This window comes from Lynx rufus, unplaced genomic scaffold, assembly GCF_022079265.1.
Source record: "Lynx rufus isolate CCGP_SWC_20201006 ecotype Redwood Valley unplaced genomic scaffold, mLynRuf1.p SCAF_3, whole genome shotgun sequence".
NCBI classification, from domain to species: domain Eukaryota; kingdom Metazoa; phylum Chordata; class Mammalia; order Carnivora; family Felidae; genus Lynx; species Lynx rufus.
Window position 1 is genome coordinate 58,085,666 of NW_025814845.1, and position 71,186 is coordinate 58,156,851.

The window sequence follows — 71,186 nt, forward strand, 5'->3', positions numbered from 1 at the left end:
TCTCTCTCTCTTTCTCTCAGAAATAAATAAGCATTAAAAAATAAAATAGGGGCACTGGGTGGCTCAGTCCATTGAGCAACTGACTTCAGCTAGGGTCATGATCTCACAGTTTATGAGTTGGAGCCCGTGCCAAGGTCTGTGCTGACAGCTCAGAGCTTGGAGGCGGCTTTGGATTCTGTGCCGCCTTCTCTCTCTGCCCCTCTCCCACTTACATTCTGTCTCTCTCTCTCTCTGTCTCTCTCTCTCTCAAAAATAAATATGCACTAAAAATTTTTAAAAAATAAAATAAAATAAAAAATAACACCTTAAATCAAATTAAATTTCCCCAGAAAAAAATAACTTATTGAGGAGATACATACATCCCTCTCAAAAAATAGTTACTGCCACCTATGCATGCTTTCAACCTTCTTTTAGGAATTTTAACGTGAATATCCCTCTGTTTTAGTGCAGATAAATCCCTCTCTTTGGGGAATTTGTTAGAGAACTGGTCGTAATAGCAACCAGAGACAGAGAATCCGCCAATAATAATCATTCACTCATTTTGTAATTGCGTCAGGCTTTCATTAGCAACATCTATCACTTAAAAAAAAAAAAATCTGAGTCCCGTCCTCTCTGTCAAGTTTTCTTCCAGGCCAAGGGAAGACATACAGGTTTCCTAGGAAGGCTAATCATCTGAGATGCCTCCTCAAACTGTTAGTCTTTAAATATCTGTTCACCAGTCGGGAGAAACTGATTTTCTGACAACAAACTTAATAACACACTTTGGTTCATGTTCTAAACAGAAGGGTTATTACATGTTTAGTACATAGTAAACCCTTTACTTTCTTTAGAAATATCTTTCAAAAATAAAAAAAAATTTAATTAAAAAAAAGAAATACACTTCAAAATTTTCTTCCCTTGGAGAATTAGATGCCCACCCTTATTCAAAACAGAGGTAGATTTCATACGATCATTGTGATCATTTATGATCATTATACGATCATAAAATTGTGTTTGAAATCTGTTTTAAAGTTCTCCATGTTGGCAAAGCATTTCTCGTTTTCTGTAGTCCCTTTTCAGTTTTCCTTGGTGGTGCTTTTCTCAAATCAACATGTTGAGAAGTACATTAAGGGCTTACGTTTTAGACACAAAATAGGTCGCTCATTTCCCCTAACCAAGATGTTCTACAGTATTTCAAATTCCGAGTTCTTGTGGACTGACGGCTGACTTACACATACCAGCTGGCTGACATCAAGGTTGGAAGTGTGTCTGGGGCTGTACCAGGCAAACTCCCCATGAGGCATGCCAACAGAACTAGCCAGTGTGGACTCCCCAAATCCCATTCATTGTGAGCATTGGCTTACATTTTGCCGCTTGTACAGAAACCACACTTGAAGACCGTGCTTCCAGTGAATCACAAAATGTCCTGAGCCCTCTTTGGATTAGCACTATTGGAAGTGGCCTGGTCGGCCCTCCTTGCCACTCTGCCTTTGCCCTTCTGCTCACATTTCATAGCTGTGAGGCAAATTTACTTTCATAATTCTCCAACTTCTTTTTCTTTTACTCAGGATTTTCAGCAAAGTCCACAGCGCTGCCCTACCACCCCCAGACTCCCATCAGCCTAGCCCTCCTCCAGCCACTGCTTCTGCCTTCTGACCTCTGAGTCACCAGCCACCTGCTGACATCAGGGGAGCGCTGACACCGTCCCAAAGACCGAGGCATATGCATTGGTCTCTTCTCCCATTGTGCTTCATAAACCCCTGGGACTGGACTTCTGGAGTGTTTAACCGTCAACGTCCACCAGAGGGCGCCACAACACTGGCGGTACCATGTGATGGCCATGGATCACACCTACCGTTCAAATAGATTAAGAACTCGTCAATATTGGGCCCTTAAAAATGGAAAAAGAAGACCTTTTCTTGCATAGACAAAAGGAACGGATAAATACCCCTCAGGTAACGTTCATCACGGATTTAGCATTTTTGCCCTTGTAAAGGACAGGATAAGACTTACAGTGAGCCTTGAGTACAGTGAGTGGGGCTTTACTGCCACCTCCTGGAACATGGCTTGGCAGCACTGGGCAATCCTGGGCAGAGCCAAAGGAGTAGGGAGGGTGTCATCTTAGCAAAATGGATTTAAGGCCAACTGCAAGCAAACCCTGAGCTCAGAACTTTCATAATTACCCTGAAATAATTCCTGTCTGCCCAAACAGAACAGACTTCTTCAGCCTCTACCCTGGAAGGTAGGAGTGCTTATCTCTTACTTCTCTCAGGACCCAACAGAAGAATGGGAACCTGACAACCTTACTTAAAAAGCCAAGTGAGGGGCGCCTGGGTGGCGCAGTCGGTTGAGCGTCCGACTTCAGCCAGGTCACGATCTCGCAGTCCGTGAGTTCGAGCCCCGCGTCAGGCTCTGGGCTGATGGCTCGGAGCCTGGAGCCTGTTTCCGATATTGTGTCTCCCTCTCTCTCTGCCCCTTCCCCGTTCATGCTCTGTCTCTCTCTGTCCCAAAAATAAATACACGTTGAAAAAAAAAATAAATAAATAAATAAAAAATAAAAGAGTACACTTATCTTAATGAGCAGTGAGTAATACGTGGAATTAATGAATCACTGTATTCTACACCTGAAATGAATGTAACACTGTATGTTAACTGTACTGGAATTAAAATAAAAATTTAAAAATAAATAAATACATTCTACTGGCTGGGTTGCATTTCCCAGTACAAAATATTTTTTTTTAATTTTTTAATGTTTAATTTATTTTTGAGAGAGAGTGTCAGTGGGGGAGGAGCAGAAAGAGAGGGGGACAGGATCCAAAGCGGGCTCTACACTGATAGCAGCAAGCCCGATGCAGGGCTCGAACTCATGAACCACAAGATCATGACCCGAACAGAAGTCAGACCCTCAACAAACTGAGCCACTCAGGCACCCCAGTACAAAATAATTTTGATCTAAAATATACCTTGAGCCAAACTATATGATCTTAGTCTGGAATTTGGCTTTGTTTTCAGGAGGTAGGAAAAACATTTACAAAGGAAAATCTCCAAAACTCAAGCTACAATCTACCTTTTTTTTTTTTAAGACTTTTAATATCTTTTTAATTTTTTTTAACATCTTATTTATTTTTGAGACAGAGAGAGACAGAGCATGAACAGGGGAGGGTCAGAGAGAGGGAGACACAGAATCTGAAACAGGCTCCAGGCTCTGAGCTGTCAGCACAGAGCCCGACGTGGGGCTCGAACTCACGGACCGCAAGATCATGACCTGAGCCGAAGTCGGCCGCCTAACCGACTGAGCCACCCAGGCGCCCCATAAGACCTTTAATATCTTTTATTCACAGAAGGAGAAAACCAAATGACTGATAAACATACGAAAAGAATAATTATATAAAAATATGTGTAACCTCAGTAGTAAACAAGAAAATATAAACTAAAGAGATGAGTTCCACCCATCAGACTGGTCAAAATGGAAATTATTAGTAATATCAAATATGGTCTGGGTGTCAGGAAATACTTTCTCATACACTGTTGGTGGGAAACAGTACAGCATTTTTTAGAGTACAGTTTGGAAGAACCAGTCAAAATCTAAAATGAAGCCTACCTTTTGCAGCTCCAAATATCCATCTCTACTGAGCTTTGTGACTCTTTCTCCAGCATCCATTCTATGTATATTCTCCAAGCTGGGTGGTTCCACAGGTAAACTGACATTGGCCTAAACCAATCAGAAGAATCCTGTTTCCTTTTGCTCCTGTCATTATTAATTCAGATAAAGGAATTTAACAGAGGCTCAAGCCAATAGGTGCATGCCATTCCCCTGGCTACAGTGCTCGATTCACAGTGAGCAATATCCAAATTTGGCTTAGAGTGAAGTGAAGTTTTGTCTGGTGGCTAGAGAAACGCACTTCCTCCTCCATAAGTGAATGACGAAGCATGTGACTCCAGGAGTCTAATCTCCCAAGGTTTATATTATCTAAACAAAAAAGTTTACATTCATTCCAGTTCTAAATAACCATACCCATATATTTATTTCAACAAACACACACTGCTCTACCATTGACTGAGTGGGGCTGAGTAAATTCCTTAAGCCTTTTAAGCCTAGTAACTTGCCTATAAAATACGGCTTATATTCCTTCCTTCATAGGATTATTCCTATTGTCACATGGAAATCACTGTGTGAGATGGTGTGGAACAAAAATAGATAAATAGGATGTTCCCTATTCCTATTCTTTCGAATAGTTCCCATCTTTAGAGACACAGAAAATTTAGTGGGGGTGATGACACTGGATTATTGTTCTTGCATACGGACCTCAGAATCAGGCCCTGACTCTTCTGGAGAGTCTAGGAACAACTTAATAAACAACTTTTCTACACACACACACACACACACACACACACACACACACAGTATCTTCTATATATTTACTATCTATATATCTACATATCTATATCTACATATCTATATCTATCTATCTATATATATCTATATATAAATATAGATATAGATATAAATATCTATATATCTATATATAAATATAGATATATAGAGATATTTAGATATAGATATGTAGATATAGACATAGACATAGACATATACATATAGTTGGGGGGAAAGACAGTAGGTATACATGTAAGCAAAAGGAATGATGGGGCTAAAAACAAGTTGGGGAGGAAAGTAGCCAGTTGGAACACTGTTGTCATGGGGAGGAGGGATAGTTTTAAATTCTAGCAGCTATGTTAATAGAGATAACTTTCCATACCTAGAAGCAAGGAGATAGCTGAATGGGTATAAACTGACAAAAAAAACCCTAGTCTCGTGACTGATAGGAGATACTCCCATTGACTAGAGACAGAAATATACTGAATGGAGATATTTTAGTTTCAATTCCCTGATTCTTTCTTATTTTAAATTCATGTTAACCAATGATACATTTTCTAAAATTTTGCTAGAATCTTTCTCACTTCTACAGATGATCCTGCATGCCAAAGTAGAACGAGAAAGGATTGAATAAGGCTATGTAATGGGGAGAAATAAAATTTCACTGAAAACAAAGGAAAATAACATTTTGTGGGTGGATTTTTTTAAGAGAAAATTTCTCAGTGTATAGTACATCCAACATCAGATATCCACAAACATCTATAAACACAAAGCTCTAAATCACAACTTACTTACAAGTGATGAGAAGTGATGTCAAGGTTTGTGGTAAGGTACTTCTCAGAAGGCCATGTTAAGAAACAAATACACTGTATGTTAATTACAGTTTCAAATTTTCTCATGTCTGAAGTTAAACAGAAAAAATAAGGCCTTATAAAAGCAGTGAATGGAAAACGTAATTTTTCATTCACATAGAGGTATGTTAAGAGTCCATTACCAATGTAAGAACACATCACAAAACAATAAAGAAAAATTCATTTAGTCCAATTCACAAGAACCAGCCTTAAAGCCTTAGGAGCAGTGACCCTTGCTGTTTCTAATTCCCTGCCAGTGGTTCAGTTTTATACAGGAAGGCTTAGAAAACAAGTTAATCACATTTTTCAGTCTAGTCTGACTCAGAGTTTAGTGCAGATCGAAAGTTCTATTGTAGCACAACTCAGATAAAAGAACAAATAATGAGAGAGTCACATAAGGAAACATGATTTCTTTGTTCCCATTTCAATAGGAAGTCAGCTATTCTAACTGAGAAAAGGATTCTCAATCAGGAGACCCAAACTCTAAGCCTCAGTCTGTTACAGCTTTGACCAAGCAGTCTTTACAAGACATGTTACTTTATGCCTAGGCAGCTTGTATCATGTGCTGTATAAAAAAACTAACTTTCCAACACCCAAAAAATAAAAAGTCCAATTAAAAATGGGCAGAAGACATGAACAGACATCTCTCCAAAAAAGATACACACATGGCCAACAGAAACATGAAAAGATTCTCAACCTCACTCACCATCAGGAAAATACAAATCAAAACTACCATGAGATATCACCTCAAACCTGTCAGAATTACCAAAATCAAAAACATAAGAAACAGCAAGTGTTGGCAAGGATGTGGAAGAAAAGGAACCCTCACGCACTGTTGGTGGGAATGCAAACTGGTGCAGCCACTGTGGAAAACAGTATGGAGGTTCCTCACAAAATTAAAATTAGGGCTACCATATGATTCAGTAATGTCCACTACTAGGTATTTACCCAAGAATATGAAAATACTAATTCCAAAGGATATATGCACCCCTATGTTTATTGCAGCATTATTTGCGATAGCCAAATTATGGAAGCAGCCCAGTGTCCATCGATCGATGAGTGGATAAAAAATATATATATTCTTTATATATATAAAGAATCTTAATATGGGATATATATATATATGTGGAATATTATTCAGCCATAAAAAAAGAATGAAATCTTGTCATTCACAACAACATGGATGGATCCAGAGAGTAGAATGTTAAGCAAAATAGGTCAGGCTGAGGAAGACAAATATCATATGATTGCACTCATACGTGGAATTTAAGAAACAAAACAAAGGAGTGGGGGGAGGGACAAACCAAAAAGCAGACCCTTAGAGAACAAACAGAGGGTTACCAGAGGGGAGGTGGGTGGGGGAATGGGTGAAATAGGTGAAGGGGATTATGGGTACACTTATCTAGATGAGCACTGAGTAATGTATAGAATTGCTGAATCACTATATTGTATGCCTGAAACTAATATAACACTATATGTTAACCATACTGGAATTAAAATTTAAAATAATTTAAAAAAGATAACTAACTTGCCACCTCTATATCAAAGTTTCCCCCCCAAAACAATTAACAGATAATTTAAAATTTATCTAAGTACCATAAAGTGCTATACACATTATTTGTATTCTCTTCATTAAATAAATGCAAATAAAGCCATCTATGGAGCTCAGTAAGGTATAATATTTATTCATTTTAAAACATACATCCACACAGCAAGCCCATTTCTCCCCACCAATACGTATACATATTTCCTATTAGGCTTAACCATATTCTTCTAAGGAGAGCAAAGTAATCTTAAGCTGAAAGAAAGAATTACTTTGGTTCAGTATCTATAGGCCAGTTTGCAAAATCTTCTTTTTCAAGTAGTTCTGCCAAGGTTCTAACCAGATATGATCTTTGAATCTCAACTTGCACTTACAGTAAATTATTTTTAGTTCCTTAATTCTAAAGTTCACAAAATGTGTTAATAGGCAAAATACAACAAAAGCAAATACAGAGACAAAAAGTTAATTGATCCTAGATCCTCAGTCATTGAGGTGATCTTTAAATAAAAATAACATCGAAATAAGCTGGAAAGCCACTTGACTTTGAAATATTATCTTCTTTCCACACTGTACAGTCTATTGGCAATATTTTTTAAGTAAAAATAAAATAATATCTTAATGTGAAGCCTATTAATGTCTATACATTAACTGTCTTTAGCATATTAGCCATACCAGTGTAGTCAAACACCTGGTCAGAGGTTAAAAATAGAGTTTCAAAATCAAGACCAAATTTTAATTGAACCACCTATAGACTTCTACATTGGAATCTCTCATTTTGCCTCCTCCTGAATGTCCTGCTTTTTTGAGGACAAAGTATCTAAGGTCAGAATTTTATTATTAAGCTCCTCAGAGTAATAGAAAAGAGTATTAGTTAAATTGTTGGGCTAAGTTTTAGTCAGTGCCTTTTGGAAAAAACAACACATCGTTAACTGGTTAAGGCAAAAAAAAACACACAAATTCTGGTCCCCTTAACAGCCATTCTCTAAAATAAATTCAGAGCGTGACCAGCAACCTAGAAGCCAAAAACCTACAGCCAAATTGGCTTAAACTTTCCACCTGGAAGTCATGGACTGGGGCATGAGAAACGGTGTGTGGACTGTATGTAGGTAGATATTTTTGCATGTTCGTGAAGAGCTTTGGGGAAGGCCTATGTGTTTGAGGAAATGAGAAGACAGGAGCATCTCTGGGTTCTGTCTGATATCACCTTCAAACTATCAGGACAGGAGTGAGGTCCATAACAGCGGACACTTCCTCCCCAAAGCCTCTTCAGCTGGGGAGTTCAACAGTAACTGGCCTAGAGAAAAGTAAACAGTCGTAGTCAATCAGTAACACTGCTTCCCATCTCCTGGTTTTGTATGTATATACTTCCCCTTTCAAGGAGAAGCATAGTCCTCAACTCCAAGGCATACCTACAAAATTCTCCTTCACCATTCTCATTCCATAATCATGTTCCCGCACGCAGGAACACTGGCTCCAGAATCTCACAATACAGAGGACTACCCGATGTCAGAGTCATACTAAGTCATGAGAAATAAAAGGTTTCTTTGAGAAATTTGCATCAGTGTGGTTCATAGAAGATCAGCAGAGAGGCCAGATTCCCATAGTACAACAATCAAACATCAATCACGATAATCACAGAAACCAAAGATATACATCTATCCATAGAGAGCAGTTACATATCTCCTTAAAGCCTAGAAACAAGAAAGCTTTTTAAATGTATATTAATAGGTACGTTATGGTAAAGGAAACATTTTCTCTTACTGATACTAGTTTTTTCATTTCTTCAAGTGATCCTAGTTTTTATCACCTACCACCACCAAACCCATTCCTAAGTAAATGTACACATTTATACAGATAACACAGAGTTCAATGCATAAATAACATAACCATTATAATGTTTCTCTCTCCCTTTTTAAACTCATTTTGAATCTTGGGTAATTTTAAATCACAATCTACTAACAGTAAATACACATTTGTGGAACAAGAACCATATCACTATTCTTCCATTGGATATATCTTGAAATAGCAACAGTGGACTTGAAAGGTGATGGGATAGCAGTTGGGGAGGGGCACTTGTTCAATCTTCCTTCGAAACACTTGGAAGTCTTTGTCTTTTTTCTTCTACAAGGCCTTTCCCAGAAAATGCAGGCAGTTCAAAAGCAAATGACCAAAACCACAAATCTCTCTTTGTAGGATATCAGCACTTTGGTCACAAGAAGATGTCATCTCAAGGGCTAGAGTAGCATCTAAAAGCACAGGGGGATACAGGCAACCAAAGAGTTTACATAAAATCTTTCTAGAAAGTGATTTATATCTTACTTCCTTTCTCACATTGAATATATTTATAATATTGTAAGTATTACACAGTCTAAGAAAACTTAAGACCGTATATAACAAAAACAAGATTTTAAAGAAAACCTTTAGGATAATTATCAACCAAAACTGTCATGTGTAGCACACCATCTCCTTTTATGTAAATAATGACTAGTTTTGACAAAATAGATCCAAGTTTTATAGAGGCTACAGTTTATATAGTACGTATAATGAGTGCATTGCAAAGACGTCTCCCAGCGCCTAGAAAGGGCCCTGTACCAATGAGGAATTAAAACTTAAGATTTGTTCACTTCATAGTAAATTCACATTTGATGTCACAGACGTTCAAAATGCTTTGTGGAGAATGAGATACCACCTCACAGCTGTCAGAATGACTAATATTAACAACTCAGACAACAACAGATGTTGGCAAGGATGCAGAGAAAGAGGATCTCTTTTGCACTGCTGGTGGGAATGCAAAGTGGTGCAGCTGCTCTGGAAAACAGTATGGAGGTTCCTCAAAAAATTAAAAATAGAAATGCCCTACGACCCCGCAGTTGCACTACTAGGTATTTATCCAAGGGATACAGGTATGCTGTTTCGAAGGAGCACATGCACCCCAATGTTTATTGCAGCACTATCAACAGTAGCCAAAGTATGGAAAGAGCCCAAATGTCCATCAAGGGATGAATGGATAAAGGAGATATATGTATATATATATATGTATATATATATGTATACATACATATATATGTATATATATGTGTATATACATATATATGTGTATATATACATATATATGTATATATATGTATATACACATATATATGTATATATGTGTATATACATGTATATATGTATATATGTGTGTATATACATGTATATATGTATATATGTGTGTATATACATGTATATATGTGTATATATGTATATGTGTGTATATATGTGTATACACACACACACAATAGAGTATTACTTGGCAGTCAAAAAGAATGAAATATTGCCATTTGCAATTACATGGATAGAACTAGAGGGTATTATGCTAAGTGAAATTAGTCAGAGAAAGACAAAAATCATATGACTTCACCCATATGAGGACTTTAAGAGACAAAACAGATGAACATAAGGGAAGGGAAGCAAAAATAATATAAAAACAGAAGAGACTCTTAAATATGGAGAACAAACAGAGGGCTACTGGAGGGGTTGTGGGAGGGGGGATGGGCTAAATGGGTAAGGGGCATTAAGAAATCTACTCCTGAAATCATTGTTGCACTATATGCTAACTAACTTATGTAAATTTAAAAAAATTAAATTAAATTAAATAAATGTTTTGTGGAGGTTAACAGATTAATTCCAACAGTACATTTATGAGAGTGTGGGATTTTATTACCATCATATTTTACAGAGTTAATAAGATATTAAACATTAGGTGACTGGTCTGAGGTCACATACCAAATTGCCACTCAAAAGGTCTGATCTTTGGTTTTCATTTTTTTAGTACTAAACAGTTATATTTAAAAGGAAGGCAATCCTGTTACCATTTAAAATTGACATTTAATTTTTCAAATCACTGTTGGTGCCTAATCAAGTGAGTTCTTAATTTACTCTGTTTTCCTTTTTAAAAACATTTGTAACATATTTCTCCTGGGGGTAGGTCCCCGGTGGGGTGGGAACGTGTGCCAGTGGGTCCTGTTCTTGCTGTGCAGACACATGGCGCAGGCCTGGAGCTTGTAGCTCCCTTTTTACCGTGGTGGAGTAGCAGGACAATAATAAAGTCCATCAGAAACAAATATAAAAAAATACAATATAAAAATAAAAAAGAAGGCAATCATCTAGAATAGTGCTGATCCCTCTTTATTGGGAAAAAGATTACCAAGCAATCATTTCGTCTTTCTTGCTTTACGAGCCCAAAGGGCAAATGACTGATAAGGGAGATAAGTATATATCCTTCCACTGCACTCATCACCCTGAATTCACCTTACTGTATCCAATAAAACACAGGAGATTAGTTTAAGGGCAAGAGCTGTAAGCTCCATGAAAAGGGATTTCATCCCAAAGACAAATACTACTTCTTTTTTTTAAGTGGCACAATTCTTTCTCTACCAGGTGTTCTCACAGAATCAATCACTAGAGAATGCTTAACGGCAGAATTTGGCCTTTAGCAAGCTACAAAATATCTCCCATGGAAGGTTTACTTTGCATTAAGTATGAGAAACCAGACATACCCAGTTCAGAACCAAAATGACTCTCAGTGCTGGTGCTCCATTCGAGGCAAATCAGCCTCCGAATCATCTGACAGGGGAGATCCTGAAACCTGTAAGTTAATAATCAAGCATTAAAGATTCTCAAAAATTGTAAAAGTCTCACTCCCCCCCCCCCGAAAATCCCAATTCTTGTTGTTCAAGTATCAGATGTTTATAATTAACCATTCATAGCGCAAGCTGCTTGCACAGAAGACGATGATGAAGTAAGAGGCTGTTATTCTTTGACCTCTTTGGTGATACATGTGTTAAAAAGATGCTTCTGATGTGCCAAGGTAGTGTAAACCCACTACAACCCATCTCTCCTACTTATTACAAACAAACAAATAAACAAACAAAAAAAAACAAAAAAAACCCTTTAGGAAAAATATGAAAAACAACTGGAGATTAAGGAGAGGGGTCAAAAGTTGGAAATGTGATCCTTCACATGGGGGGTAGGTTTCCAATTTTGTTTATTTTTTGCTCCTGTGACTTTGCCCAAAAGGCAGGCCCTAGTCTCAGAGTAGTGAAGAAGTACAAAAAGCTAAAAGTCTGAAAGAAACTCCCTTGTTATCCCAGAGAAACCCTGCAAGCCACAAAGTATGGGGGTGGGTTGGTCCTGGAGCGAACAGAACTAGAGCAAGGGACTCCCTAATTCTGTGTATAGACTGACGGGAGTCTGAGCCCAGCTCCTGACGCATGCATGCATGCAGCAGCTCCAAACCCAGAGCAGCAACAGCTTGGCAAACTGAGCTGAGATTTGAACTACCTGCACAAGTCTCCCGCTAACCCCTGAACCACACAAACACAGGACAGATGCAAACTACGATATCAAAGACTTAGAGAACTGAGATTTAAAACATTTCTCACAAGAGATAAGGCAGAATTTGCAGTGAGAACAAAACTTCAATGACTGCCTGCTAAAATAAAACGTCCACATTCTCCAGAGGGTTATAACAGGACCTGGAGGCTACACAACGTAATATTAACAGTTTCCAAGATACAATCAAAGTTATTGGCCATAAAAAGATCCAGGAATGTGTCATCAATTCTCAATGGAAACGGCAATCAACAGATGCAGAAATATATATGCTATACAGGTATATATAACTTAATTAAGTTTATAAAGTCCCAATATTTGGGTCACCTCGGGATCGATATGAATGAAAAAACAGGAATTCTTAGCAGAGAAATATAAGCCCTAAAAAAGAACCAAGTGGACATTTTAGGACTTAAAAATACAGTATCTGGGGGCGCCTAGGTGGCTCAGTCAGTTAAACATCCAACTCTTGGTTTCAGCTCAGGTCATGATCTCACGGTTTGTGGGATCTAGCCCTGCATTGGGCTCTGTGCTGTCAGGGCAGAGCCTGCTTGGGATTCTCTCTCTCCCCCTCTCTCTGCCCCTCCCCGCTCATATACTTTCTAAATACATACATACATACATACATACATACATACATACATAAAACAGCATCTGAAATTTAAATATCTCCCTGGATGGGCTTAATAGCAGAAGGGAAACAACAAGATAAAGAATCAAAGAACTTAAAGATAAATCAATAGGAATTACCCAATGTGAAGAGCCAAGATAAAAAAAGAAAAAAAAAAGATTAAAGAAAGCAGAGTCTCAGGAACTTGTAGAAAATACCAAAAAGTCTAATATCTATGTCACTGGACTCTCAGAAAAAAAAAGAGAGAGAGATTATGGCAGAAAAAAATTTTTGAAGAAATAATGACCAAAAACTTCCAAATTTGGCAAAATCAAAGAACAAATCAAGAAGTTCAGCAAATGCCAAACAGGATACAAAGAAAACTATGCTTAGACACATCTTATTAAAACTAATGAACACAAAACGATGAGGATAAAATCTTGAAAACAGGTAGAGAAAAATGAAACATTACATACATATGAACAATTCAAATGCCTAAGAATGTCCCACATTCTGACAGAAATCAGAGAGATCAGAAGACAGAGGAATGATGTCCTTATAGTCCTGGGAGAAAAAAGTTTTTAAAAACCTACCAACTCATATTCTATATCCATTGAAAATATATTTAAGGGATGAAGGCAAAATAAAGTCATTCTCAAATGAAGGAAAACTAAAAGAGTTTGTCACCCATCAGACTTGCTCTGGAAGAAATGCTAAAGGAAGTTTTTCAAGCTGAAGAAAAATGATACCAGAGAATAAAAGTATAATCTTTAAGAAAGAAGGAAGAACAACAGAAACAGCAGGTAGTTAGGTAAATATAGAAGACTACTTATTTCCATAAATTGCTTAAAATATCTATGACTATTTAGAGCAAAATATATGACAATGTAGTGGGGTTTTTGGTGTATGTAAATAAGACAAAGAATTCTAACATAAAGTCCAGGTTGAAGTAAAAGGAAATCTGCTTACCACTACATTTTACAAGTGGTACAATATTTACTCTAAGTAGACTGTGGAAGGTTAGTTAATATATATTGCAATCCCTAGAGTAATCACTAAAAAAAATAATACCAAGAAATATACCCAAAAGCCAATCCTAAAAATATTCAAATACAAAAGAAGACTAAAAAGGGAAAACAAAGAAATAAACAAACAACTATATATATATATATATATATATATATATATATATATATACACACACACATACATATGTATAAACATAGAGCTAGATCCAGATATATCAATAATCACATTCAATGTTAATGGCCTAAGTATTTACTAGCAGGCAGAATTCTAAAGATATCACCTGGTTAGTCAATCAAACTATTGTAGCTACTGCTCTGAAGCAACTTTGCACATGGAATTAATGTTACTAATCACGTGACTCTAAGATAGAAAGATTATCCTGGCAGGCGCAATGTAGGCCTGCAAGGCCAATCACATGCCTCTTAAAAGCAGAAGAGGAAGTCAGAGATGAGGCAGAAGGGGAGGTAAGGGAGGGTCAAAGAGTAAGAAGGATTTGATCGCTATTACTAGCTTTGTAGATGGCAGAACTAGACCATGAGCCAAGGAATGTGGTCAGCCTCTAGAAAGTGACAGCATCCCCCAGGTGTCAGCCAGAAAAGAAACAGGGACCTCAGTCCCACAACCTCATGAAACTCAATTCTGCCGACAATCTGAGCGGGCCTGGAAATAGATTCTCCCCTAGAGTCTCCAGAAAGAAATGCAGTCCCGCTGACATCTTGATTTGGGGTCTGTGAGACTCAAGGGGAGAAGAAGCTATTCCTAGGCTTCTGACCCATGGAAACTGTGAGACAGTAAATATTTTAAGTTGGTAGAAGTTTACTAGCTATAATAGGAAACACATTCCAATGAACAGAATTGGAATTGACAGAATGGATACAAAAGAAAGACCCTACTTCTATGAAATGTTGTACATTAAAACAACAACAACAACAACAACAACAAGAAACAGATAATATAAAAGTAAAAAGATAAATAAACCATGGAGACAAATAAGTAGGCTCGAGTGGCTATTTTAATCTCAGATAAAATTGGTTTCATGGCACAGAGCACCACAAGTGATAAAGAGAGGCATTTTCTTTTTTTTTTTTTTTTTAATTTTTTTTTCAACGTTTATTTATTTTTGGGACAGAGAGAGACAGAGCATGAACGGGCGAGGGGCAGAGAGAGAGGGAGACACAGAATCGGAAACAGGCTCCAGGCTCTGAGCCATCAGCCCAGAGCCTGACGCGGGGCTCGAACTCCCAGACCGAGAGATCGTGACCTGGCTGAAGTCGGACGCTTAACCGACTGCGCCACCCAGGCGCCCCAAAGAGAGGCATTTTCTAATGATAAAAGTGATAATATATCAGGAAGACAAAAACTATTATAAGTGTGTATGTACCTAATAATAGAGATTTAAAATACAGGAAACAAAAATAAACAGATATAAGAGAAAAATAAATAATTCCACAGTCAGTGAAAGATTTTGACAGCACTCTTTCAAGAACTGATAGAACCAAACAAAAAAATCATTAAGGATATAGAAGATCTGAAGAATACTACCAACCACCTTAATCTAATTTCACATTTGTAGTAGGCTATGTCTAACGACTGAAGAATATACATTATTTTCAAGGAAACAAGGTTCATTCGCCATGTTGGACCATCTGCTGAGCCATAAAACACATCTCAATGAATCTAAAATAATCAAAATCATACACAGTATATTCTCTGACCATATGGAATTAAATTACAAATCAATAATAATAAAATATCTAAGGAAACGCTAAATAACTACTAAACAACATGTTTCTAAATAATTCCTGGGTTAAAGAAGAAATTACAAGGGAACTAAGAAAATGTTTGGACTGAGCAATAATGAAAAACACAACACATCAAAATTTGTGAGATGATGCTTAAACACCACTTAGAGAAAAAATATGTAGATACATACACATAGAAGTATATAATGTGTGTAAGTGTGCAGGAGGTGGACAAGTGGAGACAGAGTCCACGGGTTATGCAATAATTTACTTACAAAAACCTATCTTACGGGTGTTCCAGAAGGTACATAATAGACTTTTATAAATGTGAAAATGTTTGTGTTATGCACAGAAACAAAAATGAAGTTCAACGTATTGATCCATACCATAACGTAAGAGTGCAAGGCAAGTCACAGCTTCTGCCAGAAAGCCTTTTGCTTTCAGTCTCTCGCTGTTTCTCTTCCCACTGACATCTTCCACATATAAACTCATGTTATTTTGGTGTTGATTTGTGTTTTTCACTACACCTACTTTCTCCTTTATTGTATTTTAAATACAACTGGGAAATGAACAAATAAACTAAGAGTAAAAATGCAGAACAAGTTTATAAATATCAAAGGAATAGTTCAAATCAACCAAATAAAAATACTGACGTATGAAGGCTGCCAAAGCCTTTCTTCTATTTCATGAGACAAGATTTGGTTATGTGAACCCTGAAAAGTGGTTTTGAACAATAGTACCCTCACAGACAGCAAGTGAAAAATCCTGCACCTTTAAAATCCACATTAAATTTTAGGCATATACAAGGAATTTATTGAGATACTATAGTTCCTAAAAGTAAAATTTGTGATGGTAATTAATCTTCATGCAACAGGAATTTATTTAGTTTTGATTATATTGCTGCAGAAATTGTTAACAAGAGATAAGGCAAAGTAATAGCAGTCAAAAAACCTTTTTCTCAGCGTCACTGTGTAACTGCCTCTGTAATTTGTTGCCCTCAACAACATAATTTCCCTTGTTGATTGAGCTCTACCAAACTATTTAAGGCGTAGTAGAAAAAAAACATCCACATAGATATGGAGGCAATACTTAAATGAGGATGGAGACTTAAATTCCAAAACAAAAGTTGCCTAGCATCAAGGAGAGGTGAGAAATCTGTAAGTACAATGATGCATATCCAAAGTTTATACCCAGTTATGGTTGGCTCAGGGAATTTAAAAGTTTGCGAGTTTTCTTAATGTAAAAATGAGTGATAGGACTGTTATTAAAGCAGCAGAAACATAAATATTCTGTAGAATTAAGAGAAATTATAGAAAAATAATTATATATAGAATAGCAAGTCTTTAACATGCACAAAGTAGATAGTCTTGGGGAAACATGTCAAATAGAGGATACATTTTAAAAGGATACAGGCAATTCAAAGAGTGAAAGATAGGTTATAGCTTTGGGGTTAACTCAGTGAAATACTATGAGTTACCACAAAAGTTATATAAAAGCCAAAGCTAGGCTACACACACACACACACACACACACACACACACATAATGTTAATCTATAAAAAACTGATGACGGTAAGCTGGAAAATGTCATATAAGTATACATGTAATAAAGGTACTAAGTGCAATGAACAGTAAGAAAAACTTTGACAAACAAAATTGTATGGATCCCACCAATTAACCTGCCCAATCCTTAAGAGCGAGCTTTCCCTAAGATACTTTAATAAGGACATGAGACCCAAGTTCTATCTAACCTATAAAGTATTTCTGTACCTGATGTAATCCAATACTGGGGGCGTGCAAGTCAATAGTGGCCAGAGAAGGAATTCGAGATTCTGAGAGATTTTTGTTCTCTTTCCTTATTAACCTGGAATTTCGAGCTAGATAAAAATAACCACAAACACATTTAAAAATTAGACATTTGTATTAGTTTTCCACATTCTATAGCTGTCCCTCAGTATATACTTAGTGTACATATTTACATACATAAGTCTGTAAATATTTACATATGGAAACACATAAAGCTACTACAATTTTTTACTTTTAATATTTTGTTAGTTTACTTAACATACATTTTATTTATTTTTTAAGATTTTATTTTTAAGTAATCTCTACACTTAACATAGGACTCAAACTTACAGCCCTGAGATCAAGAGTCACATGCTCCACTGACTGAGCCAGCAAGTATTCCAATGTAACATAAATTTTAAATAATATAAACAAAAAGGCTGAAAAGTAAAAGCATTATACATACCTATGCCTTCCATGGCTCTTAGTTCAGGGAGATGATTATAGTTCAGTTCAGGCAAACGGACATCTGTCTTTGAGTATTCCCTTCTTTTCTTATTTGCCTGAAGTAGGCTCTTTTCACTTGGGACCTAAGATCAGAATGATTAACACAAGTGAATTAGCCTTCAGGTAAGCTTGGCTTGCCTCTTTTGTAACTACTATATTGATATCCTAAAATTTAGGAATTCAAGAATAACACAAAACTTCAGAAGTCCTGTAATGAGATTTTGAGTTTCTTTATTTGGAATTTTCTGCTTGTTCTTTTAATAGAGTAAGTGCTAAGACTCTTGGTTCAAATTAGTTATAAAATAATTAGTTTAAAAAAACCTATCTGCATGTCCAAAAAATAGTAAGTTCAGACCTCAGGTTGGTCTTCAACCTAGGTGTTGTAGAAAGTTTAGGCAAAGTTCTGCCTCCAATAATTTTCATTAAGACTCAAGTGTGTCTTCTTCCCATTAATCTCTACCTCTTTTCTTGACGGCCTCTTAAAAATAAGGATAAACAGAAATAAGATCTAAAACTGACAGCCAGTGTTGATTATGCAATACCTGAAAGAAGGCTGATATCAATTCCAGCAAAGTGCTTTTGAGCCAGCTACTCTGAAAGCCTTGCTGATCAAAGTAATCCTCCAAAGCAGATCAAGAATGTAAAACACAAAAATATCTACAAAGAAATCAGTAGGGTACTAAAAAAAGGAAAGTACTGTGGATACAGAAATCGTGGGCCAAGAATAATTAAAAGAAAAGCAAATGTAATGCCCAAATCATGAGAGATATGAAAAGAAGGCTACTCTTGTTCAGCTCTGAGGATAACGAGAAGGGTAGACAAGGGAAATTTGAGAGAAAAATACTCTTTGGGAATACATCCACACCTCCATTCCCTGGCACAAGAGTTCTATGGTGCTAGACATGTTCTAGGTGTGGGGTAGAGCTGTAAGGAAAACAGAGCACATATTCCTACCTTGGAAATGTACATTCTAGTTCGGGAGACAGACAATATATAAATAAGCAAATATAGAGGCTGGTAGGTGTATGTAATGGAAAAAAATTAAGCCAGGAGAGAGAAAAGAGAGTAATGCGAGACAAAATGAGTTCTAATACTAGGGAAGACCTCACAATAAGCCTTCATGTAAGCCAAGGAGGAGAAGAAGCAAATTCTTTGGATTATCTGGGGGAAGGAATGTTCTAAAGCACAGGAAATAAGTGCAAAAGCCCAAATATAGGCGCATGTCTGGCCAGGTTCAAGGAATACAAGGAAATCAGTGGGTTGCAATAGATCGACCAAGAGTAAGAGAGGCCAGGGGCACCTGGGTGGCTTAGGCAGTTAAGCATCTGACTCTTGATTTCCGCTTGGGTCATGATCTCACATGATCCCAATGTGAGATGGAGTCCCACATTGGGCTCTGCACGAGAGACTGCTTGGGATTGTGTCTCTCCCCCTCTCTCTCTCTGCCCCTCCCCTGCTCATGTTCTTACTCTCTCTCTCTCAAAATAAATAAATAAACATTAAAAACAAGTAAAATTTCAAAAAAAAAAAAAAGAGAGAGAGAGAGAGAGCGTAGCCAGGGGTGGAATAAGAGGGATGGGGACCTGGGTCAATCAGGGACTTACAAGCCCTGTTAGGATTTTGGTCTTGACTCAGAGATGACCAGTCAATGGAAAAGTGATGATGATTTAAGTTAACTTTAAAAAGAAGCATTCTGGCAGTTACGTTAAGCAAAGTAACACTCCTCTGAACCTTCAGAAAACCTCTGAGCCTTGTACATGCTGCCATTCTTATAATCTGACACTGTTTTAATTTGTTGATCTTCTACTAGACCATGAGCTCCTTGAAGAGAGAGATAGATTGATTCATCTCCAGTGTCTCATAATAAGTTATCAATAAATATTTATTAAATGAATAAATAGAATACTTTCTTTTTTTAAAAAATGTTTATTTATATATTTTGAGAAAGAGATAGAGCATGAGCAAGGGAGGGGCAGAGAGAAAGGGAGGGAGAGAGAGAATCCCAAGCAGGCTCTGACTGTCAGTGCCCAGTGCAGGGCTTGAACCCACAAACCATGAGACCATAACCTGAGCCGAAATCAAGAGTCAGACACTTAACTGATTGAGCCACCCAGGCACCCCTAGAATACTTTCACCAAAAATCTTATGTGAGATACAACAATTTATCTTGTCACCTACTCTAAAAAAGAACTGATCACCAAGTATTAAGAAAATTTACTGTTACTAAAAAAATTAAAACATGTCATTTAAATAATATATTTAAACATCTAGACTTACAAAACTTACTTAAACTTTAAGACTTTCACATTTATGATTGTGACAGGTTGGGATGATACACGTATAATTAAGGTTCCACTTTACGATATGTCTCCAAATAAGATTCCCAGTTCTTCACTATTATATTTAACATTAATAGAAGTCTAGAAATGACTAATGCTTGCTCTTCTATCATGGGAGCAATAGTTCACTTACTGATGTGGTCACATTAATATTATAAATGCCTGATGGAGAATGTTTATGTGGTTTAACAAATGGAATGCAATACTTCTTGGTTTTCTCATCCACTCTGCAACAACAACAACAACAACAACAACAACAAATTTAAGTTAGAACCAGCAGTAACTATTTCTTTCAACCACAAAACCAAAACCAGATGACACAAAACTAAGTGACATGCAGTTTAATCAGCATTTAATGCCTATTCATAATCATACAATGCACATAATTCTGGTGAAACGTTCTGTCCTTTACCACTACCCTCATGCCTCCCACCTCGCTCCCAAGTCCAAACAAATAAATTACTTTTCTTTCAGCAAAATTTCCCAAATGAGCTTCTTTGTACCACCAAATACCCACAGCCATACCATGCAGCAGCAGATGCCCAAAGCCAATTATTTCTTTTATTATGATAACCTCCTTTCACATTTTTAGAATAAATAGTTATAGACCCTCTTCACCTTACAGAGTACAATCCACTTTCTTAAGACTCCGGTGAATTTTTTTTTTATCAAATGCTAATAACTTTCATTACATAGGCCAAAAGCATTTTGAAACAGAACAAGAATGAAGAGCACCCAGAAGCCCGAAAGTAGAATGTGGCTGAATCGATTAACACTCACAATTTGCAGACATACCCTGAAACAACATTTTGTTCTTATTTTCTTCATTCATACCTGTGACTCTGAACTCCTGGGATATTCACCATTCCAGAATTAACACCGGGAGCCACCGTGGAAAGATTGTGCGCAAGTGGAGGAATTGCCACGCCTAGATTTCTGGTGTGATCCACGCTTCCGTTGCTGCAATCTCTGAGGCTTGTAGAAGGCACGGTTGTGATGCGGCTCATCCCACTGTCAGGGAGACAGCTCGCATTTGAAGCTCGACTGACTTTTTCGACTTTTTCTCCATCCGGTTTTGGCCCTTTTATTTTAAATACTTTAGAATCTTTAACTTTGGGATCAGCATTGGTATCCTGACCATTAATAAAAATGTTAACAACATTAATGATCTGAGGAGAATGAAAAATTACCTCTTCCTGTAAAGAACTCGTCAACTACTGCAGAATTCCATAAATATCACCTTCTCATGCCCCTGTTTTCTTTATTCTATCTATGGAATTAAAATTACACCCAGGATTCTTGGTCAGACATTTATTTTGAATAGAAATGCAATAGCTCTGCTATATATCAGGTGAATATGATATATACATATATTAAATTTATATATATTTCAGTAGAAAAATGTGAAAGAGAAATTAAGTATCACTACTTTTGTTCCTATATATCTAAAGTCAGGAAATACAAAACTGAGAACTGCCTTCTTCTTTTGGTTCATTTGAAAAAATGTGAGTGGATTGTTGATGGATTGGAATTACCTTACCAAGAACAGATTCTAGGTAACCAACATGCAAATGTAAACTTCAAATAAATTAAATACCCAAATCTCAATTTTAAAGTGCTCTACTTTATACAAAAAAATTTAAATGATATTTTTCTCTCATATCATTTAAGGGAAAAAATGATACATGCATGTGTTTGTGTCCATGTGTTTATATGTGAGTACATGGGTCTAAATGTTCTTAGATAAGTATGACTTCCTGACAAGACCTACTGCACAGTCTGATACACACTCTGGTACACAGTAGGCACTCAAAACACGATATGTTAAGACAGTTTTTCAAAAGGTAACGTCTATAGAGAAGGTACATTTTTACAACTAAGCTAAAAGTTAACAACTTGCTCACTGCTCAGAAAACCTCTTTTTTTATATTCATTTATTTTCCTCCAAAAATAAAAGGATATATTACATTTAAAATTTAATACACATGAAAACATGGACATTTACCTGTACCACAAGCATTTTTCTATCTTCGCCTAAGGAATCACCTTTTTCCTTTTCCTTCTTTCTGCTTTGAGATTTTTTAGATAAAGAAATATTTCTGGCATCTTTCTGTACTTTTAACTGTAGTTCCTGAGAAAACCTACATAAAAATACATTCGTCAATACAAGAAAATTGTAGGGGCGCCTGCAGTGGGTTAAGCCTCCAACTTTGGCTCAGGTCATGATCTCATGCTTCATGAGTTTGAGTCCCTCCCCTGCTTGCACTCTCTCTCTCTCTCTCTCTCTCTCTCTCAAAAATAAATAAACATTAAAAAAATTTTTTTAAACACAATAAAATTGTATAAGACAGATAAACCAAGAAAAAATTCATTTTCAAGATTTTTTTTGTATTGAGTATTAAACTAGACTATGTTATTTAAAATGAGAAAAATTATTGGGGCACTTGGGTGGCTCAGTCAGTTAAGTGTCTGACTTTGGCTCAGGTCATGATCTCACGGTTCGTGAGTTCGAGCCCCGGGTAAGGCTCTGTGCTGGAGCCTGCTTGGGATTCTGTGTTTCTCTCTGCCCCTCCCCCACTCGCACTCTGTGGCTGTCTCTCTCAAAAATAAACAAACATTAAAAAACATTTTCTTTTAATGAGAAAAAGTATGGCCTAGATTAGCAGTTCTCAAAAGGTAGTCTGTAGAACCCTGGGAATCCCTGAGAACTTTTCAGGAGGTTCACAAGGTCAAAGCTATTCTTTACCTTAATAGGAAGATGACTGCTTTTCCTCTACATTGACACTGGCACTGATGGTGTAAAAAGCAATGGTAGGTGAGACCGCTGGCACCTTACCAAGAATTAAAGCAATGGCACCAAACTGAACTGACAGTTATGGCGTTCTTCATATTCATACACACATTCTCAGTTTAAAAAAACAAAGGCAGCGGGGCGCCTGGGTGGCGCAGTCGGTTAAGCGTCCGACTTCAGCCAGGTCACGATCTCGCGGTCCGTGAGTTCGAGCCCCGCGTCAGGCTCTGGGCAGATGGCTCGGAGCCTGGAGCCTGTTTCCGATTCTGTGTCTCCCTCTCTCTCTGCCCCTCCCCAATTCATGCTCTGTCTCTCTCTGTCCCAAAAATAAATTAAAAAAACGTTGAAAAAAAATTAAAAAAAAACAAAGGCAGTTTTGCTTAAGAACGTCCCTTATGAAATAATAAAGAAGTATTAATTTTATTAAATCAAAACCTTTGAACACAAGTCTTTTTTCATATTCTGTGTGAAAGAAGGGAATGTGCATGAAGCACCCCGCTACGAACCGAAGTGCAGTGGCTGTCTTAGGGAAAGGAACTGTGTTATTGTTTGAGATACAAACTAAACTAGCCACTTCTTTCGTGCAACATTTTTTACTTGAAAGAAAGGATGACAGAAAACTACAGTTATTCAGACTTGGAGTATTCTGCAAACATTTACTTTTAAAAAATGAGCAAAGGAAAACAACTGACAGCATTTGTGTTGACGATAAAATTCACATTTTTTTTAAATTTTTTTTAACGTTTATTTATTTTTGAGACAGAGAGAGACAGAGCATGAATGGGGGAGGGTCAGAGAGAGAGGGAGACACAGAATCTGAAACAGGCTCCAGGCTCTGAGCTGTCAGCACAGAGCCTGACGCGGGGCTTGAACTCACGGACCGCGAGATCATGACCTGAGCCAAAGTCGGACGCTTAACCGACTGAGTCACCCAGGCGCCCCTAAAATTCACATTTTTATGCAAAATTACAATTCTGTTAAACTTGTGTGCACTAGTGTGACTGTAGCCAATTCCCAATACTTAAAAAGACTTTTCTGATGAGAGAGAATGTGACTTTTTGATACTATATAATGAAATGTGTCACCATTTTAAAGATCTGCATTATTTAGCAAAATAGTATTTTCCAAATGACTAATAATGATACCACAAAAACACACATGGCTAAAAGCTCTATTCAAAGCGCAAGAAGATAGATAAATGGATTTTAATGTAACAGGGTATGGAAAGCTCACTGATATGTTTCAGACTCTGCAATGCAACCAACCCTTAAGAACTACTACTGCCAGGTTTTGGCATAGTATCAAAATTTAGTTTATGGACTCAATAAAGAATACCCACAATTATCTAAAAGGGCTATTAAAATACTCTTCTATTTTCCAACTCCATATATATGTGAGGCCAAGGTTTGTTTGTAGATCTCAATCAAAACAACCTAACACAACTAATTGAATGCAGATGCAATATGAGAACTGAGGTATCTTTCATTAAGCTAAACACTAAATGGATTGGTAGAAATGTCAAGCATTGTCATTGCCACTCATCTCACTATTCTTGGTTTTGTTAGCTGCACTGATGCCAGCAGCTGAGACAGCACAAGAGACCGCACCGGCAGCTCTGGCACTCACAAGTTTGGCACATCCAGGTCCCAGCACAGCACTGGCAACAGTGTCACATGACCGGGTGTGATGTGGGTACAGTGGCAACAGGAGATGGTACCTTTGGAAATGCATCAGTACCCAAAACGATGGCAACACGAACTCGTAGCAACACACAAATCAGTGACCTGAGTGGTAGATGTCACCACAGGGAGACAGAAAGAAAAGCAGGATGTAACTGCTTCATGTCAACCTAGACCCCTAATTCAGTGAACGCGGGGGACCACTCCTAGGAACTGCAGTATTGCTAAGGCTGAATAGAGGTAGGGTGGTCAATATTTGAGACTGTATACAAGCGGGTGTGTATAGAAATAAGAGAAATACCTTTACTTTAACTCTAGGTTGGGACACCCCGGAAAACATGAGCCAGTACTATACCTCTCAGCAAATCCATCCATATGAAAGAAATCATGGTGCAGGAGCTCAGCACAGAAGGGCCTTTTGTCTGGGTCAATATGTAAGCATTTCTGGAAAACCAAGGAATACATACAGCTCATATCAAACAAAAACTGCCTACATTTAAATTTCTGAATGTAGAAAAATAGAAAATTGCTGTTTATAGTCAATGAACTTTAAAAACATAATAAATGATAAAGAAAAAAATACAAATCTAGACAATGACCACTAGTGGTTGCTAATATCACAAAAAGAAAGACCATCAGACATGTGGTGTCTCTGGATGGAAACACACAAACCTCTTATGACATGGTCTTGCCAAAAATCAACCTGATTCTGATGAGCTCTAGCTCTAGTTTATAAGAAATACAAGACAGAGGAGCATATTAAACTATACTATGTGGATAATTCCAAGGGTCAAACAACCTACTTTCTTTTTTTTTTTTTTCAACGTTTTTTATTTTTTTATTTTTGGGACAGAGAGAGACAGAGCATGAACGGGGGAGGGGCAGAGAGAGAGGGAGACACAGAATCAGAAACAGGCTCCAGGCTCCGAGCCATCAGCCCAGAGCCTGATGCGGGGTTCGAACTCACGGACCGCGAGATCGTGACCTGGCTGAAGTCGGACGCTTAACCGACTGCGCCACCCAGGCGCCCCACAACCTACTTTTTTTAACCAATAAATGGCAAGGTTTAAACAAAAAAGAAAAGAGATAAAGATGAACTTGTAGATTAAGATATATCCACCAATTGTGATCTATAGAATTCATGTAGATCCTAGTCTGAGCTATAAAAAGAAATTATGAGAAAATCAGTGACACTTTGAGCATTAGTTAGATGTTTTATAATATTAGGGAAATATTTTTTTCCCTAATTTTTAAAATTTAAAGCCTTGCACAATAGAAGGGAAAGGGCCTATTCTGTGTATATCACTGTGCTGGATACTTCACATAGATTATTTGATTTTTTTTTTTTAATTTTTTTTTCAACGTTTATTTATTTTTGGGACAGAGAGAGACAGAGCATGAACGGCGGAGGGGCAGAGAGAGAGGGAGACACAGAATCGGAAACAGGCTCCAGGCTCTGAGCCATCAGCCCAGAGCCTGACGCGGGGTTCGAACTCACGGACCACGAGATCGTGACCTGGCTGAAGTCGGACGCTTAACCGACTGCGCCACCCAGGCGCCCCTAGATTATTTGATTTTAATGCAGGTCTTGCTCTGACTTATGAGAACCACTTAATGCCAGGAAAAACAGAAAAAACTCAATAAATAGCTTTAAGTGAACAAGAAAAATTCTACAAATGATTAAGGTATTTATAAGTGAAGTAATATAATATCTGGGATTTGCTTCAAAATGCTACAAAAAACAAAGCTGAGGAGGATGAAGATAGGTAAAAAGAAGACTGTCAAGATGCTGTTAATTGTTGCATCTAGATGATAAATACACAAGGGTTCATTGTACTACTATTCTTTCTACTTCTCTGTTTGGAGTTTTCCAGAATAAAATGTTTAAACGTTATGGGAATTCTATTATAAGGGACATAAACTGGATAATAGTTTTACCTTAATTCCCTTTAAATCTCTATAGACAGATCATAAAGCTGGCCTCCATGAAAAATATTTAAATCTGTTAGAAGATTACATAGAAAAGTAGAAATGTATTCATCTAAGAACTTGTTACAATTGTTTATAAGCTTAATAAACTTTTATTAATGAGTTATTTTAAAAATTTAAAAAGCAAAAAATATCTTGAGTAAATGTGATATGATCTTGGTGTTTTAGATATACTGCACTTATTTTATCAATACTTCAGGAAAGTCCTAATAAGAATTTTTTGATCTAACAACTCCAAAAGGTCTAGTGAGAATTGCCCTAATATCTTCCTCAACTACAAGGCAAAGGTGATGATCATTTGTAAATTAGCTTCAGCAAATCTAGTGGTTAAGCAAAAGCCTCCTTAACACTACAGTACATGTCATGATCCTATGCCCTGTGCTTTAATAATTTGCTAGTTCTTGGGGCACCTGGGTGGCTCAGTCAGTTAAGCTTCCAACTTCAGCTCAGGTCCTGATCTCACAGTCCTTGAGTTCAAGCCCTGCATTGGAATCTGTGCCGATAGCTCAGAGCCTGGAGCCTGCTTTAGATTCTGTGTCTCCCTCTCTCTCTGTTCCTCCTTCTCTCTCTCTCTCTGTCTGTCTCTCTCTCTCTCTCTCTCAAAAATAAAAAATATTAAAAAAATAATAATTTGCTAGTTCTTTACCTTTCTTTTTATTTCCTTATCCATTTTTCTTCTCTTTTCCACTTATATAGGCTTGCATTTCAAATGTTAAACATTAAAAAGATACTGTTATGAGGATGTTTTTATACTTAAAACATGCTAGATAACACTAAACAGTTTCTTAAAACAAATAAAATTTTCAGGCCTTGGGGCACCTGGGTGGCTGAGTAGGTTAGGCGTCCAACTCTTGGTTTCAGCTCAGGTCATGATCTTGTAGTTTGTGGGTTTGGGCCCCACATCCGGCTCTGTGCTGACAGTACAGATCCTGCTTGGGATTCTCTCTCTCTCCCTCTCTCTCTGTTCCTCACGACTTGTGCGCGCTCTCTCTCTCTCTCTCTCTCTCTCAAGATAAATAAGCTTAAAAAAATTCCTTTAAAAAAATTTTTTCAGGCCTTTCTTTCCAAAGATCTCCCTGCCAAATTACTTAATTTTTTAAACTCTTTCTTAATGTACAAAAATTACAGCCACCAGGGCCCAAACACAGGACATTGGCATTGTGGTGTGGAATATCAGCTTTAAATGTGGCTGTAATTGGCATGACATCCCAAGCCAAAATGTCTTATGAGAAGAAATAGAGGTGAACTATAAAGTCATAGCCAGTTTCCTCTCTACTCTGCAATCTAGGAGAAAAAACTTTCACCCAAGGGCAAATCAGGGTTACTCCAATGAACAAATCAAAGCAAACCTGGTGGAAGGTTCAAACACTCCACCACTACAAGCAAGGAGAAGCTTTGCAGAGGACTGATCAGTGGGATAGAGCAGTCAAAACGCAACAACAGAGTGCATGTAACACACTCCAAAAACACTTCCTGAAGTGTCAGGCCCTGGACAGCATATGACCCTTTTTAATATAGTAGTACTCACAGATGCAGGACGCATAACAAGCTATTAAACACATAAAAGAGGGGCGCCTGGGTGGCGCAGTCGGTTAAGCGTCCGACTTCAGCCAGGTCACGATCTCGCGGTCCGGGAGTTCGAGCCCCGCGTCAGGCTCTGGGCTGATGGCTCGGAGCCTGGAGCCTGTTTCCGATTCTGTGTCTCCCTCTCTCTCTATACCCCTCCCCCGTTCATGCTCTGTCTCTCTCTGTCCCAAAAATAAATAAACGTTGAAAAAAAAATTAAAAAAAAAAAAACAAACAAAGATAAAGAGAGAATTCTGAAAGCAGCTAGGGACAAAGGGGCCTTAACCTACAAGGGTAGATACATAAGGGCAGTAGCAGACCTGTGCACTGAAACTTGGCAGGCCAGAGGGAGGGGCAGGAAATATTCAATGTGCTAAATAGGAAAAATACGCAGCCAAGAATCCTTTATTCAGCAAGGCTGTCATTAAGAATAGTAGAGAGAGCAACCAACAGAATGGGAGAAGATATTTGCAAATGACATAACAGATAAAGGGTTAGTATCCAAAATCTATAAAGAACTTATCAAACTCAACACCCAAAAAACAAATCATCCAGTGAAGAAATGGGCAAAAGACATGAATAACACTTCTCCAAAGAAGACATCCAGATGGCCAACTGACACATGAAAAAATGCTCAACATCACTCATCATCAGGGAAATACAAATCAAAACCACAATGAGATATCACCTTACACCTGTCAGAATGGCTAACATTAACAACTCAGGCAATAACAGACGTTGGCGAGGATGCGGAGAAAGAGGATGAGGATCTCTTTTGCATTGTTGGTGGGAATACAAACTGGTGCAGCCACTCTGGAAAACAGTATGGAGGTTCCTCAAAAAACTAAAAATAGAACTACCCTACGACCTAGCAATTGCACTACTAGGCATTTATCCACGGGATACAGGTGTGCTGTTTTGAAGGGACACATGCACCCCCATGTTTACAGCAGCACTATCAACAATAGCCAAAGTATGGAAAGAACCCAAATGTCCATCAATGGATGAATGGGTAAAGAAGATGTGGTATATATATACAATGGAGTATTACTCGGCAATCAAAAAGAATGAAATCTTGCCATTTACAACTGCGTGGATGGAACTGGAGGGTAGTATGCTAAGTGAAATTAGTCAGTCAGAGAAAGACAAAAATCATATGTCTTCACTCATATGAGGACTTTAAGAGACAAAACAGATGAACATAAGGGAAGGGAAACAAACAATATAAAAAGAGGGAGGAGGACAAAACAGAAGAGACTCTTAAATATGGAGAACAAACTGAGGGTTACTGGAGGGGTTGCAGGAGGGGGGATGAGCTAAATGGGTAAGGGGCATTAAGGAATCTACTCCTGAAATCATTGTTTCACTATATGTTAACTAATTTGGATGTAAATTTTAAAAAATAAAAAATTAAATTAAAAAAAAAAAAAGAATAGTAGAGAGAAAGGTTTTCCCAGACAAACAAAAACTAAAGGAGTTCATGACCACTAAACCAGCCCTGCAGGAGATCCTAAGGGGGACTCTGTGAGTGGAAAACAGCAAAGACTACAAAGGACCAGAGACATCACCACAAACATGAAACCTACAGATAACACAATGGCACTAAATCCATATCTTTCAATAATCACTCTGAATGTAAATGGACTAAATGCCTCAATGAAAAGACACAGGGTATCATAATGAATAATAAAAATAAGATCTATCTATATGCTGCCTACAAGAGACTCATCTTAGACCTAAGGACACCAGCAGATTGAAAGTGAGAGGATGAAGAACCATCTGTCACGCTACTGGACATTAAAAGAAAGCCAGAGTAGCCATGCTTATATCAGACAAACTAGATTTTAAAACAAAGATCGTAACAAGAATTGAAGAAGGGCATTGTATAAATTAAGGGATCTATCCATCAGGAAGAGCTAACAATTGTGGAGGCACTTGGGTGGCTCAGTCAGTTACGCATCCTACTCTTGATTTTGGCTAAGGTCATGATTCCAGGGTCATGGGATTGAGCTCCACACTGGGCTCTGTGCTGACAGTGCAGAGCCTGCTTGGGATTCTCTCTCTCATCCTCTCTCTCTCTCTCTCAAAACAAATAAATAAACTTTGAAAAGAAAAAAAAAGAAGAGATAACAATTGTAAATGTTTATGCCCCCAATGTGGAAGAGAGCACCCAAATATATAAACCAATTAATCACAAACCTAAACAAATGTATGGATAATAATACCACAATTGTAGGGGACTTTAATACTCCGCTTACAACAATGGACAGATCATCTAGGCAGAAAATCAATAAAGAAACAATGGCTCTGAATGACATATTGGACCAGATGGACTTAACAGATATATTCAGAACTTTTCATCCTAAAGCAGTAGAATACACATTCTTCTCAAGCACACATGGAAAATTGTCCAAAATATATCACATACTGGGTCACAAAACATCCCTCAACAAGTATAAAAAGATTGAGGTCATACCATGCATATTTTCAGATCACAATGCTATGAAACTTTAAACCAACCACAAGAAAAAATCTGGGAAGCCCCCAATCACATGGAGGCTAAAGAACATCCTACTAAAGAATGAATGAGTCAAATTAAAGAAGAAATCTAAAAATATATGGAAGCAAATGAAAATGAAAACATGACAGTCCAAATCCTTTGGGATGCAGCAAAGGTAGTCTTAAGGGGAAAATTCATTGCAGTTTAGGCCTATCTCAAGAAGCAAGAAAGGTCCCAAATACACAACCTAACCTTACACCTAAAGGAGCTAGAAAGGCAGCAGCAAAGAAAGCCCAAAGCCAACAGAAGAAGAGAAATAATAAATGTTAGGGCAGAAATAAACAATATAGAATCCTAAAGAACAGCAGAACAGATCAATGAATCTAAGAGCTGAGTTTTTGAAAGAATAAACAAAATTAATAAACCTCTCGCCGGACTTCTCAAAAAGAAAAGAGAGAGGACCCAAATAGATAAAATCACGAATGAAAGAGGAGAGATCACAACCAACACCACAAAAATACAATTATTAGAGAATACTATGAAAAATTATATGCTAACAAACTAGATAATCTGGAAGAAATGGACAAATTCCTAGACACTCACACACTACCAAAACTCAAACGAGAAGAAATAGAAAATTTGAACAGACCCATAACCAATGAAGAAATTGAATCAGTTATCAAAAATCTCCCAACAAATAACAGTCCTGGGCCAGGTGGCTTCCCAGGGGAATCTACAGAAATTTAAAGCAGAGTTAATACCTATTCTTCTCAAACTATTCTAAATATAGAAATGGAAGAAAAACTTCCAGACTCATTCTATGAATCCAGCATTACCTTGATTCCAAAACCAGACAAAGACCCTACTAAAAAGGAGAAATCAGGTCAATATCCCTGATGAACATGGATGCAAAATTTCTCAACAAGATACTGGCAAATTGAATTCAACAGCATGTTGAAAGAATTATTCATCATGATCAAATGGGATTCATTCCTGGGCTACAGGGTTGATTCAATATTCACAAATCAATCAGCATGATACATCACATTAATAGAAAAAAGGATAAGAACCATATGATCCTGTCAGTAGAAAAAGCATTTGACAAAATACAGCATCCTTTCTTAATAACAACTCTCAAGAAAGTCAGGATAGAAGGAACATACCTTAATATGATAAAAGCCATATGTGAAAGGCCCACAGCTAAGATCACCCTCAATGGGGAAAAACTTGAGAGTTTTCCTCCTGAGATCAGGAACACAACAGGGATGTCACTCTCATTACTGTTGGTTAACTAGTGTTGGAAGTCCTAACTTCAGCAACCAACAACAAAATGAAATAAAAAGCATCCAAGCTGGCAAAGAAGTAGTCAAACTTTCCCTCTTCACAGATGACATGATACTCTACATGGAAAACCCTAAAGACTCCATCAAAAAACTGCCAGAGCTGATACAGGAGTTCAGCAAAGTCGCAGGATATAAAATCAATGTACAGAAATCAGTCATGTTTCTATACACCAATAATGAAGCAAGAGAAGGAGGTATCAGGGTATCAGTCCCATTTACAATTGCATCAAAAACCATAAAATACCTAGGAATACACCTAACCAAAGAGGTAAGAGATCTGTATGCTGAAAACTATAGAAAGCTTATGAAAGAAATTAAAGAAGACCCAAAGAAATGGAAAAACATTCCATGCTCACGTTGGAAGAACAAATACTGTTAAAATGTCAATACTACCCAAAGCAATGTACACATTCAATGCAATCCCAATCAAAATTGTACCAGCATTCTTCACAGAGCTAAAACAAACAAACCTAAAATTTGTATGGAACCACAAAACGTCCTGAATAGCCAAAGTAATGGTGAAAAAGAAAACCAAAGCAGGAGGCATCATAATCCTAGACTTTAGCCTCTACTACAAAGCTATAATCATCAAGACAGTAGCACATAGACCAATGGAATAGAATAGAGAACTCAGAAATGGACCCACAAATATATGGTCAACTAATCTTTGACAAAGCAGGAAAGAATATCCAATGGAAAAAAGACAGTCTCTTTAGCAAATGGTGCTGGGAGAACTGCACAGCAACATGCAGAAGAATGAAACTGGACCACTTTCTTACAGCATACACAAAAATAAATTCAAGATGGATGAAAGACCTAAATGTGAGACAGGAAACCATCAAAATCTATAAAGAATTTATCAAACTCAACACCCAAAAAAACAAATAATCCAGTGAAGAACTGGGCAGGAGATATGAATAGACACTTTTCCAAAGAAGACATCCAGATGGCAAACAGACACACGAAAGATCCTCAACATCACTCCTCATCGGGGGAATACAAATCAAAACCACAATGAGACACCACCTCACACAAGTCAGATTTGTTTAAATTAACAACTCAGGAAACAACAGATGTTGGTGAAGATGTGGAGAAAGGGGAATCCTCTTGCACTTTTGGTGGGAATGAAAACTGGTGCAGCCATTCTGGGGAAACAGTATGGAGGTTCCTCAAATAATTAAAAATGGAATTACCCTATGACCCAGCAACAGCACTACTAGGAATTTATGCAAAGGATACAGAAGTGCTGATTGAAAGGAGCACAGGTACCACAACATTTATAGCAGCACTATAAACACTAGTCCAATTATGGGAAGAGTCCAAATGTCCATCAACTGATGCATGAATTAAGAAGATGTGGTATATACATACATATATACATATACACATACATATGTATACAGTATGTGTATATAATATATATTAAATGCACATATATGTATATACACATATACACATACATGTATATATACATGTATACATACATATATAATATACACACACAGTTCCACACAGATGGAACTGAAGAGTATTATGCTAAACGAAATAAGTCGGTCAGAGAAAGACAGATATCACATGACATGATTTCAATCACATGTGTAATTTGAGAAATTTAATAGATGATCATAGGGGAAGGGTAGTAAAAATAAGATAAAAACAGAGAGGGAGGCAAACCATAAGAAATGCTTAAATACAGAGAAACTGAGGGTTGATGGGGTGGGGAAAATGGGTGATAGACATTAAGGAGGGCACTTGCTGGGATGAGCACTGGGTGTTATACGTAAGTGATGAATCACTGGATTCTACTTCTGAAGGCAAGACTACACTGCATGTTAACTAACTTGAGAATAAATTAACTAAAAAAAAAAAAAAAACTAAAAGCAATATAGGGGCACCTAGCTGGCTCATTCTGTGGAGCATGCGACTCTTGATCTGGAGGTTGTGAGTTTGAGCTCCATGTTAGGCATAGAGCTTACTGGCAAAGAAAGGGTGGGGGCAGGGAGAGAGGCCTGCCTGGCTCAGTCAGTAGAGGATGTGACTCTTGATTTCAGGGTCCCGAGTTTTGAGGCCCACGTTGGGGGTAGAGTTTACTTAAAAAAATAATAACAGGGGCGCCTGGGTGGCTCAGTCAGTTAAGCATCCGACTTCGGTTCAGGTCATCATCTCACGGTCCATGAGTTCAAGCCCCGCGTCGGGCTCTGTGCTGACAGCTCAGAGCCTGGAGCTGTTTCAGATTCTGTGTCTCCCTCTCTCTGACCCTCCCCTGTTCATGCTCTGTCTCAAAAATAAATAAAACGTTAAAAAAATTTAAAAAATAATAACAAAATAAAATCAAGAGAGGAAATTGTTGACCTAAAAGATCAACTAGACAAGAAAAAGAGAAAACCATGTCTCCATAATATAAATTCACTGTAAGAAAGTAAAACATATAATTACCTTTGCTAAATCTATCACAACTTCAGAGAGCTTGGGATAGCGTCTTTCAAGAGGTTCTGTTTCCTTGATTTCAGGCAACCTTACTCCAGCAAACACAGGATTTTTATAAAACAGCTCCTGATGTCTTGGAATTAGATTACCTGGAAGTGAGAACAGCACACATCTCTGTCATTATACCTCATGATAGAAATGGCAAAGAGACAGGTGATGTGGCATGGACAAAAGAGTAGAACACAGCTTATGGACTTGGAGTTAGGGCTGTCTCAGCATGCAAAATCACCCAAAAACAGTGTTCTTATGGTGATGGTACCTGGCAGTCTTCAATAGTGGTTTTGATGTAAGTCAACTCAAGAAAATTAACATTCTTATCTCAACATACTCATTTAGAAAATTCACAAGCCACTATATATAGAACTGAAGTCATGAGGGTGCATAGGAAAAGGATAGGTAAAGAACATTTTCTAATTTTTTAGATATAAGTACCAACACTTCATTTCTTTTTTTTTTTAAATATATGAAATTTATTGTCAAATTGGTTTCCATACAACACCCAGTGCTCATCCCAAAAGGTGCCCTCCTCAATACCCATCACCCACCCTCTCCTCCCTCCCACCCCCCCATCAACCCTCAGTTTGTTCTCAGTTTTTAACAGTCTCTTATGCTTTGGCTCTCTCCCAACACTTCATTTCTAACAACAAAGCATAAAGTGCTGACCAAAACAATGAAAATATTACTAGTCATATGATCAGAATCTAGATAAATAAGTTCCACCCTTTAAGAATTTAGTTTGGGGGCGCCTGGGTGGTTCAGTCGGTTAAGCGGCTGACTTCGGCTCAGGTCACGATCTCGCGGTCCGTGAGTTCGAGCCCTGCATCGGGCTCTGTGCTGACAGCTCAGAGCCTGGAGCCTGTTTCCGATTCTGTGTCTCCCTCTCTCTCTGACCCTCCCCCGTTCATGCTCTGTCTCTCTCTGTCTCCAAAATAAATAAACGTTAAAAAAAATTAAAAAAAAAAGAATTTAGTTTGAAAATGAAAATAAATTGTTTTAATTATTAAAATTTAAATTTTAAAAAATTAAAATTTTTTCAAAAATTTAAAAATCTACTGATTTTATACCTGTGTTTAAAGTCTGATTTGAGCAGTTTTATCTTTTTCTTCAACTTTAGTACCTAATCTAGTATAAAATACATATGAAAATTCTGCTGTAAGAAACTACTGTATTGTTTATTGAATTTGTACCCTGGAAACTTAAAATCCAACAGTTAAATGCCCCCCCCAAGTATTTTCCCATTATTTCCATTTTCCAAGATCCATCTCCCAATATGAAGTTCGTATTTCAACAAATGTAAGACTTTGATATTCTACCTTTAAAATTCTGTCCAAAACACTAACAACAAAAGTCATATCTGCAACAAGATTAAACTACCTAAGATCTCGGTCTCTCAATTTGAAGATGAGGATAAGGGTAACAGTCGGATTCCACCAAACACTTGCTAACCCCACCCCCCAGAAAAAACCATTTGTATCCTCTACATGTGATTTATTGAATGCAAAAGTGCAGAGAAAATGTACAGCCTATGCTCTTTTCTTTGTGGGGAGTGGGGCAGGAGGGTGGATGAGAGCATGAATAAGACCATTTGCCAGACAAACCAAAGCCAGACTGAGAATGAATTAATATAAATAGATGAGATTTTCCTATTGGCTCCCTACCTCCACTTAAAACACATACCATCTTTAATATACTAACAAGTAGTAAAATCAATACAAACAAAAACATAGGAGAAAAACCTCTAAAATTTAAAATGCAGATGTATAATCTTACCTAAACACGTCATAATATGATATAGCTGATCAATATCAGAATCTCCAGGAAAAAGGGGTTCTCCCATGAGCATTTCAGTTACCAGACAGCCAATGGCCCATACATCAACAGCCCTGAAATAAAAGCAATGTGGTATAAAATCTGGCATCCTACTATGTTTATGTGACTGAATCTGTTCTGCATGTTACTATTTGGTATTCTTGGTATTGAGAATATTTGTAGCAAGCGTTAAATTACTCATAAAAACACATTTCCCTATAAACTTCAAGTACTAATTCCCAATTTTACCTAAGTCAGATTTCCAGAAACTTCAATCACGTGACAAGAAGGAAAAGGCTTCTCAAAACCGTTATTATGTGTACTTTATTCTGGAAATAAGTTTTTTGGGTTTTCATTCAAAGCCTATTCATTCTTTGTTTATACATTATTCTAACCAGGTTGATCAATCTATCCCACCATACACTGAAAACAGCACAGGAGAAGGTTGTTTGGGACACATACAGTAACAACAAGGGGAACTGGGAGCTAATGGGAAAAATAGAAACATTATCTTAAAAATCAGACCCAAGAACTTAAAGCAGAATATGCTGGTATCATTCACATAGGGACAACTACCTTGAAATTGTTTAAGGTCATAGCTGAATTATAAAATGGTATAAAGGGGTACCTGGGTGGCTCAGTTGATTAAGCATCCAATTTGGCTCAGGTCAAGATCTCACAGTTCATGAGTTCGAGCCCCACTTTGGGCTCTGGGCTGACAGCTCAGAGTCTGGAGGCTGCTTTGAAATCTGTTACTCCCCTCTTGTCCCTCCCCTGCTCATGCTCTGTCTCTCAAAAAATAAACATTAAAAAATTTTTTCTAATAAAATAAAAATAAAATTATAGAAAGGTTACAGTATAACAAAATGAGAACTCAGAGTAATCAAGAAAATATTAAATGATGTGTGCACTGAAAACACAGAAAGTGTAGAAAACATTTTTTAATGTTTATTTATTTATTTTGAGAGAGAGAGAGATTGTGTGCATGAACATGTGAGTGGGAGAGAGGAATGGGCAGAGAGAGAGGGAGAGAGAATCCCAAGCAGGCTCCACACTCTCACTATGAAGCTGGACACAGGGCTGGATCTGATGAACTGTGAAATCATGACCTGAGCTGAAATACAGTGGGGAGGCCTAACTGATGGAGCCACCCAGGCACCTCTAGAAAACATTTGAGAAAGATTTCTACCAAAAGCAGTGAGTTACCATCCCTTCTTCTTTGAAGAACTCATTTATGCAGATAATTTATATTTTAAAAACATTCCACTCAATTATGTTTCTCCCCTCATCCTTGTCAACTCCACCTTGCCTCATTCCAAGTGTCAGACTTACCCAATCAATGTTGTCTTTCTTTACAAGTAATAAATACATCTATTTCCAACCCACTGTAGAGAACAGACCACACACACCAAAAAACCCACTTGCTCATCTTGATTTCTCTACCTTTAAAATAAGTATGCCCACCGCAATTTATTGCAAGCACACAAGCGCGCCTACGCACACACACACACGCACACACACACACACACACACACACACACACACACAAACACACACAAAACATTTAAAGGGGAAGCACCAAAAAGAACAAGTCATAAAGTTCCCTAAATGTAAATTTAAGAAACACAACAGATGAACATAGGGGAAGGGAAGGAAAAATAACATAAAAACAGAGGGAGGCAAACTGTAAGAGACTCTTAAACACAGAGAACAAACTGAGGGGTGCTGGGTGGGGGATTGGGTAAATGGGTGACGGGCATTAAGGAGGGCACTTGTTGGCATGAGCACTGGATGTTACATGGGAGTGATGAATCACTAAATTCTATGCCTGAAATCATTATTACACTGTATGTTAACCAACTTGGATTTAATTTTTTAAATAAATAAAGTTCCCTTAAATGTAAAACTTTCCTTTCAGTGTTAGAGTGATCTTTCATTATATTAGAAACATATTCCATTTTATCAAGAAAAAATGTGTTAAATATGCCCTCTCTGCCCTCCACCCCCTTTGCTGATGTCTTACTTGCCATACTTGACATCGCCGACCAATAGTTCTGGAGCTCTGTACCATCGGGTGGCCACATAATCAGTATAAACTTCCCCAGGGGCTGCCAATGTCCGCGCAAATCCAAAATCACATAACTTGACAACACCAGATTGGGAGACTAATATATTCTCTGGCTTTATATCTCTGTGTATGATCTAAGACAAAAAGCGAAGTATGACATATATTGGCACATCAGGTTAAGTATATTATTTTTTGAGCACCTGACATGTGCAGGGTACTATTTTTGTCCCTATAACAAATACAGATAAAAGCATATAAAATTGTTCCTGGCTTTAAAGAAACTGGGACCTAGCTGAGCAAGAAAGAACATTTATGCTTGAAATTTCACTTAATCAAAGATATTGGATGAAATATATATTACTAAATACCAAATCAATTGTTCTGTTAATGACTACTCTCAAGACTAAGAAAGTAAGACTATCATTGAAGACTAGACTGGTCACGGAAAAATTTTATGAAAGACAGGTCTCTAATACTATGTGTGACCTCGATAAATGTAGAAATGGAAGGACAATCCAAGTGAAGGTAACAAGAAGAGCAAAAAAGCAAAGACAAAAATAGATCAGGAAACTCTGGGGAAGTGTTTTTCCTAGAGTAGAGGTTATATACTAGGGTGGAAGGCTGCCTCAACCTCCAGCCTGGGAAGTCTGAGTTGGTGTCAAGGCCATGGGAATCCACAGAAGTGACATAAACAATATGGTATTTATAGATGTTGGCCCATAAACAAACTAAATCAGAAGAAGGACTAAAGGCCAGGAGAAGAGCATTGGGACAACTACGAGAGGATAAGGGCCCAAACAAGGCTGGTATTCAGAGGAATAGAATGGAAAGAGGTACAAGTTAGAAATATCTTCAGTCAAGAATGAACAGAACTTAGGAAGTAATCTCAGATATTTTACTTAAACCTGGGAATCTAAAATAATGGTGGTTCCATCAAAAAAAGAAACGTCTAGAAAAAGTTTGTTCTGATGGAATAGTAAGTAGTTTAGTTTTAGCCATGTGGGCTTTTAAGTGGATTGTTGAGCACCCAAGTGGAGGCATTCATCAGGCAATCAGAAATGTAAAAAGAGTAAAATAAGGTCAGTTGTTGAGATTTCTAAAGGAGAGACTATGGAAGGAGAAAACAGGACAGTGGGAGAAATACTAAAAACTCTACAGCTAGGCAAAACAAATCATCAGGCTTATTCTCTAATACAAGTAAGCTTCATTTTGAAATTTTAAAAAATATATTTATTTTAAGCTCTTCCAGATGATCAGCATCAATGTGCCATTGCTGAGCATTTTGCAAGGCTACCAACTTCTGTTACATCCTAGACATCAACGGTGAGGTCACAGGGCCAGCCCCACTCTATTAGCATTTGTTACTTGTATAATCATACCAAAAAAAGTCATTTAAAAATATTTTGTAAGGGGCGCCTGGGTGGCGCAGTCGGTTAAGCATCCGACTTCAGCTAGGTCACGATCTCGCGGTCCGTGAGTTCGAGCCCTGCGTCAGGCTCTGGGCTGATGGCTCGGAGCCTGGAGCCTGTTTCAGATTCTGTGTCTCCCTCTCTTTCTGCCCCTCCCCCGTTCGTGCTCTGTCTCTCTCTGTCCCAAAAATAAACAAACGTTGAAAAAAAAATTAATAAAAAAATTAAAAAAAATATTTTGTAAAACTGGTAGAATCAATGTGCTGAGTTATTCATTTTATAAATGTCATTTCACCTAGAGGTGCTTTTATATGATATTCAAAGGATATAAAATGATTGTGATAGACAATAGGGTAAGAGCAGGGATTTTCATACATCACAACTAGGCGAGAGAATGTGAACTTAAAATTTGTGCATTTCACTCAGCAAATGCTACCTTAAAAAACAAAAAAGCAAAAAATCACAGCAAACAAATTTTAAACTCTAGTTTAATATGCATAGCTGAAGTATTTAAAGTTGAAATGTACTGATGTCTGTAACTTACTTTCAAATGCATAAATAAATAAGACAGAGTAATGGGTAGATAAATGGATGACTAGATGAATAAATATGTCATAAAGCAAATACAGCAAAATGTTAACAAGTATAGAGTCCACATGGTGGTTATATGGGTATTCATGTACAGTCTTTCAACTTTTCGGTATAGCCTAAAATTTTCATAATAAAATGTTGGAAGAAAGAATACATGTTATTATGAATCATGAAAATTAGCAGTATCAAAGTTACACAGTTTATTTCAATTACTTTACTGGTCCAAACTTTAGGTTAGGCAAGTGTCTCATTAATTAAGTGATGGTATCTGGTGAGTTAATCATTGGCAAAATCATTATTTAACCTAAATACTTACATTGTGACTGTGACAAAATCCAATTCCATTAATAATCTGAAATAAATACTTCTGAACCAGTTGGTAGTCTAGACCATTTGGAAAGAGCTCCAAGTCATCAAGAATTGTATGGTCAACAAATTCAAAGACTAGGTACCATCGTTTTTTTTTCTTACACACTTCCAACAGATTGACCAGATTTTCATGCCTCAGTTGCTGTTGTAAAAAAAAAAAAAAAAAAAAAAATGCAAAATCATTTTTCCAAGATCAAATTATGTAGCAATTAGTCACAATCTAAAGTCTTAGGATAAGAAAAACAAATAAAATTCATAAACAGTATAAATTGTTAAAAGTATGTTCTTAAATTATAGTTTTTAAATTATAGTCAAAAGACCATACTGCCCCATTCTCCTCTCAGATAATACAATAAAGCCAACGAGAAAGAAACGTAGCTCCACCTTTGATGGAACTAAGCAGGATCTAGACCCCTACCCACTATGAATGAGGTAGGACTGCCAAATCTAGTCAAGGTGAAACAGAAGTTTAGGAAGATACCAAGAGATCACCTGTGGCTAAAAAGCTGGTAGAGCCAAGTAATCCAAAATTGGTGACATACCCTGAAAAAGGAAAAAACAAAAACAAAAAACTCCTTCTTTGCTATAATAGGAACAAGATTCATAGGCTGTCTGTGAAAGCAACCCTAGAACTGAATGGCACCGAGAAATACCAGGGAAGGGAGGCCTGAATAATTACACAGAAACTCATTTGCTGGAAGCAATCTCTTGGTGAGGCCAAATGGAAGGCAAAACAACTCATTATGAACAAATCAGCAAATGCCAAGGATAACAGAAGTCAATCCCACAGATCAGGCTTGCATTGTAAGGAACATCATTGTGAATCATGGTGAATTCCTGCTAGCCTGAAACAAGAGCATAGCCTTTCCCCTAAATGAACCTTCTACAGATAGCTAGTCCAGGAAGGGCTCACTTTGTTACAAGATAAGAAACAGTCAAAAAGAAACCAATCCAGGATATTCAAAGATGCTCTAAGAAGAGAGGAAGAAAGAAGGCAACAGATAAACATTCACCAGAAAATGTTGCCACCATTAAAGGGAAAGAAACCACTAGAATATAGCCCTAAAAACCCTCAAGGAAAGAGTGATCCAGGAACTTTACATCCAACAAAACTGTCGTTCAAGTAAAAGACAACAGTGAAAAATATTGAGAATGGTGAATTCATTAGTGTGGGACTAAGTCTTAATAAAAATGTGCACATCACAATCACAAAACAGAAGGTGAATATTTAAAATTTAACAAGGCACAAACAATATTTCTAACAAATTTAGAATAAAGAAGAAAAGATGCAAACAAGAGTGTACATATGTTGATTTCCTTGTTGATGGGTCAAAATTATATTTTTAACATGAAACTTTAAATTACAAGGCCTAATTATATTTACAGGTTTAATGGTAAACAATAAGATAAATAAGATGTCTTTGAAAATCAGATGAGTTGGGGCGCCTGGGTGGCTCAGTTGGTTAATTGTCTGACTCTTGATTTCAGCTCAGGTCACGATCTCAAGGGTCATAGGTTCAAGCCCTGTGTTGGGCTCTGAGCTGAAGTGTAGAGCCTGCTTGGGATTCTCTCTCTCTCTCTCTCTCTCTCTCTCTCTCTCTCTCCTCTATCTTGCTCTCTCCATGCCCCTCCCCAACTTGCTCGCTCTCTCTCTTTCTCAAAATAAATAAATAAACTTAGAAAATCAGATGAGAGAGTGGGAGAGAAAAGGAAATAGAAACATAATAATTACTTTACAAAGGATTAAGTATATTATATAATGCTATGGTTATAACGGTAACAAATAGTAAAAAATAAAACCTTTCCAAATTATCAAAGGAAACACATTCAATATTTTAAAAATAATTTAGAAATTATATAGAAAAATATTTTTAAAGGTGTACTAAAACAGCATGATATTACAAATAATAATAACTAATACATACTGTTTACTATGTTCAAAACACTATTCTAAGCACAAAAACCCTATGAAACAGGTACCATTATTATTAGTCTGATTTACAGATAAGGAAACTAAAGCACACAGATTTTAAGTAACTCGTCCAAGGTCACACAGCAATAACTGCTAGACACAGGATTCAAAAGGAAGCATAAGTACCTACAAAATCCAGTCACTGTGGCCTGTCTTTTCCTGACAACATTTCATGTTTGCTTAGTTCCTCCTTCATGTCCAGAACGTCTGCTATGTAAGCACACTCAGACATGTAGCTGATTTGAATGAAAAATATTTAGATTTCTTATTCTTAACCACTAAGCCATACTGACTCTTAAGGGGGAAAAAAATGACAACTAAGATCACACTTACCTGTTACATCATAACTATAAATGGGCTAAACTCACCTATTAAAATAAAAGATTCCATATCGAATCACAAAGAACTTTCCAAATATATCACTGGTTAAGTGAATTAAGGTAAATCCATACAAGGAAATAAATTGCAGCAATTTTTTTTTTAAAGGGCAGTTTTATGTCTACCGATATGCAAAAATCACTAAGATACATTAAGTGAAAAAAGCAAGATCAGGTCAGTGAGTAGAGTATGCTGCCATTTGACATGCACACACACTGCTCCATATACATCCATATTCTTGTATATGAATAACGTGCTTCTGGTAGATATAGTTGTTTACAACTAAATCGCCGGCATACAAAGGTGGCAGGGAAAATCATTCAAATTTTATAATATATTCGGGGCACCTGGGTGGCTCAGTCGGTTAAGCAGCCAACTTCAGATCACAATCTCGTGGTCTGTGAGTTCGAGCCCCACAGCAGGCTCTGTGCTGGCAGCTCAAGAGCCTGGAACCTGCTTCTGATTCTGTGTCTCCTTCTCTCTGCCCCTCCCTTGCTTGTGCTCTCTCTCTCTCTCTCTCTCTCAAATGGTAAACATAAAAAAAAAAATTTATAGCATATTCATGTGTTAAAATAAAATATGCATCAGTGTGTTAAAAGATAAACTGAAGCACATTAAAATTTATGTAAGAATTTTTGAGCAAACATCAATTTGCACAGGGCATCATCAAACCAAAAGATGTTAGGAGCATTCTCGCAGCAGAAGCTAAGGGAAAGGCTTGTATAGAGCAGATGCAGAAGCAGAGTGAGGAAATTATTTGGTTGGTTATCTTGTAAGTGGTTGCTTTATTTAGGAAAGCCTACTTTGCTGTTTGTGAGTGGTTGTTTTTAAGTTACAGTATCTTAACTTTCAGGCATTTACAGAAATTGACTCTGGCTTAGGTTTCGTTCAGTTTGCTCTAGTGGGTGGCCAAGGCATTCCAGCCACCTCAGTCTAAGGGCTCCTTGTTTGCCCTTTAACAAGCAAAAGGTTTTTATTATAAGCATACACACACACACACACACACACACATACTCACACACACAGACTTCTGGTAAAATTAAATCTAAAAAGGTATGGAGACTTCTGGTTTCTGATTCTGTGTGTAAAGAGCTTGGAAGTTTCTACTTCATCCTAACAAGTAAAAAGCAGAATACACTATGGGCACCTGGGTGGTTCAGTCAGTAAAGCATCTGGCTTCAGCTCAGGTCATGATCTCACAGTTCGTGGGTTCGAGCCACAAGTTGGGCTCTGTGCTGGCAGCTTAGATCTTGGAGCCTGCTTGGGATTCTTTGTCTCCCTCTCTCTTGCACCCCACCCCCACTCCTGCTGTCTCTCTCCAAAATAAATAAACATTTTTTAAAAAGCAGAATACACAAAAATCAACAACTCTTGTTAGATCCATAACAGAAGAGAGGATATAGGCAAGCCACTGCCCCCAAGATTGGAGAGATAGGCAGGAAAATATATGGAGTCCTTTTACTGGAGCAGATTTACAGGTGGAAATCTTTGAAGGAACCAGTGCCAAGGCAGGAAAACCTGAACTGTAATTGGCAAATTACTGGAGGCTCACTATGGACAAATCTGAAAGTTAAAAACCCCATAGGAACCCAGCCACAGAGGGGCCCCCACCATATTGTAAGATTTATCTCCAGGAGCTCAGCCAGATTCCCAGAGTAAATTTTGGAGAAAAGTCTCCTTCTCCTTCCATAGGCAGAGGAGAAAGGAACCATTCTGAAATATGCCAGAGCTCTGTTCTTCTTTTTAAAAATTTTTAAAAATGTTTATTTATTTTTGAGAGAGAAAGAGAGAGAGAGAGAGAGAATGCAAGTGGGGGAGGGGCAGAGAGAGAGAGAGAGAGAGGGAGACACAGAATCTGAAGCAGGCTCCAGGTTCTGAGCTGTCAGCACAGAGCCCAACGCAAGACTGGAATTCACGAATCCCAAGATCATGACCTGAGCCAAAGTCAGACACTTAACCAACTGAGACACCCAGGCGCCCCAGAGCGCTGTGCTTCTTAACAAAGCCTGCCCTGGGGGTGCCTGGGTGGCTCAGTTGGTTAAGTATCTGACTCTTGGTTTTGGCTCAGGTCATGGTCTCATGGTTCATGAGTTTAAGACCCTTGTCAGGCTCTGCACTGACAGTGCAGAGACTGCTTGGGATTCTCTCTCTCTGCCCCTACCCAGTTCTCTGTCTTTCTCTAAATAAATAAATAAATAAACAAACAAACAAACATTTTTTAAAAATTAAAAAAAACAAGGCCTTCCCTCAGCAAAAACTGGTTAAGCAGAGTCTAAGCAGCTGTGGTATTTTCAGAGCCTAAATGGCCTGAGGAAGGGAATACTCAACTTCACACTACTCTAGTTATCCTGTCCCACCTAAGGAAGGGAGAAAAAACTGAGAAACACTTGCAAAGTTCACCATCCAGAAGTATAAGAACATTAAAAGACTGAGACCTATAGGTCCTTTTACAGGACTACAAAACTCTTCCCTTCCCCCCTCACCTCCACATTCCTAAAACCTATTTACAACAGTTCCTTTTACCCAGTATATCATTTCCAGCTATCAAGAAAATAGTACAAGACATACAAAAAGGCAAAAAAACAATGTGAAGAGACAGAACAAGCATTGAAACCACACATAGCAGGGATGCAAGAATTTGAAGCAACTATGACTAATATGCTAAAGGTAAAGTAGACAGCATGCAGTAACAGATGGGCCATGGAAGCAGAGAGATGAAAATCCTAAGAAAGAACCTAAAAGAAATGCTGCAGATAAAAAACAGTAACAAAATGAAGAATGTCTTTGGTGGGTTTATTGGTAGACTAGACACAGCTGAGGAAAGAATCTCTGAGCTAGAAGATATGTCAACAGAATGGTCAAAAACCAAAAAGAAGAGAACAGAGACAAAAAAATAATAATAATAATATCCAAAGACTACAGGACAACTATAAAAGGTATAACATAGATGTAATGGGAATATGAGAAGGAGGAGAAGAAAAAAAGAAACAAAAGAAGTACTTGAAACAATTATGATTGACAATGTCCTCAAAATTAATGTCAGATACTAAATCACAGATTCAGGAAGCTCAGAGAACACCAAGCAGGATAAATGCCATGGGAAAAAGACAAACAAACAAACAAAAAACCTACCCATAGGTCTATCATTTTCAAAACATAGAAAAATCAAAGATGAACGAAAAAATCCTGAAAGAAGTCAGAGGACAAAAACATCTTATACAGAAACAAAATAAGAACTGCATCCAACTTCTCCTCAGAAACCATGCAAGCGGGCTCCTGGGTGGCTCAGTCAGTTAAGTGTCTGACTTCAGCTCAGGTCATGATCTCACGGTTCATGAGTTCAAGCCTCACATCAAGCTCTCTGCTGGCAGCACAGATCCTGCTTCAAAACCTTTGTCCCCATCCCTCTCTGCCCCTCCCCCACTCGTGCATGCTCTCTCAAAAATAAGCATTAAAAAAAAACATGTAAGCAAGAAGAGTGGAGTGAAATATTTAATCTCAAGAGAAAAAAAAAAAACGCCAATCTAGATTTCTGTATCCTGCAAAATAATCCTTCAAAAGTAAAGGAAAAACAGTTTCTCAAACAAACAGAAATTGGGGAAGTGTGTTGGCAGTGGACTTGCATTGCAATAAATGTTAAAAGAAATTATTTTTTAACATTTTTTAATGTTTGTTTATTTTTGAGAGAGACAGAGCACAAGCAGGGGAGGGGCAGAGAAAGAGAGAGAAACACAGACTCCAAAGCAGGCTCCAGGTTCTGAGCTGTCAGCACAGAGTCCGACACAGGTTTTGAACTCACAAACCATGAGATCATGACCTGAGCCAAAGTCTGACACTTAAGTGACTGAGCCACCCATGTGCCCCTAAAATAAATTGTTTAGAGAAAAGGAAAATAATATAGGCCAGAAACTCTGATCTACATAAAGAAAAGAAGAGCACCAAAGAAAGAGTAAGTGAAGGTAAAATAAAAACTTTATTTCTCTTATTCTTAATTGATCTAACAGAAAACAGTTTGTTCACAATAATAATGCAAAAATGTATTTGATTATATAGACTTATGAATATCTTTTATATATATATGCTTATGTATGCTTATTTATAAGAGAGATGAATGGAAGCAATGATACAAGTGACAGGAGAAAGGAATTAGGATTACTTTATTATTATATGGTACTTATACACCTGTGAAGTGATATAGTGTTTTCTGAAAGTGGATTTGGATTATTTGTAAATGTATGTTGCAAATTGTAGGGTAATCACTAAAAAAAAAAATTAAAAAGAAGTATAACTGGGGTGCCTGGGGGCTCAGTTGGTTAAGCATCAGACTCTTGATTTCAGCTCAGGTCATGATCTCAGTTTGTGAGATTGAGCACCACATCAGGCTTTGCACTGACAGCGTGGAGCCTGCTTGGGATTTTCTCTCTCTCTCTCTCTCTCTCTCTCTCTCTCTCTCTGCCCCTCTCCTGCTCATGTGTGTTCTCTCTCTCTCTCTCTCAAAATCAATAAACAAACTTAAAATAAAAAGAAGTATAGCTGACAGTTTAAGAAAGGAGAGAAAAATGGAATCATATTAAATGCTCAATTACACCCACAAAAGGCAGAATAAAAGTGGAAGACAAAAATAGAAACAAAGATGGGGCGCCTGGGTGGTGCAGTCGGTTAAGCGTCCGACTTCAGCCAGGTCACGATCTCGCGGTCCGTGAGTTCGAGCCCCGCGTCGGGCTCTGGGCTGATGGCTCAGAGCCTGGAGCCTGTTTCCGATTCTGTCTCCCTCTCTCTCTGCCCCTCGCCCGTTCATGCTCTGTCTCTCTCTGTCCCAAAAATAAATAAACGTTGAAAAAAAAAAATTAAAAAAAAAAATAGAAACAAAGAACAAGGGAAACAAGTTGAAAACAGTAACAAATATGGTAGATATTAACTCAGCTCTATCCTCACTTCTAAAGTCAATGATCCAAATGTATCAACTAAAAAATGGAGATTGTCAGAATGGCTCAAAACACACAACCTTACTATACGTTATCTACAAGAAATGCACATTAAGTATAAAAATACATATTAATTAAAAGTAAATGGATGGAGGGCCACCTGGCTGGCTCAGTCAGTAGAGGGTGTGACACTTGATCTCAGGGTTGTGAATTTGAGCCCCACGTTGGGTGTAGAGATTACTTTTAAAAATCTTTTTTTAGAATTAATTAAAAAATAAAAGGAAATAGATGGAAAAATATACCACACTGATCAAATGGAAGCATGAGTACCTATTATTAATTTCAGATAGAGCAAACTATAAAGAAAAATTATCAAGGATAAAGGAGGGCATTATATACTGAAAAGGGGGTCAATCCTCCAAGGAAACATAACAGTTCTTAACTTGTATGTGCCTAACAACAGAGCTTCAAACTATAGGAGGTAAAAATTGATAGAACTTCAGGGAGAAATAAACAAATCCACTATCATAATTGGAAATGTCAACCATTCCACTCAGAAACAGATAGATCCAGCAGGCAGAAAATCAGTAAGGACACACACACAGTTGAACTCAACAATACCATCAATCGACAGATATAACTGATATCTACAGACTATCCAACAACAGAATTCACATTTTTCTCAAGTTCATATGGAACATTCACCATGACAGACCGTACTGTAGGCCACAAAACATACCCTAACAAATTTAAAATAATAGATATCACACAATGTCTACTCTTGTACCACAGTGGAATTAAACTATAAATTAATAAAAAAAAAAGATAACTGGAAAATCCCAAAATATGTGGAGATTAAACAACACACATCTAAAATAAAAACATAGATTATCAGTCCCACCTTTCTCTTTCTCTTTTATTCTTTCTCTGTGCTTTTTTTTTTTTTTAGAGAGAGAGAAAGAGAGCACATTAGCAGGAGAGGGGCAGAGGGAGAGGAAGAAAGAATCCTTTTTTTTAAACGTTTATTTATTTTTTAGAGAGAGAGAGAAACAGAGCATGAGTGGGGGAATGAGTGGGGGACAGGCAGACAGAGAGGGAGACACAGAATCCAAAGCAGGCTCCAGGCACTGAGCTGTCAGCACAGAGCCTGATGTGGGGCTTGAACTCATGAACCATGAGATCATGTCCTGAGCTGAAGTCAGACGCTTAACTGACAACCACCCAAGTGCCCCTGTGCTTTTATTTTTAAAAGCTGATGACTACCCCATTTGATAGGGGCAGACTAGGTAATTCAGAACAACTCTCCTATTGAGAATTCCTAAAAAGTTGGACAAAATATTTTTAAATCTTAAACATATAAAAGACCCAAGAAGATAGTGAGGAATTACTGGGCCAAAATCAAGAACAGGAGAACTCAGAGTTAATTTCAGTACTCAAATCAAAGCTGGTTTTGCCATCAAGTAACAGAGGTAGACCTGAGCTTGGATATTTGTGGCCTTTTGGGGGCTGAAAAGGAAGGAAAAGTCAAAGTCCAAATGCATTTCAGAGGTGGGGTCTCTGAGGCCCGGTTTAAGCTGACACCCTAAGAACTACACTGCCCCAGTAAAAATGGACAGAAATGAACCAGTCCCCACTAGACTTCACATCATCTATAACAGTTTAAGAAACCCCAAACCTTGAATTTAGATTAATGTATTGGACTGGGAGCATCCCCATGCACCTGGCAGAAGTAAATGAATATCCTCTCTGGAGGAAGATAATTTTATCTTAGCCTCAAATTATTTCCAAAAAGAAATATCCAAAAACAATATCCAGTACAAAAAGGTAACGAAAAACACAAGAAAGTAAGACACTATAAAAGCAAAAACCTTGAACTTATTAAGGTGGTCCTGAGCTGGCAGTGTGTGTATACCAGACCAGGGAAAATTTTAATGTAAGTAACTACTAACTAGTAAAGGTAGTTAATTATTAACAGATATAAAAGACTCTAAGGTATATTTTGAAATAGCAAATACAGACTAGCTACTACTTTCAGGGCTGAGGGAAAGTGCATAGAAAGTAACCAATACATTAGAAGAGCCTCCAGCCACAACCAAGGCTGAGATTCAGACTTCATTAGAGAGAGCATGACTGCCACAGACTGCCAGTGGTGAAAAAAATTGCTACAGGACACAAGCCAGAGGTGATGGAAGGGTGGGCAGCCAGCCAGGTGATAGAGAAACTTGCCAGAAATTGCAGGCAGGCAAAACTGGTCGTGAAAGATACTGATGTGAGCCTCAAAACCTCCCATAGAGTGATCTCATCCCAGTGCCCCTCCCCCCGCCCCAAAAAAAGCAGGCCAGAACCAGGAAGGGAAGCCTCTTCTTAAGGACTATAGTGTCCTTCCATGCCCTCTATTGTCAAAGCTTAATATCAAACTAGCTGGCGAAAGAGAAATGTTTATAGATTCCAGCTCTACTTCCATGAGGTGGGGCCAAAAGGACTGACTTGAAACTGAAAGGCGGTAAATTGATTACCGGCACAGTGTCCGTGGATATGGAAGAAGAAAATTAAAATCTTCCCAGGAAGAAAATGTCTTCACTTTAGCCTCAAATTATTCCAAAAAAATAATGTTTAAAATGTAATGTCCAGCAAAAAAATCAAAGACAACCAGGCATACAAAGAAATATGATAGCACAAGTAAAAACCATCAGAACATAAAGAAGACCAAAGCAGAAGCAGAGTAAGTTCAGGTATTGGAATTATCAGATACAAGCTACTATGCTTTAAAAGAAAAAAAAAAGTCAGGGCGCCTGGGTGGCTCAGTCGGTTAAGTGCCAGACTTTGGCTCATGAGTCTGACTTCAGCTTAGGTCATGATCTCACGGTTCATGGGTTTGAGACCCGCATCAGGCTCTGTGCTGACCGCTTGGAGCCTGCTTTCGATTCTGTCTCTCTCTCGCGTGCGCTCTCTTTCTGCCTTCCCATGCTCGTTTTCTCTCTCTCTCTCTCAAAAATAAATAAACATGAAAAAAAGAAATTAAAAAAAAGAAAAAAGTCAACCTCAAAAAATTGAGGAAACTTGGGGTGCCTGGCTGGCTTAGTTGGTAGAATATGTGGCTCTTGATCTGTGGGTCATGAGTTAGAGCACCACACTGAGGGTAGAGTTTAAGTAAGTAAGTTAATTAATTAATTAGTTAAAATTAAAACAAAAAAGCAAAGCTTAAAAACAAACAAACAAACAAACAACAGGACACCTGGCTGGCTCAGTGGACAAAGCATATTTGATCTCCGGGTTGAGTGTAGAGCTTACTTAAAAAACAACAACAACAAAACTGAAATCATAAAAAGTGATATAGCAGATTTAGGACCAAATACAAATTTTAGAACAGAAAAATATAGTAATTTCTGTTTGCAATAACAGTAGACTAGGTAATTTAGAACAAGTAGAAAAGCTGAAAAAAATATATAAAACCACTATTTTAAGGGACAAGAGAGATGAGATAATAAAGAATATCTAAACTAGTATCTTGAAGACAGAGACCCAGGGAAGTGAGCCAAGCAATTAGAGTTGTTTTTTGTTTGTTTGTTTTGTTTTAGACCCTGGAAACATATCATTTCAGAGAGAAAATTAAGAGTCTGAGTGGCACTTTTGACAGTCTTGTGACCTAAGGTAATAGTGATTGGTGTCCAGGGGCCAGCAAGATGGAAAGAAGGGGGATGGCCCTGATGAAATCGTCTCACTTTGGGTTGGCCCAAAAAGTCCACAAACTATGATAAGGGTGAATAATAAATCAGGTCTCTCAGGAACTACAACTCAAATTCAAATTATGTAACTTTCTCAGATTGGATTGAGATGATGGCAGAATGTTAGGTTTCCTGGAGTACCCTCAAGAGTGCCCTCAAGAGCCTCACAGAAGCAAGTGTAACTCCTCTCAGGGAAAAGATAATATCATCCAGAGACTCAAACTATGTATACAATTTTTAAAAATTAATAGAGGCATATCAAAAATAAAAAGATCAAGAGAAAAAAAAAGCAACCAATAGAAATAAACATATGGGAGATCCAGATAATAGGTATTAGATACAGATTTCAGAAGACTGTAATTTAAACAGTCATGAAAGCACAATAAAGAATTCGGGCAGCAAATTGGAAACTATTTTAAAAATCCAATAGAAATATTCTAATTGAAAAATATATCTCTAATTAAGAAATCAGGAGTGTCTGAGTTGGTTGAGCACCCAACTCTTGATTTCAGCTGAGGTCATGATCCTGTGGTCATGAGATGGAGCCCCACATAGGGCTCTGCACTGACATCAGGAAGCCTGCTTGGGATTCTTTCTCTCTGCCTCTCCCCACTCTCAAAATAAACAGATAAAGATTTTTTAAAAAATCAATGCTTAAGTATAAAAGTAGATTGAAAATAGTTGAAACTGAATTACTGAATTGGAGGATAGGTCAGAAGAAAATATCTAGAATGAAGTAGGGAAAAATGAAAGGATGAAAAACACAGAAAGAGTATAAGAGATATGGGGGAGGCCTAATATATAAACTGAATTCTTAAATGGAGAAGAGAGAGAATAAGATAGTAGCAATACATGAAGCAATAATAGCTAAGAATTTTCTAAAAGTGACAAATGACATTATTTTACAGATGCAAGAGGTATAAAGTCAAAACAAATAAATAAAAAGAAACCCACATCAAGACATATTATTGTAAAATTGCTGAAAATCAAAGTCAAAGAGAAAACCTTAATGCATCCAAAAGAAAAAAGGACATACTAAGAAACATCCGATGATTCAAAAGCAGTGAGAACCAGAGAAACATTGGAATGGTATCTTGAACACACTGAATATAATGAACTGCCAACTTAGAACTCTATATCCTGTGGAAATAATCTTTTCAACAAAAAGTAACATAAAGACTTTTTTTTTTCAGACGAACAAAAATGGTCACTGTTTCTTACCAGTGGATCAGCTTTAAAGAAAATAATGTAGTTTTTTAAAACTCTTTTAATGTTTATTTATTATTGAGAGAGAGCATGTGCATGTGAGCGGGGGAGGGGCAAAGAGAAAGGGAGACACAGAATCCAAAGCAGCCTCCAGGCTGTGAGCCATCAGCACAGAGCCCCACACAGGACTCAGCCCCGTGAACCGCGAAATCATGACCTAAGCCGAAGTCGGACACTTAACCGACTGAGTCACCCAGGCTTCTGATTAAAGAATGTTTTAAATACAAGGAAAATGACCCTAGATAGGAGCTCAGAAATGTAAGAATGGTTGATGAGTAATAGGAAGGATAAATATTAGGTATATCCTAATAAATACTGACTGAACAATTTGGGGAGGGATTTAAATATAGGGAGAATTAGAAACACATATCAGGAATATCGCATATATCTCTAGTGATTCACCACAGTGAATATGACTATGAGATACTGGCACAAACTTAGACATATAGACCAATGGAACAGAATAAAGAGTAGAAAAGCCATTCCTACATATAAGGACATATAGCAAATGAGGAATTCAGAGAGTGGAGAAAAGTTGATATTTTCAGTAAATGTTTCTGGGATAACTGGACATCCATAAGGCAAAATAAGACTTGACTGTGCCATACACCATAGTTAAGATCAATTCTAAGTGTACTGAAATATAAATATGAAAACCAAAGCTATTAAGTTTCTTGATGATAGTATAGAAGGCTACCCTAATCTCTAAGTAGTAAAAGACTTCTTAAGCAGATAAAGGAAAGGAAAATATTAAAGGAACCATAAGGAAAATATTAAAACCATAAAGGAAAATATTAAAAATTTGACTACATTGAAATTAACAACTACTATTGAGTAAAAATAACATTAAGAGAGTGAAAAGAGAGCTTTTTAAGAGAATAATAATTAACATTAAACTATAGTGGTTAGGAATGCATATTTGGTAAATGTGGGGGAAAAAATCATGGCAGTGATGAACATGCACATCAGGATAGTGTTTACCTTAAAGGAGAGGGAGGGGCTAGTGACCAGGAAAGTAAAAGAAAAGAGTTGTTGGCAGTGTTTTATTTCTTGACCTGGTGGTGGTTCTGAATGTTTGCTTCCTAACAATTCATTGAGCTATAATTATATTTTTGTGTATATCTACATATTGGCTAAATTTCAAAATAAAAAGTCACTTAAAATATAATATCCCAAATAAATGGCTCAGTGATGGAGATTAATCATACTGAGGAGAAAATTAGTGAATCAAACGATGAACCAGAACGACCTATACAGAACAGTGCATAGAAAGACAGATGAAGAAAAAAAAAACAACAGGTAATTCAGTGAGAAGATTTATGTTAACTGAAGTCCCAAAAACAGAGGATAAAGGGAATGAGTTGGAATAATAAGTGAGAATTTTCTGGAATTAATGAAAGAAATCATATCATAGATTCATAAAGACTCCAATCCCCAATGAAGCAAAATAAATTAAAAGATATCCAAACTAAAAAAGAAAGAAAGAAAGAAAAAAGATACCCAAACTACATACAATATGCTGAAATTTTAGAAAAACAAGATCAAAGGAAAATTTTTAAGTAGCCAGAAAACAAAACTAACTTATGCTAATTGAAATCAGGATACTTGTGATCTGGATAGAGCAAGAAGGCAGTAGTGTTGGGAGAAGACATAGGGGGGCTTATGGAGTGATTTTAATGTTCTCTTTCTTTATTTACATGGTGGTAATATGGAGTTGTTCAATTTTAAAAAAATAGAGATGATTCCTATGAGATATACACTTTTCTATATTTTATGTCCACTTTATGTTATAAAAGGCTGAAATGAAAAGGATCTAGACATAAAAAACAAAACTTATAGGGGCACCTGGTTGGCTCACTTGGAGGAGTGTGTGACTCTTGATCTCAGGGTTGTGAATTCAAACCCCATGTTGAGTATAGGGATTACTTAAAAATAAAATCTAAAAACAAAACAAAACAAAAAACCTTATAAAAGAGCAGCAGTTGGGCAGCAGTTGGACTGACAGCTGACTTCTCAGGAGCCATAATAGAAGCCAGAGGACAAAACAGTGTTATCTTCATTTTATTGAAAGAAAACACTTGCCAACCTAAAATTCCATACACAGCAAAAATATCTTTCAGGGATGACAGCAAAAAAGACACTGGCATGCAAACTAAAATTGAAATGTTTTGTCCACAGTAGATCTTCACAAAAGGAAATCCTAAATAATACACTACAAGAAGAGAAGAGATCCGAGATAAATGGCCAGGGATACAGAAGAAAAGGAAGAACAAAGAAAGTTATAGGTAAACATAAACCTAAATGAACACTAAACAATACTTATGTCTTGTGACGTTTAAAAATATGTGAGAGTTAATATATGACAATATTAGCATGCAAGATGGAAGGGAATAACCAGAGATAAGTATTGTAAGGATTTGTATTACCTGGAAGAAGAATACAAGTATTAGATAATGTTAGACTTCAACAAATATCTAAGATAACCACTAAAAAGTGAGAAACAAGATACAATTTTCAAAACTATTACAGGGAAATAAAGAAATGATGAATGTAATTAATCTAAAGAAAGAAAATAAAAAGAAATGTAAAACCAATAAGACAAATGGCACATATTAAGATGGTAAATTTATACTGAAATATATCAGAAATTACATTACATGTAAATAGACTAAATATTCCAATTAAAAGGCAGGGTTGTCAAGCAGGATAAAAAGCAAAATGTGACCATATGATGTTTACAAAATACACATCTAAACAAGAATTAAGATGAGATGCCTGGGTGGCCCAGTTGGTTAAGCATTCAACTTCGGCTCAGGTCATGATCTCATGGCTCCTGAGTTCGAGACCCACCATCAGTCTCTGTGCTGACAGCTCAGAGCCTGGAGCCTGCTACAGGTTCTGTGTCTCCCTCTCTCTCTGCCCCTCCCCCCACTCACACTGTCTCTCTCTCTCTCTCTCTCTCTCTCTCTCTCTCTCTCTCTGTGTGATGAAAGTGTTTGCACAAATTATTTTTTCTAGGATTTATGTATAGTGGGAAAACCTGGAGAAAAAAAAATTTTAATGCCATTTACCCCATCCCCTCCCTTCTGAGATGTCTTACCTGGCCTTGAACTTCATGTTATAGTATCGACCAAACTGTTGTACCTCCTAGGACATGTCCCATCACCTTTGCTGTTTCTGTTCCCTCCACCTGGGACAGCTCTTGTCAGCCATTGATATTAATATGAGCCAGGCAGAGGGAGGATGCCTATATAAACATCCCCCAGTAAAAACCCTGGACACAGAGTCTACTGAATCTTTTTGGTAGATGGTATTTTACATGTGTTGTCAAAGCTCATTTTTGGAAAAAGTAAGTACATCCTGTGTGACTCCAATGAAAGAGGATTTTTGGAAACCTGTGACAAGTTTCCTCTGGAATTCACCCATGTGCATGTGCCTTTTCCTTTGCTGATTTTCCTTTATATCTTTTCACTGTAATAAATCAGAGCCATGAGATAGCCATGAGCTGCTATCTACTTAGTGCTCTGAGTCCTCCAGTTGAATCATGGAACCTGGAGTGGTCTTAGGACCCCAAACACAGATGATAGATAGATAGATAGATAGATAGATAGATAGATAGATACAGAAAGAAGCAGCAAATACTTTAAAAATCATATTTATATTCATGGGATAAATGAATATGCATAAATAACAATTTCATTTGTTTATTGCCAAAAAAGAAGAAACTTATATCTTAAAGTTTAGTATGGAAATGAATATAAAAACTGTAATTTTTTTTGTAAAAATATAACCTTGATCAAGAGACAACTTTTTTTTTAACTCAATACAGATATTTACTCACCTTAAGTAACTTGATTTCTCGCATAGCAATTTTTTTAACCATTTTGTCATCATCGCTTTCTAAGAACTTCTTTATGGCCACAATTCTTCCAGTATCTTTATTCCGACACTTCATCACCATTCCGTAGCTCCCTTCTCCAACCAGTCCTAGATTCTCATATTTTTCCATTATTAATTCAAAACCAATAGGAATTCTTCCTGCTATGGAAACCAAAACATGGAGTTAATAATGTTGAGTATATTAATTTCTTCCACCTTCCCAGGAAATTAATTCTTCCCCACTTGTTTTCCATATTAGAGGAGTCACTGTGTCAATGGCTGTCCTGTGCTGTCTCACAATTTCTTACTGTTTCCACATCTAAGCTGTTTTCAGAATATTAACATACATTTCATAATAGACAAAGCAAATGGAATTGAAGCCATTAAATTTAAATTATTAGGTGCCATGTTAATGAAATTCAATATATTTTTAATTCAGATAAAGCAATACTTGAACCATCATTCAAAACAATTATAGCTTACTTTAGAAACACAATTCCTTTTCACTCAGAGGTGAAAAAGTACAAGTGAGTTTGGTTTTGTTTTTTTTTTAAGATTTTATTTACTATGTAATCTCCATGCCCAATGTGGGGTTTGAACTCACAACTCTGAGATCAAGAGTCACATGACCTACCAACTGAACAAGCCAGGCACTGCAATGAGTTTGCTTGTAGTGAAGATCAAATTTATTTTTTTTACATTAGGCTTAAAAAAGTGAAGTTGAAAATCTTTATGTATTTTCTACTCAATTGGGAAAAATATTTATTCACAAATGACCACTTACCAAATTAACACTAAGGAACTTTGATAAACTTTTTTTTTTAACTTTTCTTACCGTAGTAATTAAATTCCCATATTGAACTTACAAAATAACAACAATGGCATCACAGTACATAAGCAGATTGTTTAAAAATTAAATTTTGGTAGTACCACATACAATATCTCAAAAATACTTTTAATGATTACTCACTATAAGTATGATCATTTGAATTTTATGTTTAGAATTCTTTCACATCTCATTATATGACATTTTCTGGTTAATAGCAATCCTATTAATGATTGATGAAGGATCAGCAATTATTCCACTACATATTTTGGTATAGAAAAAAACTTTTCAGTTCAAACTCAGATTTTAATTTACAAGGTTTGATTGCCATGAAATATACAAGCTAAGAAACAAATATAAAGTTAAATTTATTTTTTAAATCTGATTTTGAAATTAAATTCCAGAAGCAAAGAATAAAAAAGTATTGTTCTTAATCCCAATACGGTTCTAAAAGTTTTAGAAGAAAAAATAATCTTTCAGTAACTATATATTCAAGTGATGATTCATAACTGAATTTTTTTAACTTAATAATACAAAAATACTCATTTATAAAATGTGGAAAGAAAAAAAACCTCTCACTTATTTTATTAATTGTGTCCTCATGGCCATCTAAAACTAATTTACCCAGAGTGTGAATTGTGATGTTTTATTTGCTTCCCTATTAGTACACTGATGACAAAAAACAAAAGAAACACCCTCTTTGTTCTAGCAAACTGTGATAATCCAGTGTATATATTTTCAGCAGTTTACCTTAATAATTTAGAGTTATTATAGATAGATAAATAGATAGATAGATAGATAGATATAAAAAGCGTAGATATAAATAGAAATAGAAATAGATATATAGATATAGATATAGATATAGATATAGATATAGATATAGATATAAAAAGGTTTTCATGGAAAACCAGAAGATTGATCTGCTGGGGAAAAAGATGAAAATAAATTCCAGTCAACACCAACTCCAATTATTTCACTATTTTACTACTAGCTTTGATAGTAGATTCTATAACCTGTTTAGAGAGCAGTGTCCCCAATGCTAACTTTTCACATATTTGACATATTAACTTCCATTTAACATCTATTAACTATTTTGAATATATTTTTAAATAAAACGTGTGTTTGGAAAAAAATTGTCAGTGTAATTCTCTCTCTCCTTGCCTGAAATTTTTTTTCCTTCCATTAAGACAGCATGCTTTATTAAGGACTAGACTTTAGGTTTATCAAGCCAAGGACTTGTAACCTGGATCTTTTTAAACTAGCTGGACTCTGTAACCTGGATCTTTTTAAACATTTTGCAATCGGTGCCCTCAATATTTGAAAATGCAAAGTGAACAAAATTAAAATTACCTTAGGCATGTCTGAGATCTCCTGAAGCATATCACAAGCTAACATTAAGCGAGTTGACTACTCCAAGTTTATTCTGGAAACCAACCACACATTTAGTCACGGCACATTGAACACACCTGCTTTTCAAGCAGCACTGCCTCCAAATACCTTAAAAGTATCACAGCTTAAAAAGCCTGTTTCCTGAAACAGTTACTCATAAACTATAGCTTTTCATGCCTTCTACGCCTGTGTGTAAGGGTGATACAAACTAAAAGGATGCCTGGCCAATTGGCAATGCGGTATTTCTGGATAAGTGCCATGTAAGCGTATGGTTTGAATCTCAACAATTTAGATAATAAAAATAGTGCGAATTATTTTGTTAAAGACAACCAGATTGAAATCTATCACAGATCAAAGAATGTGATAATAGAAGCTTTTAAAAGTACTATACTTACTGTTTCTTTAAAATCCTTTCGCATGGAAAGACCCAAAGGTTTTCAACCTGGAAACAAATTTGAGGTGAAATGCATCTCGCTCGCAGGTCTGAAAGATGCTGACTAGCAAACCAGCAAGTCCGGAGCTGTTATGATTTCTTCTGTGGACACAGTCACGGGTCCTAGGTGAATCAGGCAGGGAGGCAGATTGGCCTCAGCCTGCCGCAGGCTCACACTCAGGAGGACCACGGGCCGCATGCTGTCGTCGTCAAGGCAACGACCTCACTCTGCCCCAACCATAGGCTCAGCCTCCAGAAAGAGATACGGCCCAGGTCGGAATGCGTCCACGGCAGGCACCAATACGCTTGTTAAGGCCAGACTTGTAAGAAATTAGCTGGATGCACCGTCTGCCAGCTCGGAAGGTGCCCAGTCCCTGGAGTCTGTGAACCTGCGTGGCTCCAGCAAGCCCTGGGCAAAGGCGTTGGCCACAGAGCTGCAAGGGGGCGGGTTCTCCCCCGCCAGGCCCCGCCCGGAGTGCGCCAAGCCTCCCGTGTTCTGATTGGCTGGGCCCTGTCGTCATGAGCTACGATTGGCTTAGCGCCCACCACTCGCCCCCTCACCTGGGGCTCGGCCCAGGTTCAGTTCACTTAAGCGCAGACGCCAGCATCCACACATGCTTCAATTCTCAAATAGAGAGGGTGCACCTTTCTGCGATCCCGGTGCTCACGGAGAGGATAGAATGGGTGGTGGTTATGTAGAAAACGGAAGGCGGAGACAGGCACAGCTTCGCCGCTGGGGCGGTGAGCGGGCCCCGGGCCCCTGGCGCCCTCACCGGGGAAGGTTCAGGCCTGACCGCGGTTCGATGCTTCCTTTCCGGTCGGGGCAGTGGGACCAGGGTGGGCCAGGTAGGGAGTGAGGGTGACAGCCTAGGAGGTGATGATTAGTAGGTGAGGCAAGGTGACAGCACAATTGACGTTAGGAGGGACCTTGGGAAGGACACCCTGGGCACTGAAAGTGAGGGGATATGCTTTGGAGATAATGGAAAAGGGAGAAGGGACATGAATGAAAGAAGAGGAAAAGGGCTCGGGCGGTCGGGGAACTAGAAGAGATGTACAATACTGGCGTGTGGCAGCCAAATAGAGGGCAGTTGGGGGTGAGATGTTTCAGGCACAGGCCATGCCTTGAGGCTAGATCCATGACCAGGCAAAATTGGTAAGTCAGAATTACCCACAGGCTTAAGTCACATAAGAAACAGGGCATTCCTCATCTTCAAGTAATTTGGGGTTTAGGCCATACCCCTGCAGTGAAGAGGCCTTAAGCACACAGTTACTTTCATGTTAAATCATCAGAACTAAACATTTTATAATCATCTTTGTTCTCTAGAACACCTTGATCCAGTGAAGAGAGTGTCCTGGAATAGCAGGTATTTATACCCATAGTCAATATTGAGGTATGAATCCCTTCTTGTATACTAAGAAATAAATATTCTCATTTATAAATCATCTTTTGTGAGTTTGGGTAGCATGAATTAATCTGCCAGTGCTTGATCACCTTGGGCAAGCTGCTTAAAATCTACTTCTTGAACCTGTAATAATGAGGAGCAGACCTAGGACCTGGGTATGGAAAGAATACAATTCTTAGGTCAATCCAAGATGTCCTAATGTAGCAATTAGCTCTATCCTTGGTTGTGACCAAGTGGGGGGGAGTCATGTACTGATTTTGTTACCTCTATAGGCTATAACAGAATCTCACGAACTTCTGTTATATAAAGGGCAGACCCCCTTGCATAAAGTGGCAAATCGAAGTTTGTTGGGACTGAAGCTTGAGAACAAGAATACAAAAATATTTTACTTTTCCAACTTTACAAATATATTCAACAACATAAACATATAAAGGCCCCTCTAGGCAAGAGGTCCTGAAGCTTAAAAATAACACATTTATATCCCCAAGGGGACCAAAAGGATAAAAGACTAAAAATACTAGATTTGGTGAATAGAGAATGCTTGAGAAAACAGCTTCAAAAAGAACTGAGTTTGAAAGCTAACTGTGAAGGACACATACAGTATTCAACAACTCTACATTTTGGATAAAGCCATCTGCAGGTAGCATTATGTACAAGCAGGGTTGGGTTATTGCTTATTTTTCTTTTTTATTAGGAAATGTCTGTAGGGAAAAAGAATGGAGAGAAACTTTAAAGAGGCAAGAAAAGGAATAATGAAAAGCCAAGAACAGGTGTGAAGAGAAGGTAATAAAGTATGAAAAGGTCTTAACCTTGAAGAGACTTAGAGAAAAAAGAAAAAACTGAGAAAAGTGTAGGACAGATACATTAGCTGGCCTAGATCTTCTTAGTAAAAGAACATTTTTGCTGAAAAAGATAATGATTGAGGCTCAAGGATCTGAGAGCAGAAATACCTTGAAGTAGGTAGTTACAAAAAAGTCATTTTGATATGACAAGAATACGAAATACTAAAATGTGCCCAGTTGACCCAGTTTACAGTGAAACTGACTCTTTTATAGGATTTTGCATTCCAGGGGCAAGAATTAAGAAAATAGGTGGCATACAAGCTAACTCTTAGAGAACTGGTAGTGCAAGGAGAATAAACAAAGGAGTTAAAAAACCAAGTATGATGGAGGGGAGCCTGGCTGGCTCAATCAGAAGAGAATGTGACTCTTGATCTTGGGTCATGAGTTCAAGTCCCATGTTGAGTGCAAAGCTTACTTAAAAATGTTGTTTTTTTAAAAAATCAAGTACGATGGAGAAAGAACCACTGAAATGGCTTGCCATGGGTCCCAGCTAGATAGGGAGACATATTATGACAGAATTTAGCTAATAAACTGATAATACAAAGGCACCCTAGGAGTGGCAGTCACATAGGCATGAAGTGTAATGGGAGTAAAACAGGAGAAAAAGTGATTATTAAAGCAATTTGTGAATTTAAGACCTTGGAAATGGCACAAGATGATGACAACCAGTTCTAAAGGGTGGGATGTTGGCTGTTCCTTGGGGTAGCTGAAGATTAATGAAAAATGTCGTTGGAATTGAGTTCAATTCCATGAGGTCACAGTATGAAAAATGATGAACTTTTTATGAAAAATCATAACATGAACTACTCAGGTGAGACACCAGAAGAGTTTGAGAAGGACATTTTAATCACTGAAGAAAGTGAAAATATTCTAAAAGAACTACAGAAAAGAGTGTGGGAGTGCATGAGATTGTCAATGAGAGAGGAGAGCTTGAGATACGGCAAAGAAACAAAGCTTAAAAGAGACTAAGGACCATATGATCCAGTAATTCCATTCCTAGGTATATACCCAAGAAAAATGAAAACATATGTTCACACAAAAACTTTTACACAAATGTGTATAGCAGCAATGATATTCATAATAGCCAAAAAGTGAAACTCAAATGTCCATCAACTGATGAGTGGATAAACCATGGTATAGCCATACAATGGAATACTATTCAGCCATAAAAGGAATGAAGTACTGACACATGCTACAACTTGGATAAATCTTGAAAACATTATGCTAAGTCAAAGAAGCCTGACATGAAAAGCCATGTGTTGATTCCATTTATGTAGTGTCCAGCATAGGCAAATCCATAGAAACAGAAAGTAGATTAGTAGTTACCAGGTACTGCGGGGGCGGGGGGGGGGATGGGAATGAGGAGTGATTACTAGTGGGTGTGGGTTTCTTTTTAGGGTGATTAGATAGTGGAATTATATAGTGGTCATGGATATACAACCTTGTGAATACACTAAAAACCATTGATCTGTACACTTTAAAAGCATGTTAAAAAACAGTAGCCCAACTCTTCCTCACATTAGTGATCATCCCTATTAAATGACATTTGGCGACAGTCGTTCTTTATATATCTTGACATCCCAAAACAATGTGCTTTAGTCAGTTTCTTGCCAAAACAAACAAAATACCTTTCACTTAGGTCCCATGAAATACTGATTTATCATAGGTTTTTGGCATCCCTTCGAATGAGTCACCAAGTGAACAGAAGGGCCATAAAACCTCAGACTACACAAAGTACTCTTTATTTCCAGTATTATTATAGAGTGTGCACTTGTGAATACATCCCACCATTCTATGAAGAAAATGGACTGACTTATTTTGAAGTTCTGGTTCTTTGATGGAAGGACACTTGCCATAGAAGAGAAAATTCTGTTCTCAACCTAGTAGTTGATTCAATGACCTCATTACTGCATATAAAAGTGATTAAGATGATGATCAGGTTTGAAAACCTAAAGTACAATTACCACTTACTTTGCCAAATTCAACATACATGTATATTACAGCAGTGTGAACCTGGAAATTCATTCCTCCAATGTGAAAAATATACATTGTTTGCATTGGCAACATGCCTCTTACAAAAACTCTCCCTTGATGTTCCATCTCCCTCTAGCCTCTACCCCATTCCTCCCTCTTTAATCTTTATAGGAAAACTACAGAAAAAGTCTATTTGTTTCTCTCTTTCTTGTTTTTTATTTTTAAGTGGGCTTCTCACCCAGCGTGGAGCCCCACTTGGGGCCTGAGATAAAGACCTGAGCTGAGATCAAGGGTCCAACTCTTAACCAACTGAGCCACCCAGGCACCCTGAGTCTATTTGCTTCTTTTTTTTTTTTTTTTTTAACGTTTATTTATTTTTGAGATAGAGAGAGACAGAGCATGAACGGGGGAGGGTCAGAGAGAGGGAGACACAGAATCTGAAACAGGCTCCAGGCTCTGAGCCGTCAGCACAGAGCCCGATGCGGGGCTTGAACCCACGGACCGCGAGATCATGACCTGAGCGGAAGTCAGCCGCTTAACCAACTGAGCCACTCAGGCGCTCCAGTCTATTTGCTTCTTACCTCTAGTTGTCTCTTGGGCTTTCATCCTTATCATTTCACTGAAATAGGTTTTCCTGAAAGTCACTATGGCCTACATCCTGCCAAGGCCATCTGTGGCAGAGATTACTATTCACAATAATCTGGTTCCTTTTCCTGTATGTATTATGGCTTAATTATTTTCTGCCATCTCCATTGAGGTTGGGGTCATGTGACTTAATTCAAGCCAATGGAATAGGGGATATCTACCATTCACAGTCTTGGTCCATAAAAATCTCCACTCAAGATCCTCCATATTCCTGTTCTCTTTCAGCTGGCTATAACAAAGATGACTACAGTGTGATCTTGAAGCCACACATTAAAGCTAGTAGAGCCTTCATTCACCTGTGTTCCTAAATGACTCTGTGGTGGAGAGCCAGACCAGTGGCCTCTTCACCACCACTCTCCTATTTTTTATATGAGGGGCAAAAAAGCTATTGTGTTTGTGCCATTAGACATTTTGGGGGTCTATTTATTAGAGCAGATAGACCAGTTTAATTAATTCACTACCTTTATTGACCTGTCAGCAGCATTTGCTACAACTGCCTATTCTTTCCTTCTGAGATAAACTCTTGAAACATAGCTTTCCATGACACCAGTTCTTGCCATATTTTGTCTCCCTCAGTTTCCTTTGCAGGCTTCTCTTGTACTAGAACCCTAAATGTTGAGAGTATCTGAGGGCTCAGTCCTCAGCCTCTTTTGTACACTCTCTTCCTAGATGATCTCATCTTATCCAATACCTGCAAAGACCTATATTGACCACTCACAGCACTGAACTCTCCTCAGAATTCCAAAATCAAACCACCTGGCATTTCTTCCTGGATATCCAATTGACATAGGAAACCCAACATGGCTGAGAGAACTGTTGATTTTTTTCCCTCCACAATCTACTCCTGTTCCTTCCATATCTCAATAGAATACCTCTCTCCACTCAAGTTCCACCAAAATCCCAGGGATCATCCTTGAACATTATTTTTCCCTCACATTCAGAATCCAATCCATAATTAAGTCTTGTAGGTTCTATCTCCACAATACATCTTATTAGCTGATAATTTATCACCATCTTCACAACTGCAGCCCTCATCCAAACCACCATCACCATCACCTGACATCCCTTCCTGACAGGCTACACACTAATTCAGATCACATCCTTCCCTGTTCAGGTCCCTACAATCCCAGTACAAGAGTAAAATCCGAACTACAAAGGCCACCCACAATTTAACTCTTAACTCTTGATATCTGCTGTTATGTCCACACTGGCCTTATTGCCCCTGAACACACCAAGCTCCTTCCAAACACAGGGCCTGTGCATCTGTTCTTCCTTCTATTTGGAATGTCTCCTACCAGATCTTACCAATGTTGTCTTCCTTCATTTGGGGCCTCAAATGTACCTCTTCAGAGAGGCCTTTCATCACCACCCTCAGTAATGATTAAGGAACAGCCCATCTCCTGTCACTATGGCATTCTCCACTAGTTCTACCCTCTGTTAGCCATGTGATCTTGGAAAAATAGCTAACCCCCAGTGCCTGAATTAACTCTTGTGTAAAATAAACAGTACTCCTTCTCCTAGGATTACTGCTGGGACTAAAGGAGTTGTATTGTGCCCAGAATTTATCAGGAATGAAGTTACTTCCTTCCTTCTTTCTTTCTTTCCTTTCTTTCTAATGTTTATTTATCTTTGAGAGAGAGATCGCGCGAATGCACAAGCAGGGGGAAGGGCAGAGAGAGAGGGAGACATAGAATCTGAAGCAAGAAAGCTCCAGGCTCTGAGCTGTCATCACAGAGCCCAATGTGGGGCTCCAACTCACAAACTGCGAGATCATGACCTGAGCCAAAGTCAAGTCAGACACTTAACTGACTGAGCCACCCAGGCACCCCTGAAATTACTTATTTCTATGTTTGTTGCTGCCCTCCCTCAAAAAATACAAGTTTCCAGAGGGTAGGCTGTACCCGGCTGGATTACTAACCAGCACCTAGGAAGACTTCTGGCACATACTAAGATTCTGATATTCACTGACTTCTGTGTAAATCCTTCTCACTTCTGTCACACATTTGTTACTGCTTTGAAACATCACTCTAAGTCATTTCTGTTAAGTCATCATGCTTTGAAATGTCACTCACATCTGTTCTCTAAGTCGCTATCCTTATCACCAGTATGTGAGAATTTTTTTTTACCTCTACAAGCTTTATAGTTCATCTCTTTAGGGGCGCCTGGGTGGCTCAGTCGGTTAAGCGTCCGACTTCGGCTCAGGTCACGATCTCGCGGTCCATGAGTTCGAGCCCCGCGTCAGGCTCTGGGCTGATGGCTCAGAGCCTGGAGCCTGCTTCTGATTCTGTGTCTCCCTCTCTCTCTGCCCCTCCCCCGTTCATGCTCTGTCTCTGTCTCAAAAATAAGTAAATGTTAAAAAATAAAAATTAAAAAAAAAACATTAAAAAAAAAAACTTCATAGGGCTATCAGATTTTAAAATATATGTAAAATCATAGGCCCTCAAAAAGTATTCCTTTTTCTCAGCTCAAAGACTCATAGTATTTAGCAACGATTTGACTTCCCAATGACTTTTTAAGTAAACTCTACCCCCACCCCCTGACACGGGGCTCAAACTCAAGATCCAGAGATCAAGTCACATGCTCTACCGACTGAACCAGCGAGGTGCCCCTGCAGATGTCTGACTTCTGTTCCAATTTTCTACTCTGCCTCATTACTTACTGCTGTGCTTCCTGAATGGAGTTCCTGATTAAGGGATCCTTAATTTTAGGATCCAACTAATGCTGGAGGCTGTGATTTTACAATTTGCTAAAATAAAACCAGGATAAAAATGCACTGCATTCAAAGTTTAAATTTCTGGTATTTAAAAACCCATTTTCTAAAATTAAATAACTTATCCTTTAAAGCAGATTGACGCTTGTGGCTAATGCAGTGTTTCAAATCATTTCATACTAGCATGACTGCAATATCCTGAGCTTCAGTCTCCTCGGCTGTAAAATAGTTAACGACATTTAACCTGCCTAAATATTAAATCAGAAACGTGGTTCATAGTATATCTTCAAATATTACAGAAAACTCGTTTTAGAAATAAAAATGGGTGTAAAGATATTTTACCAGTTGCACTATTTTAAAGCGTTAAGTGTCTTGTTTTTCATTAATATCTTCATGCTATCCAGAACTCAAGTCATTCTCAATTCATCAAAATACCTAAATTCAGCTGCCAAAAAATAAGTTAAATCTATTTCCCCTCCTCAGATAGAAGTCTTGAACTACAACAGCACATCAGTTTTCCTTCTTCCATTCTTGTCCTCCACCAATTCTTCACCTGTCATTATTCTATCACTCCCATACTTAATTTTCCTTAATGGCTTGCTGTAGTAATTATAAAAAAAAATCAAATAAACTCCTTACCCTGGTTTAGGTGATCTAGTCCGTCTCTCTCCTACCCCACCTCTTACCATTCTGCCACCTCTCGACCCTACTTCACCTACTCCAGGCACTTTCTACCTTCCATGCTTTTCCAATTTTACAGGCTTTGCATTAGCTGATCCTCTGGCTGGAGTGCTGGAATGGGTGATTGAGGAACACCATCCTAAAGCTGACACCCACTTGCTCATGTATTACCTTATCTTCATGCTTTGCCAAGTATTTACAACTATGTCTTCGCCATTATCAAGTAAATAAGCTCAGGGAGACCAATGGACTTATTGACTCATGTAACTTCAACATCAAGAAGAGGGCCTGGGGGTGCCTGGGTGACTCAGGTCACGATCTCGCGGTCCGTGGGTTCGAGCCCCGCGTCAGGCTCTGTGCTAACAGCTCAGAGCCTGGAGCCTGTTTCAGATTCTCTGGTTCCTGCTCTCTGCCCTGACCCCTACCCCTCTCATGCTCTCTCTCTCAAAGACAAGTATTAAAAAAAAAATTAAAAAAAAAAAAAAAAAAGAACAGGGGCTGGTACGCAGAGCTGCTCAGTCAACACTTGATCAAATGTTAAATGGTTTGTCATTAAAACAATAGTATAATGGGGCACCTGGGTGGCTTAGTCGGTTAAGCGTTCCACTCTTGATTTCGGTTCAGGTCATGATATCATGGTCATGAGATCGAGCCCGTCAGGCTCTGTGCCGAGTGTGGAACCCGCTTGGGATTTTCTCCCCTGCACCCCTCAAAGATAAAAGTAAACATCAAACAAAGCACACAAAAAAATGGTATAATAGATAGTATAAAGGAAAATAGTATAAAGGAAACGTCAAAGTATTTACAAGGACCATCTATGGATTAGACTGTGAGAGTTCATTCCTTTGGATTACATGTATTTTGTATAATGTGCACGTTTGTTTATTTTTTTTATATTGCGGTAAATATACATAAAATTGGCCATTTAGAACTTTTGAAATAAAAAGGCACAAGCCAAAATTTTACACAATTCTAGATAGCCTGATCTTTCCAAATCCAAGGTTTCACTAGCACTCCTGCCTCCTTACCCAGAAAGCCTGTTTTTCACTCGTGTTCCACACACTATTTTATTTCTCCAGTTATGCAAGTGAGAAACTTAGAATTCTTCTTGGATACTACCCTTCCCCTCACCAAAACCTGACCATTTTACCCCCCAAGTCTTTCAAATTCTTTAGATTTCTAACACAGTACTTGAGTACACCTCAGTACGAGCTAGTACTACCAGTCTATTATATCTTTTGACTGAAATACTGGCAGTATCCATTACCTGATTTAATCAATTTGCCACAGAACTCCTTCAGTTTGTTTCCTATGTAGCTAGAGATCTTTCAAAATAAAATTATCTGCCCCTACTTGTTAAAATCTTCAACTTCTCATTGCTCTTAGCATTAAGACCAACCAAGGACCTTTATGGTCCACCCCCCCCCCCCCCCCCCGCCAGCCACCTTCTTAAATATGCACCCACACACTTCTTACAGCCTGAAAAACTGATACAAGGGAGACAGGGAAAGTTTTGAGAACAGATGAGACTTCAAATATTTCTATGATAAACAGGTCAAAAAAATGAGATGTTTGTTATTAGAGAGCCAGGTATGTATCAATCATTTAGAGAAAACATTGTTTTGGATTTTGGAATTTTGAATTTCCTAGGACTTCAATGAGGTACGTAGCAAAAAACGATTTAAAAAATGTGTCTGGGGGCGTGCCTGGGTGGCTCAGTTGGTGAAGTGTCTGACTTTGGCTCAGGTCATGATCTTACGGTTCAAATGTGAGTTTGAGCCCTGCATCCGGCTCTGTGCTGACAGCTCAGCCTGGAGCCTGCTTCAGATTCTGTCTCCCTCTCTCTCTGCCCCTTCCCCCGCTTACACTCTCTCTCTCTGAAAGATGTAAAAAAAAAAAAAAAAAAAAAATGTGTTTGGAACACAGAATAGGTTGACCGCAGAAATGCAATGAAGTCAAAAGTAGTAATTGCGGGGCACCTGGGTGGCTCAATCAGTTAAGTGTCCAACTCTTCATTTCGGCTTCAGGTCACAGTATCATGTTTTGTGAGACCAAGCCCTGCATCAGTGCAGAGCCTACTTGGGATTCGCTCTGCCCCTCCCGTGCCCTCTCAAAAATAAACAAGTAACAACGAATACTTGCAGAGGACCCATTACACTGTTTTAGATACTTTAAAGATTACCTCACTGAGAATCCTCAGAATCACCCACCCTACAGAAGCAGCACAGAACAACAGTGGAATTCCCAAAGCCCAGCTGTCTCCAAAGCTCTCCTCTTATTTCACTATATAGTAGCTACTAAATGGATAATCAACCGAAGCTGAAGTTGTGCCTGGCCTAAGGGAAACCACCCGAAGTTTTCCAGGAAAGAGAGTAAGTGCACAAGGGATTCAGAGGGGTTGTGAGGTGGTAAGATAAAGCACAGGAAACAAGAGCAGTTAAAGGAATATTATTGTCACAAAAGTGAAAACATTTTTGGTGCCCAGATGGTTCAGCTGGTTGAACGTCCGGCTTTAGCTCAGGTCATGATCTCACAGTTCATGAGTTCAAGCCTCATGTTGGGCTTTGTGCTGACAGCTCAGAGCCTAGAGCCTACTTCGGATTCTGTGTCTTCCTCTCTCTTGGCCCCACCACCTCTTGCTGTCTCTCTCTCAAAAATAAACTTAAAAAAAAAAGTGAAAGCATTTGAAATAGGCAGCCAACTTTATCAAAACTATTAGAAGGAAAAAAATCTGAGATCAAGGACAAAGAGATCAATTAATTTGGCAATAGAAGCATAGTAATCTTCCTGTGAACGTTTAATTCTGAATCTACATTTATAGTATTTTGCCAGGTATTTGCTAATCCTAAAAACTTTCCTATTAATTCTGAAGCATATTAAACATATGTATACATACATAAACAGATTTGAAGATTTTAGGCTCTATTTGTCAAAAATACCCAGAAACTTTGCTAGGAATTATTTGGTTTAATGACATAAATTATTTAAAAAAATTACTCTCTGTATGAACCTACTGAAATCTTATCACAAAGAGAAATTTTTCATGATGTAATACTATTCATTTATCCAGTAATTTTAAAATAATTTAGAACTCTGGCATCAACTTAACCAAGGGTCTACTACTAAATAGAAAGTCTTATGGAACACAGAATAGAGAGGAAAAAAAAAGGGTCTTCATTCTTCTAGTTAAAATATAACGAGTCAGTTGTCCTAATTTAAAAGAAAAATATGAACATCCATCCACTAAGTTTTCTTTCACTTGCCACAGACTATATCATCGTATCATAACTGAAATGAAGCATCTTGTGTGGCTAAAATGTTCACATATTTTCTTCCAATAAATCTTCTGGACCAAATAATTGTTTGCCTGAAATGTGGTTGTTTTCAATACAGTGTGGCATATTT

At 37.8% G+C, this 71,186-nt stretch overlaps 1 protein-coding gene across 2 annotated transcripts; it reads right to left on the minus strand.

The window, feature by feature from the left end:
• Nucleotides 1-11,309: 11,309 nt before the first annotated feature.
• Nucleotides 11,310-57,008, minus strand: CDKL2 (cyclin dependent kinase like 2). Of its 2 annotated transcripts, XM_047092040.1 has the most exons (12): nucleotides 56,841-57,008; nucleotides 40,681-40,875; nucleotides 38,320-38,498; nucleotides 36,258-36,370; nucleotides 34,437-34,576; nucleotides 24,958-25,046; nucleotides 22,138-22,273; nucleotides 20,967-21,265; nucleotides 20,266-20,359; nucleotides 17,753-17,876; nucleotides 17,272-17,378; nucleotides 11,310-11,375 (listed from the first exon to the last, which is right to left on the minus strand). In XM_047092040.1, the coding sequence occupies exons 1-12, from the start codon at nucleotides 57,006-57,008 to the stop codon at nucleotides 11,310-11,312; spliced, it is 1,710 nt and encodes a 569-aa protein (XP_046947996.1). The 2 variants fall into 2 exon arrangements, with proteins under 2 accessions (XP_046947996.1, XP_046947997.1); XM_047092041.1 differs by lacking the exons at nucleotides 17,272-17,378; nucleotides 17,753-17,876.
• Nucleotides 57,009-71,186: the final 14,178 nt, after the last annotated feature.

Bases quoted from the DNA above. Each gene is read 5' to 3' on its own strand.
- CDKL2 (XM_047092040.1), bottom strand. From the start codon at position 57,008: ATGGAAAAATATGAGAATCTAGGACTGGTTGGAGAAGGGAGCTACGGA. The intron at 25,047-34,436 runs GTAATTATATGT...TTGGTTTTCCAG, and splicing joins TTGTGATAGATTTAGCAAAG to AAATGCTTACATATTGACCC. The intron at 17,379-17,752 runs GTATGTATAATG...ATTTTTATCTAG, and splicing joins AAGAGCCATGGAAGGCATAG to CTCGAAATTCCAGGTTAATA.